The sequence below is a fragment of the Anolis carolinensis genome, chromosome 4, assembly GCF_035594765.1.
Source record: "Anolis carolinensis isolate JA03-04 chromosome 4, rAnoCar3.1.pri, whole genome shotgun sequence".
In the NCBI taxonomy this organism is placed as follows: domain Eukaryota; kingdom Metazoa; phylum Chordata; class Lepidosauria; order Squamata; family Dactyloidae; genus Anolis; species Anolis carolinensis.
Window position 1 is genome coordinate 30,376,772 of NC_085844.1, and position 64,528 is coordinate 30,441,299.

Here is a 64,528-nt window from a genome sequence, read left to right on the forward strand (position 1 = left end):
GGAACTGTGGGAGCTGAAGTGCAAAACACCAGGAGGACCAAAGGTCGGGAACCACCGGCCTAAAACAATGATTTCCAAACTTTGGAAACTCCAAGTCTTTTTGACTTCCATTCCCCAAAGGACCAGAAAGTTCAGTCAACTTTGCAGGATCAAAGGTTGGGAACCACTGGCCTAGAGTCTTTCTGATATACTAGTGCACTTATTTCCTAACATTAGATGGCTTGGGATACCATTTCTATGCTCGTGTTTCCAGGCCCTATTGCTGCATGGCAAAACACTGTTGACCTGAACTTGGATCATTAGATTCTCCCTGTCCTTGGTTTGCTTTGTCAAACTCTTTTGTTGATGACTCTTTTGTTGTTCATGAATCTTGTTTTCTGAGCTTCCAGCGTACTAATGATCCCCCCTTCAGTCACTCATGCTACAATTTGCATCAAGAGAACTACATCAAGAAGCAGAGAAGGACTTCTTCCTTCATTTCCCTCCAGCAACCCACTAAGTATCTTTTTCCTGGATATGTGTCAGTGTGCAAAGATATAACACAAATGTTGCAAATCTTTCTCTTGTTGATGCCTTTATTCTTCAATCTTTGGCCTTAGAAGGATAATATTCAAGTTATTTTAGTGTGTGATTAAAAAAAATAACATCCCAGATGGCATTGTAATTACTAGTTTTATTACCTGTAATTTTTTAATTTGCTTCTCAGTATGCTTTATGCAGGCACATTCTTCCTTAAGTGGGCTGTTTGTTCAGTCCTAAAGCTTTTTGTTAGAAACACAAAAATAAATGAATAAAAACCTATTTTTCCCCAAAATACCTATCTGTCTATTTAAAATAATGACTAACAAGACAAATGAACCTATCCTGTTTAACATTTTTATGCACTTTGTGACTGTATGTTAAAATTTATCATTATGTAACAGGTGAGCAGTCCTTGATTCTACTGTATTTCTAGAATCACCATGGGTACGCTGACTCTTGTTTATTACTTGGAGGTCTAGAAAACGATGGCTTTGTTCTAGCCCAGGTACAATATGTTCTCAAGTTAAATCTACACAGAAGCCACCTGCTACAGATGCTCAAAGTGTATTTTGACCCAATAGTAATATTACCAGTTCAGTTTGTACTGATAGTGGAACAGAACTGTTTGCTTGTCCTTGCAGATCTGGCAATTATATCTCTTTACTCCATGTCACTCTGGCATTTACTGCTTTCCTTTTTCTCCTCCCTCCCTCCCTCAATTTAAATTAAGCCACAAGGGAAGCCTTGACACCAAAGTCCATTTTACTTAACACCTTTCCCAAGCTGTCAGATTTCTCTTAACAATGTGGCTGTGCAAAGCAAGTGTTGTTTGCTAAAATCCTGGAACTAGCAGTGGGAGTCTTAATTGTATAGCAACCTGCTCAAATATAGTTGGCTGAAGCCCTGGAGAAGAAGGTGGTACCTGTTCAATGAGGAAGAAAGTGCTTTGCAGGCAAAAGGGCTTAAGGTCAACTGCTCACATTGCCAGGCAAGAGCTTGGACAAATGGCATTTGGAAATGCTCAAGGGCTACAGTCAAGTTAGTGGAAAGGCAATAACTATTTTATTCATTTCTTCTATTCATGGAATCCCGCCTTTCTCCCAATAATGGGACTCACTGTGAAAAGCCAAACAAAAATAAGCATAAAGGGCAAAAAAAAAGCAATTAAACAATTTGCAAATTAAAACAGAACTAGATAGAACTGAGTTACAAAGACAAACAAGTTGGACTTGAAATTTGCCATTTTTATTAGCCGGTTAGCTGAAATGATAACACAAGCCAACAAAATCGAACTTTTTGTAATCATCAGAAATTAGAGTAGAATTTTTTTCGATAATACTTGACAAAGAACTTCAGTGGCCAGAGGTTATGGATATCTTTAATATGGTGCTTGTTGTAAGTTTTTAAATTATTTTATTTCATGTATTAATTGGGTTTTAATAGGGATATGATGTTTTTAATTGATTATGTATTGCTGTCTAATGTATTTGTATGAATTTTATATGTTGTACACCGCTTTGAATCCCACCCATGGGAGAAAAGCGGGATAGAAATGAATACATAATAATAATAATAATAATAATAATAATAATAATAATAATAATAACAGTTCAAATCAATTATATGCCAATTTTAAATATGTCTTTTTTCCTTACATCAACTTTTAAAAATATGATGAATGGTACATTACAGCAGACTACTGTAAAGTCTGCACATTTCACATCATATTCGTGTAATACAAGCCAACAAGTATTTTTCATTATTCATAATTTTAGGTCATTCTTATAGAATTTTTTGCACTGGATTCAGATCTGTGTTTATTTTTTTTTCTCTATCACGTGAAGTTTTTGCAATGAGGCTAATCCAATAATTAATGCATTTACGCACTGATATCAATAGCATCTAATTGATATCAGTGCATAAATGCATTAATTATTCAATTCGCCTCATCACAAAAACTACACGTGATAGAGGAAAAAATAAACACAGATCTGAATTCCATGCAAAAAACTGTAAGAATTACCTAAAATTATACTTGCTGGCTTGTGTAATTTTTGCACTACAATCCTCAGACTCCTCATCACTGGCTAAGAAGGATTTTTGGAATGAAATCCAGGTGTAACTTCTCTAATTTCTCAGAAATACTCCAAAGGCCTAGAATCATCACAGCAGAAAAGTCAGGACAACCCAAGGTGGAACAGCAAATATCACCCTGTACTGATAGAAGTGAAAATATACAATCCCTGAAATACTGGGCATGAGCCTATGTTTTAATGCAACTTGACACTGCTTTAGCTGCTGTAACTCAGTGCTGTGAAATTCTAGAGATAGTAGTTTGGTGAGGCAGCAGGACTCTTTGGCAGAGAAGGTTAAAGACCTTGTAAAATGGCAACTCCCAGAATTCAATAGCATTGAGGCAATAGCAAACTAGTATGAGGCTGCATGCCTTTTACAGTGTAGATACACCCTATGTGTCCTATATTGGGAGAAAGACAGAATGCTACATGAATGAATAATGTCACTCAATGCTGGCTTGGGGACTGTGGGAGTTGTAACAGTAACATTTTAAAAGACTTTTTGCAATCCTTTCTGTAGCACAGAATCTGGTTCTGTAAGTTAGAAGAGCCACAGCAAAGGCTAAACAAAGGATTAAAGATCCAGAATAAGACATATGGATATATTAGAGTTGAGAAAAGAAAGAAAAGTCCAGGTAGAGTCCTAAGAGACCTACAAAAAACATCTGTCTGCTCCTAAGACAGCAAGAATGTATGTACAAACTTTAGCAGAGCAAGCAATTTGTCTTCCTGACTAGTTTGTCTCTGTTAATGTCTCCTTTATGGGAATGGGCAACATTATGTTCACAGTACTCTGGTTGTTGCAGACTCTGCAGGGATAGTAATAAATAAATGAAATGGAAACAGGTGTCCCGTGGAATGGGCAGCAAATTCCACACACAGCTGTTTCAGCGGACAAGAAAGCTTAATTGTTTCATAGAAAGCAGAAAGCACAGCTTAATGGATAGTTGAAGTCCAATAATGATTAACGTTGCCATTTTTCAAAACTGGCGGAGCATTTAAGAACTGCATAAAATAACTCCCCCGAAATCTGCTCTATTTTAGAACATTTAATGTTTTAACTTTATTAATTACTTAGTCACTTTTAAAATAACTAATATTTTCCTTTTATTTACATAGTTTTAATCTGTTGTTACTGTTGTATGATTTTGAGTCATTTCTGACTTGCGAATGGTGTTTTCTAGAGTTGAGAGAGGCAGTCCCTGAGTTACAAATATCCAACTTACAAACAACTTATAGTTACAAACGGGGGTGAGACAAAAGAAAGTGAGAGAAATCTACCCCCAGGAAGGGAAATTCACTCCTGAAAGAGTTATCATGGGAGACAGGTGTCTCCACTGAAGCTTTATCTCCAATCCTTGTTTCCACAACAAACCACATTTTCCAAAATCCAATTATTATAGGGACAGAAAGTGAGATGAAATCTTCTGAACAGGGACACAGATAGTAAAACAACCACCAAAGGGGTATTCATTCTTCCTTATGCAACCCAAAGATAGATAGATAGGTAGATAGACACACATACACATACATACATACATATACATAAACATACATACACACAGCTGGAGTTACACTTAAAACATTTACCTGTTCTCGCTTACATACAAATTAAACCTGAGAACAAACATACAGAACCTATTTTGTTCGTAACTTAGGGACTGCCTGTATATATTTCAGTGGCTACATAAAAACATAAAGATAGAGCATATACATTAAAAATTAAAAGGATAACACATCGTTATCTTTTAATACAAGTTTTTGGAAATCCAAAATCTGAGAGCCTGCAAAAACCAAAACTCTTTTCCATCAGCCACTCACTTCAACTTTTCTTCCTTTTCTTCCTCTTCCACCAGCCTCTGAATGCATCTATTCAAGAGAGAGATCTAGGAATCACCATCCCCTTTTACTATTCAACCTGATAAATTGTTTTATTTCAGCTCACTGGCTTGAAGTTCAGTTTGATGTTGTTCTGAGTAGCAGGAGGAGAAATCCCATCAGCTCATCTGTGCTATGTCTGTGTGAATATGTGTATGTGACGGCAGTGTCACGGTTTGACTTTGGTATCTGCCAGAGTGATGAGAAGTTTTGTGTTACTTTCAAAATGTAACATCAGTCCCCAGGTTACAAACATCAGAATTACATATGACACATAGTTAAGACCGGGGATGAGACAATAGGAAGTGAGAGAAACCTACTCTTCGGAAGGGAAATTCATTCCTGAAATAATTTTCATTGGGGAACAGGTGTCTCCACTGAAGCTTTCTCACCACTCCTTTCCACATGAAGCCACATTTTTCAAAATCAAATTTTCACAGGGACAGAAAGTGAGGTGATATCTTCTACACAGGGGCACCGACATGAAAAAAAGCACCCCAGGGGTGTTAGCTTTTTTCTATTGTATCCAAAGCTTCTATATATATGGCTGCAGTTACAATTAAAAATGTACCTATTTCAACATACAAATTCAACTTAAAAACAAACCTACAGAACCTATCTTGTTTGTTACTTAGGACCTGCCTATATACAAACAGAAGAACATCTGATTGGGGGGGGGGGGGGGGAAGAGATAGCAAAGCATCACCTTTGCCTCCAGCTTGCTCAGTGGAAAAGACCAAGACAGAATTACTCTGTGGCCTGGAAAAATCAATTCTATTTTATAATTTCAAATCTAGTGTAAGTGCCAGTCAAACCGGCAATATAAGAGTGGATTTTTTGACATCTGCAAATCTTAACACATTTGTTTTATTTTTAAAAATACAATTAAAAATTTCAAAATCATAAGACATTGCTTGTTGTGGGTTTTTTTATTTTTCTTGTCATACCATATAAATAAGGATCTGCAAGATTAACCTATTAGTAGTAATAGTAGTATTAGTATTGCTATTAATCTTAGCACATATATTTTGATCATGTTCTTATGCCCAAAAGGCTCCCATTCTTTATAAACATATAAACAATAGGTTCATTCCAGCCCTCAAGTTTATAATTTAGAAAAAGACACACAAGAGCAGAAATATGGGAAAAGAAGCATACAATGGAAAATTCAATCACCATTTAAAAAAATTATAATTCTTACATGGATTAGATGTGATAGGAAGAATTTAGATATCTTGTTGTGTGACTTCAGGTTGTTTCCATCTTATGGAGACCTAAAATGTCAGTCACATTAGGCATCTTCCATCTTTCAGAATACAACACCATCTTTTTTTTTTTTTTTTAAAAGTCCTCATTCTTATCACCTTTGTTTTGCTGTCTTCTGCAATGCCAGCAATACAGCTTAATGGTGTAATGCTAGAAAATGTCGACCATTTCCACTACTTTGACTGTCACCTCTCCACTAAAGTTGACATTGATGTTAAAATACACCATCTGATCTTTGCAAGTGCGGCATTTTTTTTCAAATGAAACATAAGGTGTTTGAGGATCAGGACATTCATAGAGATACCAAAATGCTTGTTTATAAAGCTCTTGTCCTCCCAACTCTGTTGTATGCCTGCAAAACATAGACTGTCTACAAATGTCACTCTTGACTTCTGCAATGATTCCATCAGTGTTGCCTCCGAAAAATCCTGCAAATCTCTTGGGAAGACAGGTGGACAAATGTCAGTGTTCTGGAAGAACCAGAATCCACCAGCATCGAAGTGATGATTTTCTGTCATCAACTTTGCTTTACATTGTCCATGTTCTCAGTCACTGTCTCCCAAAGCAGTTACTCTATTCTCAACTTAAGAATGGACAATGGAACATCAGTAGACAGTAAAAAAGAGAGAGAGAGAGATTTAAAGAGGGACTTAAAGCTAACCTAAAACTATAACTGGAGGTCAGCTGTTACCAACAGTGCTAAGTATTTTGAAAAAGAGGCACAAATATAGGGTGAATTGAGGAAATGTGCCAAGAGGAAGGTACATCAAGCAAATCCTCACTGTGACTGCCTTCCATCTGGAAATCTATGTCCTCATTGTGAAAGGCCATGCAGATCCAGGATAGTTCTTCAAAGCCATTTTTATAGACCCACCACCAAGATTCTACCCTGGAAGGCAATCATAGTTGGCCACAAGTGATCACCCATGCATAACTGTCTCCTGTAAATCTGTCAAGCATGGGCTATATAGATACACAGTAGAGGAGGGTGGGGAATTCCTGGAGACAGCTGGTTATTTCTGTTTAGATTTCTGCAGCAACAGCCGCCATCACAAGCTGTGCTGTAAACATGCAGTAGTCCAGCATGAAAGCCTTTGACAACACATAATCTAGCATGTTGTTTGTCCCCTTGGCTAGGTGGGCAAAACAGCTGGCTGCAATGGTCAAGTCTAAACAACCTTCTATATGTGCCAAGCTTTCAGCATGTCTCTCAAGAACTTGCTCAATCTCAACTACAGTGTTCTCTCACTACTTTGCGGTTCACTTTTCACGGATTCGCTGTTTTGCGGTTTTTCAATAAACTCTAAAAGACTATTATAAATCATAAAAAATTACAATTTACAGCCTAAGGAAGAGGGAAAGGAGAAGCCGAAGGGAGAGAAAAGGAGCCCAAGCAGCAACGGGAGGAGAAGGAGGCGATTTATCAACCCACGATTGGTTGATAAAGACTTAAAATAGTGTATAACTACTAAAATAATGTACAAATATTAAAATAAATATGGTGTCCCTACTTCGCGGATTTTCACTTATTGCGGGTGGTCCTGGAACCTAACCCCAGTGATAAGTGAGGGAACACTATTCATTTTGTCTCATTTGTCTTTGTTCTGGGCCTCTGGACTAAAAGTTCCTAGATTAGTCTTTGGTCTTTTATATTATAATAATAATAATAATAATAATAATAATAATAATAATAATAATAATAATAATAACAACAACAACAACAACAACAATTTATTTCTTATATGTCACCTCCATCTCCCCAAGGAGACTCAGGACGGCTCACATGGGGACAAAGCCCTAAAAACAACAACTGACATATACACAAAATAGTACAAGTTACAACATTAAAATACATAGCAAAAGCCAAACAATTTTAAAAACTTAAATAACCACATATCAAAGTAATTAGGCAAGGGAGTGGGGTTGATTGGGATTAGGATTACATGGGAGGGGCAGACTTGGGCAACATGAATAGTCAACCAGAGTGGGGTAAAGTGCTATTCCTTTTATGTCTTTGGATCCAGATGGATAAAAATATTTTTAAAAACAGCCTGTGTGGGGTGGGGTCAGAGCCGGCCCTAGGTATTTTTCAAGTGTAGGCGAACAGAATTTTGGCGCCCCCCCCCCAAACCAATCACTGAAAAATAAAAGCATTGGATAAGCGAAAATGTTGGATAATAAGGAAGGATTAAGGAAAAGCCTATTAAACATCAAATTACATTATGATTTTACAAATTAAGCACCAAAACATCATGTTTTACAACAAATCAATAGAAAATCCAGTTCAATACATGGAAATGTTATGTAGGAATTACTATATTCGCGAATTTAGCACTAAACATTGAACAGGGATATAGGGCAGTGTGGACTTAGATAACCCAGATAGCTCTCAGTATTAAAAAAAAACCTCTAAAATCAGGACAATAAATAAAGAAGAACACTCTGAAAACAGAATAAATCCAGACAGTAAACAATTAGGGACAGCTAACACCTCCCAAAAAAAGATTCTCCCAGGCAAGAAGAAGCCAGGCCTTGAAGCCACAGGGCCATTAAATGCTAATCAAGGTGATTAATTACAACATTCATACCTGCTTCAAAGAAGAGTTCTTTCTCCCACCCTGGACCTTCTACAGATATATTAACCCCACATACCTAGCTTCCAAGTTCCCACAGATCTCACAATCTCTGAAGGCCCCAAAGGTGGGCTTGCGTGGTGCGAAGGTGGGCCCACGCCGACCGGAAGGCCCAGCGTGGGCACCGAGAGGCCCGAAGGAGAAGGAAGCAGAGAGTGGCGCCCTCCTCCCAGGATGATGGCGCCCCCGGGACGATGGCGCCACAGGCAAGTGCCTAGTTCGCCTTATGGTTGGACCGCCTCTGGGTGGGGTTCATTGAGTTTGGTTTTCACAGTCAAAGCCATGGGTCTTTTCAAGCATTATTTTTCTCCTGCATTAAAAGAATGGCTGTGTCAGAAACCACATATTCTTTTGTAGTGAAATATCTTCAGGCTTAATGTACATTTGTATAGTAGCCAGCTCGTATGAAGGAGGGCATCCCTTAATCATAGAATATTATCCTCCGGAATCAAAAGAAAAAGAGGGATGTTTGAAGAGCTTTGAATACATCTCTATATGCTTTAGGTCCAGTCTATCAAAAAGAATCTCCCTGGCAGCCCCCCAGGCTTGGAATTCCCCATCTAGGAAGGCGAGAATGGCTCCTTCCTTCCCTCTTATTGTCAGGCAATGACTTATATTGTATTCCAACTGGCTGTTTGAACTGAAGGTTTTAAGTGGGTACACTGTTCATTTTAAACCATACTATTTTAAAATGTTTTTCATTTTATTGTACCATCATAATTTGTTAATTGACTTGAATCTCCTTCTGGGAGAAAAGCACGATATAAAAATAACGATGCAGAGATAGCATGAATAATTTTCTTGGATGGTGTGATATTTACTTACAAGCATCATCATCATCATCGTCATCGTCATCATCATCATTATTACTATTATTTTATCCAACTACTGTTTAGACAATGGTTCTTCCCTGCTCTGTTTTTGCTTCACAATACTCTTGTGAGGTAGGTTAGGGTGAGATAGGCTGACTACTCCATGTTTATTTAGTAAACTTAATTGATAAGGAGGAGAGATTTGGACCCAGTTTCCAAATTTAATAAGGTTGGGAATGTGTGAAGCTCTAGATGTTACTGGAATGCAATTCCCATCAACCCTAGCCAGAATAATAAATGGTTTAATGGAAGTTGCACTCTATCAACATCCAGAAAATAATTGCATTTCTTCACTAACTACCTGCTACCTAATGCGGGAGAAGATAAGATCTGGCATCTTGTTCAACAGTTACAATTTTGTAAGTTGGATTCAAAGTATCCCAAGTGTGATAGATTCATGCTTATGGTCGTGGGGGTCACCAAATGTGACTCCCAAAAAACTACATCTTTGCAGCCTGTCAAAATCCTAGCCAAGGTTTTCTGAAATGCTACAGATTGGAGCACTGGGAAGTAATGTCTGCAATGCCCTCCTAGCCATGGGTTCCTTGGGACAAGTAGATGTGGTAATACCCCAAAAAGTTGTTATGTGATTTCAATTCAGCCAAAATAATGGGTTTGGGGCCCGGAGTATCAAGCTCTCAAAGGATCAAATGAGACACAGACAGGTTGAAGGCAAAATCAGAGACACCTATTCATCTTGGTCAAAGTGGACATCAGTGGAGTTTGCACTCCAAAGACTGGCATACCACAGTTGCAAACATGCAGGTTTATTTATAGCACTTTGACAGCTTTTTCAAAACAAAGGCATGTTGCCATGCTAGCTTCTGATTAGTTCAGAGTGGTATTGGCTAGGATCTGCTCCCTAATAGTCAAGAGCTCCCATTCTTTCCCATTGCTGATTGGTTCTGGTCATGGTGGGAAATTTAATAAACTGTCATTGGATTATTTTGAAGGCTTGTGTCTGTTTATTAATCCACCCAGGAGAAGGGTGTGATCAGAAACTAATGCTGTGTGGCAAGAGATAATGGGCTGAAATGGGGTTTGATATTACCAGTTTTTACCTACACAATTCTACCCTTCCCATTCTCTTCCCCTGATGAATTCAAACTACTTTTATAATGTAAATTTAGTCAATAGCAGTTGAAGCAAGCTGAGGGGGAAAGGGGAAAAGAGAAAGAGCTGAAAAAGTGAGATGGCAGAGGATTAATTGGGACTGCCAGTGTAAAATTGGGACAGTAGGTATTACTGACAGCACACATTTTACATTTGCTTAACAGCTTGACAGAAAACCAGTCCTCATGTATGACAATGCCCCCAGCATAAAATTCTGTGCTGATGATTCAGAATGCTTTCATTATTATTGCCACATGAGTGAAAATCACACTTCTAAAAGCTGTCTCTAACCACACAGCCAAGGATTTGCTCCCTGTGATACAAAAGGCTTAGCTTACAGTGTATTGATTTCCACCAAACCCATTGAGGCATTAGGATGGGTGCATTAGGGACGGGCACATTAAGGATGATGGGCACATTAAGGATGATGTTTGGAGCATGACGAATCACCAGCTTAACTACTAAAGATTTACAAGTTCAAACCATTAGTCTTCAGATGTGTAATCAGACTGTCCTGCCCTCTTATTAGTTTTGACAGCTCAACTGCAATGGCTCATAGAAGCCATTAATAGATCGATTGCAGACAATGACTGGAAGGGAGGTAAGCTCAAGCCACAACGACAGTCCATTTGACCACTTAAACATATATGCATACATTGTGACTAATGTCAAATATTTGCAAAAATCCCTATATTCACAAAGGCACAACATGTACAAACGTAGTCTTTTAATTATATCTAAAATTCATCTGACAATGACAGGAGAAGCAAAGGTCAATGTCCCCATCCTATTGGAGTCAAGATCAATCATGAACACATTTGTCATTTCAATCATGCCCTGATGTCATCCTTAAAGAAAGAAGCATTATCTATGTCCTCTCCCCCAAACTCTGACTATAATTATTCATCTTCTGTTTTCCCACTCCAAATTGATCTGCTCGCCTGAGTTTCTCCTACTCATAATGTGCTATAACCGAAGATGTTATTTCAGTGTTTCCCAGATCCTGGCTCTGAATCAACAGAACTCAGGACAAAGAGGAGAAATCTTAGAATGAGAGTGCTGCCTTCACAACTCTGTGAGTACATGTGTGCTTTTGTTAGACTTGGTGCTTTTCATCTGAATGACAAACTCTGTGTAACTATGGTTGTTGATTCATATATTATGTTTAATTATTTTACCAGGGCCTACTCACTTTCAAGATTTCTAGGTCTCTTTATAAAGGTAGACATTGGCTGTCCATTCATAGAATTGATGGATTCATGTTTGCTGAGCCACCTCTTCCATGGGAGTAGCAGAATCTCAGCCTCAAATTGAATGAACTAATATCCTGAGCTCAACCTAGTGACAAAGGATAATCTGTCTGCATATACACACAAAGGTTTTGATATTTATCGGTCTTGGGAACTAGCTGGAGGGACCCTTGCCATGATTTCCTTTCCCAAGGGATTATGTGAACTGAGTGTATGGAAAGGTAGCTGCCTTCAAGATACATTTTGATATGTACACTTGATACAGTTTATACATTTAAGAATTGACACAATACATAATTGATACAAATTACATATAAATCATCAAGTTGATACATTTTATTAAAGGGTTAGGTTTGCTAGAGTTTTTATGTTACAGCTGCTGCTAGGTCCATCCTGGGGACTCTAGTGGCTTTAGGATTTTGCAACTTTGGAGTCACGGAAAATAAATAAATAAATATATATATATATATATATATATATATACACACACACACACACACATACACACACACACACACACACACATTCACATACTAGCTGTGCCCAGCCATGCGTTGCTGTGGTGAAGTGTGGTGCTATGGGAAATAAAGTATTGAGGAATTGGTCATAGTTAGTATATTATTTCCTACATCTTGTGAATATACAATATTTCTAGTTCCCTTTTTTTGTCTGTTGGAGGCAAGTGTGAATGCTGCAATTAGCCAGAATGATTAGCATGTAATGGTCTTTCATCTTCAAAGCCTGACTGCATCCTCCCTGCGGGAATCTTTTGTTGGGAGGTGTTATCTGGCCCTGATTGTGTCATGTCTGGAATTCCCCTGTTTTCAGGGTGTTATTGTTTATTTACTGTTCTGATTTTAGTGTTTTTAATACTTGGAACCAGATTGTGTTCATGTTCATGGTTCACAGCAACCCAATAACAATAATATTACTAATAATAGTAATAATAATGACTCTGATAGTGCACACTACTTCTCTCCCTCCTCAGCTTCCTGTATTGTATAGGCAGTGTGGAAGAGGCCTAAGTGAACCCTCAGCCATTGTGGCTGAGTGGGTTGCCAGAACACGAAGTGAGCAAGATCTAAAGGGAGTGAGGCCTACCCTCCTGACTGACAGCCAGGGGAAGAATGGCTCTTCCTCATCCTCTGTAATTTGAACTTTATTTTTCTAGGATTTTTTATTGAAAGACATAAATGGGATGACTATGTCTTTTGTGGTGAAATTTGGTGGGATTTGGTTCAGTGGTTTTGTTGTTTAGTCCATTGCTTGGAATCTAGGGGATGTGGGTGCCATGGCTTGACAACACTCCTGGCTAGTTAAAGAGTGATGACTCATATTCAAACATTACTTTTCTCCATTTCTGATATTTGCATATGAGTGCCAAAGCTTAGATAGTTGAAATAGCCACATTAAAACATAGGTATGACCTGCTTACAAACGTTGTGGAAAAACTTGGTTTGCAGAAGTTGGAAAAAGTGTATAGGGAAAAATACTAAAGGAGGAGGAGCCACACAGCAACTCAGTGAGGACTGAACATTCTTGGTGACTATGGAAAGTTTATTGCCTGATGGAGGAAAAAAAAAGAAGACTCCATAGATAGAGAAATGTAAGTTCACAGATACATAGATAGACAGATAAAATACAGAACTTGAAAAAGGAAAACTGAAATAATGTATTGTGTTTATATTTCATTTCACAATAATCTGGTTTTTTTTTTAAAGAAAAAGAATCAAATAGGTATGTACATTTTAAAATTATTTCAAACAGTTTTAAAGGGATTTAAATGTAATTGTTGTTATTGTCTGCCTTCAAGTCTTTTCTGAGTTATGGTGAGCCTAAGGCAAGTCTATCATGAGATTTTATTGGCAAGATTTGTCCATAAGGGGTTTGCCATTGCCAATCTCTGAGAATGAGAGAGTGTGACCTACGCAAGGTCACCCAGGAATTTTAACCCTGTCCCCCAATTGTCCAATATTAAAACAACTACATCAATTGCTCCTCATTTAAATGAAATAGCCAAGATAAAAGTAAGGCACTCCTTATTGAAAAGATATTTCTGTGGTATCTAGTTGACTGTGGAAGGCCTGTTACACAAAAAGGTTTTCACTCCCAGGTAGAAAGAGAGTGGGGTACGGCAAAGGTAGTTTGATCATCTTATGGAAGGTCGGAAGCAGTCATTTATAAAGGTCTCTTTCCTCAGCCTTATTAAATATGACAGTGGTGAGATTTAGAAAAAGGCCTTCCCCAAACATCTTAGAACATGGGCAGGTTCATATAGGTAGATAAGATATTTCAGATCGTCTAGATGCAAGGTCATAATTGGCAGTTTGAATTGTGTCTGAAAACACATCAGTTGCCCATGGGAGTTTTTGCAACACAGCATTTTGGACCTGTTGAAGTTTCCAAAAATTTTCCAAATGCAGCCCCTATAAAGCATGTTGCAATAATCTAAACAGGAAATAATCAAGGCATGTGCCACTATTGCCAGCTCTAACCTTCCTGAAACAGACACAGCTTTATGTACTTCTGGTCGCTTCTGCAGTCAAGGACCCTGGGCTTTGGACTTGTTCAGACTACAAATTTGAACTTTCAGAGAGGTGGGAGTTGTATAGTTTGCTCTCCCTTTAAACTAAACAGGAGTGCCTCTGTCTTGTCAGGATGGCTTGCAGGCTCTGGTTTAGTATCAAAAGAATTGGGTAGAAAGGAGAAAAGAATAAAATGATATCACAATATTAAGTGGAAAAGAGAGAGATGCAATGCTTAATGCATTTTTCAGGTTCTATTTCATTCTCAAATAATATTAAACTAGCCACGTTTTAATTTTTGTATACTTTTTATCATGTTTTATCATGTTTTAATTGTTTTGTTTTTATAGTATATTTGTTGCTGGCCCTCGTGGCAGAATGTAAGCCGCTCTGAGTCCCCTCGGGAAGAAGGGCGGGGTATAAATGCATGTAATAAATAAATAATAAATAGCCAGTTTGCAAAGCAGTTGGCCCTTCACATTTGTGGATTTCACCTTTGCAGATTTGATGATTCCTGAATTTCATTAATGTTATCTCTGGAAATCTCTAGGTCCTCCAGTACAATTCTATGGTCAACGTTTGGTATGAGTTGAGTATAGAGTCAGGCTGGATGATTTAGAAATCCCTGAGCATTTGTAAGACCTCTAGAGATGTTCTGTGGTCAAGCTCCAGTGGAAATTGACCATAGAATCATGCTGGAGGACACAGAGATTCTTAAGAGAGGTTTAAAAGTGCTTTTATATTAATGATTTCCCACCCGGATAGGCCCTGTCCCCTAACCTAACACAATTTGGATGGATGGCTATCATTTATTACTCAAATTACAGTCCTCAAGTAATATGTATACCGTACATTTGTGTGTGTGAGAGAGAGAAAGTGAGTGTGAGAGAACGACTTTGCAAACCCAGTGAGCCGTACAAAGTTCATTCTTATAGATCATACATAAAGGTCATGGCCTACTTTTCAAGTGGTGCAGGCTGTCCAGTCACTTGATAACCCCCCTGTGTATATGATAACCCCTGTGTATTTTCAGCCAGGAGCAGGAAAAACAGGAGATTTAAATAGTCTCCTAGTGGACTCCCCTCTATGTCTGCTTTCAGACTGATGGCCCATCAAAAAGTGGATGAGCATGAATAAACCTCTTTTCTCTGCTGCTTACTTCAACATGAAAGAAATACGTATTTCCCAGAATGTTTTCTCTCTACATTCAAATGGCCGTTTTTAAAAAGAATGTAAAAGACAGCTGAAATAGTATTGACCAATGGCTTGAATAGAGATACTTAGCACACTACAATCAGAATATCTCCAGTGGTGTTAATGGAAATGCTGGAATGTTGGTGTTACTACTATATTTATTTATATTCCGCCTTTTCTCTCCATACGGAGACTCAAAGCAGAGGAGGATTAAGTACATCTATATGCACCCTCGCCTAGCTGCGAACACCTGTTAATCTGCTGTTCGCCATCCCCCTTCCAACTATTTTACCTGAATTTTAGAGAGTTGTATGAGATTTTAATGATTTAATATATTTTGATCATGTGGATTGTTCAATGTACTGTCTGGTTTATTTAAAACAATCCTGGTTAAAACCATATAAAATGGCATCACAAAACCACAGCACCCCCTGTCTAGGTCTTAAACATCTTCATCTGTAAAAGTCTGCCTGAATAAAAAGGTTTTAGCCTGCCGCCGGAAAGACAGCAGGGATGGGGCCATTCTGGCTTCCCTGGGCAGGGAGTTCTAGAGTCGTGGAGCAGCCACTGAGAAGGAAGGTTTGCTCTCTCATTTCCACCAACTGAGCTTGAAATGAAGGTGGGACCCAGAGATCTCAGGACCTGGGCAGGTTTGTGCAAAGTGATGCAGTCAGCCGAATAGCCTGGACCTAGGGCTTTAAAGGTCATAACCAGCACTTTGAATTGTGCCTGGAAACTGACTGGCAGCTAGTGGAGCTGCTACAACAGGTGAGTTGTCCAGCCTGCTCCCTGTAGCCAGCCCCAGTTAGCAATCTGGCTGCAGCTCTTTGGATCAGCTGAATTTTCCGAGCAGTCTTCAGAGGCAGCCCCACCTAGAGCACATTACAATAATCCAGATGGGATGAAACTAAGGCATGTACTACTGTGGCCAGATCTGGCTTCTCAAGGAACAGGCATAGTAGACGCACAAGTTTTAATTGTGCAAAGGCCATCCCAGCCATTTCCAACACCTGGACCTCCAGGTTCAGTACCAAGTCCAGGAAGACCCCCAAACTGCAGACCTGTGTTTTCAGGGGGAGTGTAACCCATCCAGCACAGGCTGGATCCCTATACCCTGATCTGCCTTCTCACAGACCAGGAAGACCTCTGTCTTGTCTGGATTAAGTTTCAATTTGTTTGCCCTCATCCAGTTTCTGATTTAGACACTGGTTTAGGGTCAGGACAGCTTCCTTGGCTTTAGGTGGAAAGGAGAAGTAGAGTTGGGTGCCATCTGGATATAGGTAGCACCAAATTCCAAAACTCCGGATGACCTCTCCCAGCGGTTTCATGTATATGTTGAATAGCATGGGGGACAAAATAGAACCCTGAGGAAACCCACAGGACAATGGCCAGGAATTCAAACAGGAGTCCCCCAGCACCACCCTCTGGATATGGCCCTCCGGGAAGGACCGGAGCCACTGTAAGACAGTGCCTCCCAGTCCCATCCCAGTGAGACAGCCCAGAAGGATACCATGGTCAGTGGTATTGAAAGCCACAGAGAGATCCAGGAGAACCAACAGGGACACATTCCATCTGTCTAGCTGTATGCGGAGGTCATCTACCAAGGCGACCAAAGCTGTCTTTGTTCCATAACCAGGCCTGAAACCTGATTGAAATGCACACATAGGTTCCTTTATGGATCAAGAATAATACAACTGTTACAAAACAGCACTTTTCTGTTCTGTTTTGCAATAGTTGTATTCATTTCAAGGTTGCCCACTGACAGTTCTGCAAGCATTGCATTACTATTGCATATGCAATTTCTGATTCTTAATCAGGGCCTAAATATTTCTCCATGGCTTCAGTTTGCCACATGGTTGATTGGCATTACCGTGCCAGCCTAAATGGTTATTTGATTGCCATTGCTTCTGCTCCATTGCATAGTGGGATAAGAAGCAAACACCTTGACAGACACCCAAACAGCTATGCAAGTAAAGGGTGGTGTGCTATAAATAATGTTATCTGATTTTGCATGTTTGGTTTCAATATTCAAATGTTTCTGTGGAAATTATGTTATTGAAATATTTGTCACTGAATAACATATTCTTCCATTTAATTCAACAAAAAATTGACTGCATCTTAAAGAACACTGGCTGGCATTCAGTACCACAATTACAGATTTGTAACATAAGAGTTACAAATCTGATAAATATTTTATTGGCAGTGTAACTTTCTTTCACTTTGGTATAATTGTAGCACCCGTGGCTTTTATTCACTAACTCCATGTACTGTTTATCAGTTTGTTCATGTTGAGAAAAAATGTTTCAGTACGACTGCTTGAACATTTTCTTTCCTTAAAGGAAATATGGATACAGTCACTCCTCACATTTTATTTGGACTATTTGTGTGAAGTAGAAATCAATTTAGCAGTGTTTTCATTTGTTAATCTATTCCTATAAGCAATAGGATTTGGCAGTGTGTGTCCTGAGAAGAATAATTAGAACTTTGTGTTGTTGAAAGCTTTCATGGCTAGAATCTCTGGGTTGCTGTGAGTTTTCCGGGCTGTATGGCCATGTTCCAGAAACATTCTCTCCTGACGTTTCGCCCACATCTATGGCAAGCATCCTCAGAGGTTGTGAGGTTTGTTGGAAATAAAGTAAGTGAAGTTTCTATATCTGTGGAAAGTCCAGGGTGGGAGAAAGAACCCTTGTCTGTTGAAGGCAAGTGTGAATGCTGCAATTAATCACCTTGATTAGCATTGAAGAGAGCAAGAGGGGGGATTTTCTTTCTAGGAATCACTACATCCTTTGGCACAATTTTGGCATAAGTTGATCATAAAATTGTGCTGAAGGATCTAGAAATTAATAGAGAGGTGTTATCTCAGGTTAAAAAAATGGCTTTTTAAAAAATTCACTTTTTCTAGGTCCTGAGTCCCTAGCCCCAGCAAATGTTGATGGTGAGGTCATTTTGCAATGCAAATGCTAGAATTTGTCCATGAAAAAGGGTTGCTAATGGTGGTATATCCTTTTTTAAAAAAAATAGGCACATATACAGTGTGCCAAGAACATGGAGAAAGGTCGCATGCTGGGAGGAAAAACAAATATATCACATTATGGTACACCTTATCCACATTCAATTGCTTTATTACCTTGGGCAGATTGGAAATGTTTTATAGTCAATGGAATAAACTCCATGTACTGTAAGTATGTTACAAGAAGTCCATACTGAACATGCAGTCTCTGCCAGTTAGTAATCCAGACAGCAATTATATGAGACCATGGCAGATTCGATCAGAATCAGGTGATGGTTTTTTCCACAAGTGGTATTTTTTCCTGGACTACTTCTATATCATTAGAAAAATCATGGAACATCATGATTTTGCATCAGCATAACCTCATGATTATCTAAAACAATCAAATACACACATCCTACGTGAGATGACAAAATGGGAAGAGGTAATGTGTATCTAGCTAAAATCTGAGTACTCAAAAGTAGAGCGGTTTGGGAAAGTTACTTTTTGGAACTAAAATTGCCCTGGTCGACACAACTGCTTGCCAGACTGGCTAGGAGGTTCTGGGAATTGTTGCGGCAAGAACTATTTTTCTCAACTTCTGCTCAAAAGTCAGTCTTATTGAATGCAATGTGGCATATACATTCCCAAAGGGGAACAATGAATGAGGCCTCTCCTGACATGAGGAGAAACCTTAAATTTATTTGACTCTATCAAGGTTGAATGAGTCGACTAGACCTTTGTAATGGCTAATTTATAGTCAACACAGTTTGTCTCTTGAGAACATGGTTCTGATCCCTCTCAGGGCCCTTCCAAAGAGGCCCTATATCTCAGGATCTGATCCCATATTTTCTGTTTATCCCAGATGATCTGGCAGTGGGGACTCATATAATCCAGTTTAAAGCAAAAAAACCCCAAAAAAACGAAACAAAAACAAAACAAAACAAAAAAACAGGGATCAGGTCCCGGGATATAGGGCTTGTCTGGAAGGGCCCTGAGGCCCATCCACATTATCTGCTTTGAACTGGATTATATGAGTCTACACTGTGCATGTAACAGCGCTCCATGCAGTCATGCTGGCCACATGACCTTGGAGGTGTCTATGGACAATGTTGGCTCTCGGTTTAGAAATGGAGATGAGCATGACTAGACAATGTCAGGGGAAAAACCTTTACCTTTACCTTTATCTTTTACACTGCCTGCCATATAATCCAGTTCAGAGCAGATAATCTGGATTTTATATGGCAGTGTAGAAGGGTCCTGGGTGTAACATGCCCATGTAAGTGGAGAACATGGTTCGAATCTCTCTTAGTCATGGATGACACTGGGCATGCCACACACTCTCAGCCTCGGAGGAAGGCAAAGACCCTTCTGAATAAATCATGTCAATAATCCCACGATCAATTTGCCTTGGGATCATCATAGGTTGGAAATTACTTGAAGGCTCACAACAACAACAAACAACAACAAGTTTACTATAGAAAGTTCTAGTTCTATGTTAGATTTTTCTGTTCCCTATTCATCTTTCTTTCCCCCTTTATTACCAGGTAAGAGCCCTGAGTCATAGGCATTATGCTGGCCTTTCAAGTGGCTCTCCTTTGCATTTGTGTGCTGCAAAGAGGAAGAGCCTTTGGCTATTTCCAGCTTCCCTGGGCTTTCTGTTAATAAGATTTGCATAGAAGCACTTATTATTTTTGAACAATTCTAGGTAGGAATTCATGTTCAAGGTGTACATGTGTGTGGGTGCCTACATTTACATGCTCATTATAAATATTTCTGCATTTGGATTCTACAACAGTTTAAGCTTAAGACAATCAGTTATTTTCCATTTCACCAAATAACCACTCTTATCATGGAAAGGAAAAAGAGTGTGGGGATCTTGTTATTCTAGAAGTGCAGGTTGTGACCTTCAATGGACTCTGCCTTTTGAAGCCACAGACAGTGAACTATGCACAGATGTCTGTACAACATGATCCCTATATGGTACATGTAAATGCAAATCAAGCAGTGTCTATTAGGACAGCGAACCCATGCCTGTCTGCTCGGAATATTTCTTTATCTTAGTCATACCAGGATCCTTCCCCTTATAATCCCAGTTCTATGGCCTAAGAAGATACTTTCCCAGTTTCCCAAACCCCAGCCTTTTAAAATTGTTTGGTTAATGTGATCTTTGCCTTAAAATCATATTTAAAGCCTCCAAAATATAGGAAAACAGGCAACGATGTCCTGCTGCACATTTAGCCCTCCCACTCATCTCTGAGGCTGTTAGAAATTATGGGAGTTGAAGTCCAAAACACCTGGAGGGCCCAAATTTGCCCATGCCTGCTATATAGACAAAGCCCTAGACAGACAATTTGTCTGTCTCAATCTAGTGCAGCTGCTCTATAGTTTGGAAAAAGTATTCCCTTGAACTACAACTCCCAGGATTCCATAACCAACATAGTCAGTGGCCATAATGGCTTTAGAATTCTAAAAGTTGTAATAAAAAATCTTTTGCAAGATCTGGCTGTGTCCTAAAATTGTATTACCTGGTATGCAAAATGAAGAAGATATATGAAGGTACTATATCTTTAAAAATACAATATTTGTGTGAAATAAAATAAAACCAAAGGCAGGCTCTTGTGTACATGTTCTCCCAATTCACATTTATATGCATGTCCAGGGGTATCTTATTTGGCTAGTAAAAGTAAAATAGAAAAGAGGGCTGGGGAACTTTGGTTTTTCCCTGTTCCTCTTCTTTCCCAACCAGTCTGTAAACATGATGGATTGTGCATAGGGTTCTTATCTGGTAAATTCTTTGTTATGGAATCTCCTTCTCCTATGTGGAACATACTAGTTTCATGCTGGTTTTTTTCCAGCTATTTTCCCCCAGCTCTGACATTGAAGATGGGCAAGGAAAGGTGAAGAGAGATGTAACATCAACTAACACAATTGTCTTGTCACACTAGAGCTTAAAAATAGGCCAAGAATATACGTCCTATTTGAAATCCTGTGGCTGTCTTCTGCAGAATTCCAGGATTTGTAGTTTAGTGAGGCCCAGGATCTCTCTGGCTGAGCATTTTAAAGGCCCCCCTCCTAAACTACAAATCCCAGAATTCTGCAGAAATTAGCCACAAGATATCAAGTGGGATACAGACACACACTTTTTGCCTACTCTTTAAGCTCTAGTATTATAGGGAAGAGAGGCAATGCTACTATTAATTGTGGGAGGCTATACTCCAAAGCTTTCAGCCATTGAGGGTCTTCTGACACCACCTACCCCACCCCAGCTCCATCCTCGATAAACAAGGTAGTGGCAGAAGTCACATTGGGGGACCTCTTGCACCCAGGGACTAAGGTGTTGATCTGGGGATACAGTGTGGAGAAGGTTGGCCATTCTAGTAAGCAAATGGTGTGTAGTTTAGCATGCCTCTCTCCATTAGCAGTTTTAAGGTTAGACAACTGGTCTTATACTTAAACACAGAACTTCATGTATAAACAGGAGATATAAAAATGGGGGGACGTATTTGACAGCACTGTCATGTGTACCTTGTCCCATTAAGTTAGAACAGTTTAATGACAATCTGGTTCCTCTTCCTGCTGTGTACCTGAATTGGTGATAAAAGGCTTTAACCAGAAAATTTGTTTGTTATTTCTAATCAGGTACAGGCAGTCCCCGAGCTACAAACATCTAACTTACAAACGCCTCATAGTTAAGAATGGGGGTGAGACAAAAGGAAGTGAAAGAAATTTTCCCCCGGGAAGGAAAATTCTATCCTGAAACAGAGATCATGGGGAAAAGGTGTTTCTACTGAAGCTGTATCACCAATCCTTGTTTTCACAGGAAGTCATTTTTTTCAAAAAACATATCCTCTCCAGATGTTTTTGGACTCACATTCTCATCAGTCCTTACCAGTGTGACCAGGAGTCAAGGATGATGGGGACTGTAGTCGAGCAACCTGTCAAGGGTCACAGATTCCCTTCGAGTTTGCATATGGCACAATTTAATTTATTTTTATGCTTGATTCCCATTCACTTAATGGAGGTTTATCTACAGAGCTCTGCAAGGATCACCCAAATGCAGATAATCCCCAAAGTAATATTAAGACCCTTCCTAATAGTATGTTCCTATCACAAACATTCTATTTTCCAATGTTCATTCCAACATTAGAATGCCTGAATGTGACCTTAATCCTTTGAGGACTGCAGTGCAAGGGGTGGCCAAGGGCTGTGTTAGGCAGGGGTGGGAGCGCTGTAGTTTCCAGTTGTAGCACTACAACTATTATCACTTCACCGGTTTCTTACAACTGGTAAAACCTTGAGTTCTATTCACACTCCTCTCCAACTTCACTTCTTTTATAAGTGACCAGGTGGATTTTTATATCCTTCATGGGGTTTCCCTGGTTAATTGTGCACAAATTTTGCTCTTTTCACTCAGTTCACAACAACTGAATTAAGCAGAGAGCAAAATGGTAGGAGTAAAGAGAAACTGGGACATTTTAAAATCAGCTGAAGAAGTAGAAGGCAGACGATTACTAATTGGAACTGTTTCTGGCTTAACAGGACAATTGGTGGATGCCCCATGCCCAAACACCGGTCTTATCTCTAGTCTTAATTCACAAACAGCAAGTTCAAACATACTGTGTATAGTGCCCTTTCAAAACATAAACTCTCTGTGTAATACAGGTGGTACATGACAAGTTGTGTATTTTGAATTTCAGTTTGGAGAGCCAGATTGTTTGTTTGCTGATGCAACGGCTGGCAAGCTCTTTTCTGGGACAGTCATATTCTGATGAACAGATTGGTTTCCTAGAGCTCTGTCGCCCCACTTAGACCTCCTGGACATTTTCCCAGCCCGAACCTGTAGTTCAAGTAATTTCTAATGACTCAGATATTGGCCCCAGAGTCTGCTGATGTAATCATGGTGAAATTGGGACAGATCGTTGCAATCTGTTGATTGAGAGCTCCCAGAAACTCTGCCAGTTGATGGCATCACAATCTGTTCATGTGGCCATTTATAACAGCAAAGAACCCACAAAACTGAATCGGCCTTCTCTCAGTCTAGAATTAAGCAGACTCCTTTTACCTATTCATTGATTACAATTCTCCATCCACCTGAGTTTGTGTATGATCTCGTAACAGAAATTATGTTTATTCATTTAAGAAAGCGGATGGTTATCAATTAAAGTATAATGTCATGACATTTTAAAAATCAATGTTATGTGATAAATATCTCACTTCTAGAATCATAAAGTTTGTAGCAGCATAAATATTATGAGAAGGATTATGCAATTACTGTGATGGATTCAACATGTGTTTACCAGGAGAGCTCTTTGCTACTTTATCTTTCATGTGAAATGTTTTATTTTGAGCCAAATACATTTTATTTTACTTTGTTGTGTTTATTGATTTGTTATCCCAATCTTCACTGTATTATTTTGCTATAGCTTGCTTGGTTAAACAATAAATCAGATTAAATCTAAACAGTTTGGAATTGAGCCAGCTGTCCACCACTTTACATGATACTTCTGTAGGCTGAAGAAATGTTATGATTGAGCCTCATGGCTCTGTTACTGACAGACGTGGGCGTAAGACTCCTCGGGAGTCAGATACTCTCGAGGAGCGAGAGAGAAAAAGACTGCGAGACATATTTGCAGCACCATCTGACGAAGAATCTTTCGAAGGGTTTACGGAGAGAATGGAGGAGGGGCTGGTTAGCTCAGAGGAGGATGAGATGGATTGGACTCGGGTAAGGGAGGAATTGGGGGCCACTGGCCATGATGGGGCAGAAGATGAATGGGGACCTTCAGGATTAGACCCATGGCTTAGCTGGAGGGATGGGACGGGATCCACAGCTGGAGATGCTGTTGGGCGTAGTCAGAGGTGTTCCAGCTCTGACGAGGAAAGTGATGAGGAAACGCCCGGGTTAAGGAGGACAGCTGACAGTGATGAAGATTTGTAACTGGCATAAAATGGGGCTTGGGAGCAATTGCAAATTGCGTCGGGCAAGGTAATCTGGGCAAACGCTTGGGATCCGTGTGTGTGTGGGACGCTTCCCTGAAGACTTGTGTGCTTTCCTGTGCTGAGACCTTGACCTTCCGTCGTCTTTCTGACGGACGCCATCTCCTGCTTTGAGAACCCGGACTGAACTGACCACGGCTTGTCTTCCCCCCTTCTTGGACTTGGAAAAACTACAAACGTCTGCTTCTGGCTTTGATCTACGGAACGGAACTGGTCTACTCTACTTCTACAATCCTTGGCTGAATTGCTCGTGTTGGAGATCCTGTCTACTGTGTGTGTGTGGGAGCGACGCAAGTTACTCTAAGCACAGTGCTGGCAGCAGAGAGGAATCTGCTGCCAATTAGTTGCATTCTTTGTATCTTTTGTTCCTTGGCTTTCGTTCTGTTAATACCTAGGCTGAAGCAAGCAGTTTGTTTTTACCCGGATTAAACTCCGGTTTAATCCGGTTTATCTTTTGAACATTTACTTTTGTCCCCTTTTTTGCTCCTAAAGGCAAAAATTGCCTGGCCCTTGTGTTTTTACGGGCATTTTTGAGTTCTGTAATCTAATAAACTCTGTTACTTTGAATCTTGTGGCGTTCTGTCCTTGACAGATTGCCCGACGCCCATAAAAAGTTTATTGCAGCAATAAACCCGTCAGGAAGACGATGGATGAGTTAAGAGCCAAAGTAGACCAATTGCAAACGGCCTTTACCGTAAGCCAAACAGCTTTTGCTGTGAAAGGACATGTTTTGACTCCTGAACGCTTTGACGGAACCAGGTGCAAGTTGCCAACCTTTTTGGCACAAGTGGAGCTTTATTTTTCCCAGCTCAGTGCTCATGCTTTTCCTACTGACACTAGCAAGGTGGCTTTTATTTTGAGTTTGTTGACCGGTCCCGCAGGACAATGGGCCACTAATTTAATTTTGGGAAATGACCCAGTCAAGGACAATTTGAGTAATTTCAAAAAGTTGTTAACTGATACTTTTGGGGATCCTCTCCGCACGGAGAACGCTGGGTGGGCTCTGTATCGGTTGAAACAGGGAAAGGGGACTGTTTTGGATTACTTAAATAAGTTTAACCTGTATCGCCACCAGCTGGATTGGGGGGAGAATGCATTCATGCTTTTATTTACTGCCGGGTTAAGTGATATGCTCCAGGATGAATTAGCACGCTTGGAGCCGGCTGAAAGCTGGGACGCCTTAGTAGCTAAGGTGCTGCGTTTAGACGCAAGGTTCGAGGCTCGTAAACACTCAAAAGCAATGTGTGCGCCACCCATGCATGTAACCAGGGCACCTGTGGTGATGGGGGAAGAGCCCATGGAGCTTGGGGTCTTTAAAAAACTGTCTACAGAGGAAAAGAGCCGTAGGAGGCAGCTGGGCTTGTGTTTGTACTGTGGGAATGCTGGGCATTTTGCCAAAAATTGTAATGTGAAACCTTCCCAGCTTTCGGGAAAAGGCCAGCCCTAGTGCGACGTGAGTCCAACGCACTAGGGCTCCTCAAGCAGTCAACTGAGGGGAGGAAGCATGTTTTCGTACCCATTACATTATCTGTTGGGGGAAGGGAACTTGTTTCTACTCTGGCACTGCTGGACTCAGGAGCTACGGTCTCCTATGTAGATATTGAGTTTGCTAAGAAGCATGGCATTCCTAGAGTGCGCAAGGCATGCGACGTGTGGGTGGAGGGAGCAGATGGGAGACTGCTGGAGACTGGGGTGGTTAACCAGGAAACCTCAGCAGTAACGTGGGAGGTGCAGGGAGTAACGGGAACGTTTGTGTGGGATATTACGAGCTTGCCTCGATATGATGTGATCCTGGGGATGGATTGGCTAGCTGTAGTAAACCCACAAGTGGATTGGGCAACACGTAAAGTGATCTTAAAGAGGCAGGATTGTTGCACTCTAAACGTTACTCATGCTGATATGGAGGGAGTGCCTGCTGAGTATGGGGAGTTCTCTGATGTATTTTGTAAAAGAGAAGCGGACAAATTACCACCGCACAGGCCATATGATTGCGCCATCAAGTTGGCAGAAGGTGCGAAACTGCCAGCAGGGAGGCTGTATGCCTTGACTGTACCGGAAAGGCAAGCTTTGCGGGAGTTTTTAGATGAAAATTTAGCCAAGGGGTTTATTCGCCCATCTAGTTCTCCAACTGCGGCACCAGTATTCTTTGTAGCCAAAAAGACTGGGGAACTTAGGCTGGTCTGCGACTATCGGATCCTAAACAAATACACCATTCGGGATAGGTACCCGCTCCCTTTAATCTCGGAACTGTTATCAAGGGTGCAAGGGGCTAAGGTCTTTACCAAGCTTGACCTGCGGGGGGCCTATAACTTAATCCGTATACGGGAAGGGGATGAATGGAAGACGGCATTTAACACGTGTTTCGGATGCCACGAGTTCCGAGTCATGCCTTTTGGGCTTTGTAATGCTCCTGCGGTCTTCCAGAGGTTCATGAACGATGTGTTCAGGGACCTAATTGACCAATTTTTAGTGATTTATTTGGATGATATCTTGATTTTTTCTAAGGACGAGAAAGAACATCGTCAACATGTCAAGCAGGTTCTGCACCGACTGCGGGCTAATGGGCTTTTCGCCAAGGCTTCCAAATGCGTCTTTCATGTGCCTGAAGTGGAGTTCCTAGGTCATGTAGTGTCAGGTAGGGAACTTAAAATGGACCCACATAAGGTTGACGCCGTCAACTCATGGCAGGAGCTGAAAACTAAGAAGGATGTACAAAGGTTCTTAGGTTTTGCTAATTACTACCGGGAGTTTATTCCGAATTTTGCAAAGCTCACGGTACCTTTGACGCAGCTTCTGCGCAAGAAACAGCCATTTGTGTGGGGGCGGGAAGCTCACGAGGCGTTTCTACAACTTAAGTCTAGTTTTCAATCGGACAACATACTAACCCATCCTGATGTTGACAAACCGTTCGTGGTAGAAGCGGACGCTTCTAGCTACGCGTTGGGGGCTGTATTGTCTCAGAAGGATTCCTCAGGGACCTTGCGTCCCTGTGGATTTTACTCGCGGCAACTAACACCCTTCGAGCAGAACTATACCATATGGGAGAAGGAGTTGTTGGCGATTAAGGTGGCGTTTGAGGTGTGGCGGCACTGGCTTGAAGGGGCACGGCACCAGATCGTGGTCAGATCTGATCACAAGAATTTAGAGCACTTGCAAACAGCAAAGAAGTTAAACCAGCGTCAAATCCGATGGGCTTTGTTTTTCTCCAGGTTTAACTTCAAGGTGCAGTTCGTAGAGGGGAAGGCAAACTTGCGGGCCGATGCTTTATCCCGCAAGCCGGAGTTTAAGACCAATGAGCAGGTTGTATGTCAGACCATCTTGCCTACTGCCTCTCTGTGTGTTGTAGATAATGAGCTCGGGTTACATGACCAGATCCTTGAGGCTCAGAGGGATGATGTGTGGACACAGGAGCAACTGATGCTGCTCTCAGCAGGTAACCGTACCATACTGCCGCATCTACAAGATCAAGACGGAGTATTGGTACGCAGGGGGCAGGTCTACGTACCAGTGGGGGCCCTCAGGTTGGAGGTGATTAGAGCCCACCATGACGAACCCATGGCTGGGCACTTTGGCAGATTCAAGACCGTGCAGCTCATTACCAGGAGCTATTGGTGGCCAAAGATGCGGCAAGACATTTTGCGCTTTTGTGACAGCTGCGCCGTTTGCCAGCAGAGTAAGACGCCTGTTGGGCGCCCTAGAGGGTTGTTGTCGTCTTTACCTGTTCCGGACAGGCCATGGCAAATCATTTCCATGGATTTCATTTCAGATTTGCCTAAGTCTGGGGGTTATACTTGTATTTGGGTGGTGGTGGATTTATTTAGTAAACTGGCTCATTTTATTCCTTGTTCAACCATTCCGGCGGCCCCTACGTTGGCCTTACTATTTACTAAGCACATCTATCGTTTGCACGGAGCACCCGAGGTGATTATTTCAGATAGGGCTCCGCAATTTGTGTCACGCTTTTGGAAACATTTCCATGAGTGCTTGGGGACTAAGTTAAACGTTTCTTCAGCCTTTCATCCGCAAACGGATGGACAGTCGGAACGGGTTAATGGGCTCTTAGAGCAATACCTGCGTTGTTTTTGTTTAGATCAACCCACGGCTTGGGTGAAGTGGCTACCGGTGGCGGAATTTGCTTACAACAATGCGGTGCACACATCTAGTCAGCATACGCCATTTGAGCTAACTTATGGTTTTCACCCACGGGGAGGTGTGGCGCCGTCGACCAATGTGGTCTCTTCGGACCCTGTGTACCGCTCTACGGAAATGGCTGCATTGCATGATGTTGCCCGTCGCTTACTGTTGGAAGCTAAGGCAACGCAGAAGACTCAGGCTGACCGCCACAGGCAGGCAGGGGAGGAGTTGGAAGAAGGGGATTTGGTGTGGTTATCTTCCAAACATATTAAACAGGCTGGGGGAAAGTTTGCGCCTCGGTATTTGGGTCCCTTTCCTATCGTTAAAAAGATTTCTTCCGTTGCGTTTCGTTTGCGTTTACCGTCTAGTTTAAAGGTCCATCCAGTCTTTCATCGTTCGCTGTTGAAACTTGATACCTCTAGTCGTCGTGGTGCTATAGCGGAGGGTATCACTGCCACTTCTCCGCCATCGGGGGAGGAGGCCTTTGTGAGAGGGGATAGTGTTATGATTGAGCCTCATGGCTCTGTTACTGACAGACGTGGGCGTAAGACTCCTCGGGAGTCAGATACTCTCGAGGAGCGAGAGAGAAAAAGACTGCGAGACATATTTGCAGCACCATCTGACGAAGAATCTTTCGAAGGGTTTACGGAGAGAATGGAGGAGGGGCTGGTTAGCTCAGAGGAGGATGAGATGGATTGGACTCGGGTAAGGGAGGAATTGGGGGCCACTGGCCATGATGGGGCAGAAGATGAATGGGGACCTTCAGGATTAGACCCATGGCTTAGCTGGAGGGATGGGACGGGATCCACAGCTGGAGATGCTGTTGGGCGTAGTCAGAGGTGTTCCAGCTCTGACGAGGAAAGTGATGAGGAAACGCCCGGGTTAAGGAGGACAGCTGACAGTGATGAAGATTTGTAACTGGCATAAAATGGGGCTTGGGAGCAATTGCAAATTGCGTCGGGCAAGGTAATCTGGGCAAACGCTTGGGATCCGTGTGTGTGTGGGACGCTTCCCTGAAGACTTGTGTGCTTTCCTGTGCTGAGACCTTGACCTTCCGTCGTCTTTCTGACGGACGCCATCTCCTGCTTTGAGAACCCGGACTGAACTGACCACGGCTTGTCTTCCCCCCTTCTTGGACTTGGAAAAACTACAAACGTCTGCTTCTGGCTTTGATCTACGGAACGGAACTGGTCTACTCTACTTCTACAATCCTTGGCTGAATTGCTCGTGTTGGAGATCCTGTCTACTGTGTGTGTGTGGGAGCGACGCAAGTTACTCTAAGCACAGTGCTGGCAGCAGAGAGGAATCTGCTGCCAATTAGTTGCATTCTTTGTATCTTTTGTTCCTTGGCTTTCGTTCTGTTAATACCTAGGCTGAAGCAAGCAGTTTGTTTTTACCCGGATTAAACTCCGGTTTAATCCGGTTTATCTTTTGAACATTTACTTTTGTCCCCTTTTTTGCTCCTAAAGGCAAAAATTGCCTGGCCCTTGTGTTTTTACGGGCATTTTTGAGTTCTGTAATCTAATAAACTCTGTTACTTTGAATCTTGTGGCGTTCTGTCCTTGACAAGAAATGAGTGGAAAAACAACTTATTATAGGATGGGAAAGATAACAATAACAAGATATTAGAAATAATACAAAATATCCAAAAATTAAATACAAAATGGTTATAAGTCAGACAAACAGAATCAAAATGAATTTGATAGAAGTCAGCAAGATAGAACTTCTAGATATGCTTCTGTCTCAAAATGTTTTTTGTTTATGTTGCAGCTTCTTGGTGAACTGTCTTATAAAAATGAAAAATGCCCTTGGGGTGAACAAAGGGAGCCATAGCTTTGCACTTGTGAATTGCAACCTACTTCAGCAAATGCATGATATACATGATTTTTGTTTGGCCTTTCTTCCATGAGAAAGCAATGCCATACCCATCCAACATTTCCCAGATGAAAACTGGGACATGTACAATCAAGCAACATAAGAATGTAGTCAAGATTTGAACTCAGTTTGCAGCAACTGAAGTAAGCCAAGGATGAAAGGGGGGGGGGGGGGGAGAGAGTTGGAAGGAAAGGCAAACATGAATATTTTAAAACAGCTGAAATAATGGGATGACCGAGGACTAATCAGGACTTGTTCTGGCCCAGTAGTTCCCAAACTTTGTGCCTCCAGGTTTTTTGACCAACTCCCAGAAATCCCAGCCAGCTCACCAGCTGTACTATGGGAGCTGAAGTCCAAAACACGTGGAGGCCCAAAGATTGAGAACCACTGTAAAATCTGGCCAAATCAGGATCGTTGAAGGTATGCTATTTCAGCCTTTCTCAGAGCTTCCACTCACATCTACAACCAACCATACATCTCTTCCCATTTCTTCTTAGGCCCCTTCCACACAGCTGAATAAAATCCCACATTATATGTTTTGAACTGGAATATATGGTAGTGTGACTCAGGTAACCCAGTTCAAAGCAGATATTGTGGGATTTTCTGCCTTGATATTCTGGGTTATATGGCTGTCTGGAAGGACCCTTACAGAGTCTCACCTGAGACAAACATAGCCCAAACTTTAAATAATAGTTAACTGGAGACAACAACATCCAACTATAATCAATGGGGTCCAAGGGAATCCAAAATATGTAAACAGTGATCAGTACCTCAACAGTGGCTATTAACATGAGTCCTAAAATTGCATTAAAGACATCATTGCATTGTGCTGATGAGCTTATTAAAACTTGTAGTGTGACAATAAAGAGCCTTTACTCAATACCTATTCCAAAGTGATGAACTGTATTAATTTTGTCCAGAGTTGGATAATAAATTGATTATAATCGGAAATTGCTGTCTCATATTCATGAGGCCTTGATTACCATTTTAATTGCTTCTTGCATATATTGGAAAAGTGGCCATGCTAGCTGCAGGATTCTGGGAGAAGTAGTCCAAACTAGCAAGTCTTTTAACTTCTGTATCAGGAAAAGGGCATCAGGAAAGGGGAATAGTATGTAATTCTGAAGCGAAAAGGAAATGAGAGGCCTGCAGATTAATTTCAGGTTTCTAGATCAGGTCTGCTTTGAAAACCCATTTCTTTGTAAATGTGGAATTTAATCTTAATCTGTTTCTAGTGCTACACTGCCATGCCACAATGATTTGACCTATATTTATTCCAATCTTCTTAGATAACACACAAAATATTCTCCATTCAAATAGGTCAGTGTAACCTGGTAAAGTTCAGGGAATATCTTTCACATCTGCTGAAGGAGGTTGCAGTTCATGAATGCGGTGCCATAACAGAATGGATTCCTCTCCAAGGTGCCTCGAGATTTTATGTTCGCTCTGAAGGAGACAGTTGTCCTTCTTAAACGCAGGACTGTCCCTGGGGTATGTAAGCAGGGTGTGCCTTTAATTCACATTTGCACAAAGGGATCTTGATATAATTATTTATAATTGTTGGCCGCAAGCAAGGCCTTGGATGCAATTACGAGTTCCAATTAGAACAGAGATACTAAATCAATTGGCTCTGTGCCCATGTTGACTCACCATTCTGCAGCTGGTGATGTGGGTCTAACCAAGGTGGGAAAACAGACTGGATTTAGGCCAAAGCCTTATTTAGAAATGTGAATCAAGAGAAAGAAGTTTGAGAAAGCAATGAAACTAAAATAGGATCAACAAGAACATACTTTCTTTACTTCTTTAAATGAGAGGCCATTGATATTTTTCTCTAGATTATGGTGTTGCCCGGGATAGAGAATGCAACTACCCTGTTTCTCTGAAAATAAGACCTAGTAGAAGTTTTGCTGAATTGCTAAATATAAGGCCTCCCCCAAAAGTAAGACCTAGCAAAGATTTTGTTTGGAAGCATGCCCGCCAAACAGAACACCAGACCATACAGGATTGGCAAATGTACGTACCATAGATTATTGTACATGGAAATAATAGTAGTGGCAAGAAATTCTTGATAGGATTCACAGTTTGTCTGGTTATGTTGGCTTGTGATGACAACTACTGTACAGTATATAATAAATGTTCATTATTTTGTTCAACAATAAATGTGAATTCTTCACAGAGAAATAAGACATCCCCTGAAAATATGACCTAGCGCAATATTGGCAGCAAAAAATAATATAAGATACTGTCTTATTTTCGGGGAAACACAGTACATTCATTGAGCTTTATTGGTTGGATTAACAGTCTCTTTTAGAGTGCATCTACACTGTAGAATGAATGTAGTTTCACACCACTTTAACAGTCATGGCGCAATGCTATGGAATTATAGGATCTGAAATTTTATAAAGTCTTCAGCCTCCCCTGCCAAAGGATGGTGCCTCACCAAATGACTTCCCATGATCACATAGCATTGAGCCATTGCTAAAAATGGTATCAAACTGTATTAGTTCTGTAGTGCAGATACAGCCTTAGACTTTGTTCACTGTAGGCGATTGTGATGATGCACCATGAACCATAAACTAACTCAGAATCGGGAAAATTGTAACTTTGCAGTGCTGTTGGACCGTCACTTTTATTACCTTTATCCATTTTGTCTCTGGGTTAGAATTGATGGGAGCTGCATTCTTATGCTGGTTAAGTCTCTGCTTCTTTGGTTCTGAAGACACTCTCATCAAGGGCACGGCACCTTCAACATTTGTTAAGGCTGCAATTCACTAGGATGCTTCAATTTATCCAGCAACAACGCCAGAGTATCACAACACCCTGCAGGGAGGGGCTTGCCAATTGATTTGGAGCCATTGGGTCTAATTAAATAGCTTAATTAAACCCACCAAACCTGTTTCTCTGGCCAGTCAAAGAGCGCTTGCAAAGTTCCCTCAGTTAAAAACAGACTGGAGATGCAAACTTCGTTTAAAGAGTTTGGGATTTCTTTATATACCACACTAACAGAGCATCTTAAGAATTATTAAGTGCAGTATTGTTATAGTATTATTATTCCAGAAACTTTCCAACAGTGTCTAGTTCATCAGATGCAAATGAAGAGGTGATTCAAAATCTAATTGTGCAAACACTAAGGTGTCCCTAGACGCTTTATTGCGATGAACTAGCAAGGCTTCCCATCTGAAAAATGGATAGTTGTTATGTTGCTCTCTTCCTCATGGAAGAAGAGCTAAGAGATAAGCAGAATATAGAAACTCCACGTTGCTATATACAACACATTACCCTCAAACATTTCACATACGAAAACTGGAGCATGCATGCATGCTAAGCAACATCAGAGGACTAATCCTGCTATGTATAGCAGTGGTTCCCAACCTGTGGGTCCCTAGATGGTTTGGCCTTTAACTCCCTGAAATGCTAACAGTTGGTAAACTGGCTTGGATTTCTGGGAGTTGTAGGCCAAAACACCTAAGGATCCACAGGTTGAGAACCACTGATGTATAGCTTAGACGGATGGATCTATCCTCTACACATCCATCCATTCATCTGTTTCTCTGTCTATTTATCTATCTCATCTATTTTGCTGTTGCCACCACAGAGATACATTTATATTTTGTCCTTCTTTTAAGGATTCCAAGGGGTATGTGGCTCTGCTCACCCTGCACTTATGCTCGCAACAACCTTGTGACATAGGTCAGCCTGAGAAAAATTACATACATGACTGAATGCAGCTTTGGATCTAAATCTCCCATGCAGAGTAAGACCAGTCTCCCCAATTGGCCCCTTTCTAGGAATAGAACAAGGTCACTATTTGCCAGCAAAATCATAGAATCATAGAATAAAAGAGTTGGAAGAGACCACATGGGCCATTTAGTCCAACCGCCTACCATGTAAAAAATGCACAATCAAAGTATCCCTTGCACTATGACTGCAAGATCCCATCATGAAGTAAATAGCGCCTTGTTGGTGTTTTCTGTCTAAAAAGATAACCAACAAGCAATTTCTCCAGAAGGAAGTCCTGAAATGGTAGCATGGCAGTGCTGGTTTTACTATGTGTATAGCAATACTTCTCTATAGCCAAAGAGAAGTAAACAAGACCTGCAAATAAATAAATAATATTTACAACATCAGCTCAGTTACTTGATTCCAGGTTTGACTTGCTTTCTGGTCGAAGCAATTAGGAAGTCTGCTCATATGATTCCTATTGCGCCAAATTGCTATGTGTGTGTGTGTAAAGAAATCCTTGCAAAGTTGCTTGCAAAAGATCTCTGCAAAAAGGGGAGCTGAGCTTTTTGCAGAGGCAAGCCACGCCTCAAACAATGTATCGGTTTGCTGGCAGATGGCTTGGTTTGTCAGTTGGTAATCTGAGCTTGCGGGGAGAGCACAGAAATGGAGAAGCTCTCTAGCTACGGTCAAGTAGCAGTTTGAATATGCTATGCTGTAAATAGAGTGCTGATGTTATTGATCTTATGCAACTACATGGATATTGTATGATTGCAGAACTGTTTTATATTTCAACTCAACAAGCAAGAGTAAAGTTCTTTTGTTCTTTCAATTCCTCTGCCTGGTGTGAGTCTTTTGCACATGGTGTTAACGACGCTGCTGGATTCCGCTATACTCGCTAACAATTCCCGCCTTGCTGGATCTATACTGCCCTATATCCCAGGATCTGATCCCAGATTATCTTATCACAGATTATCTAACAGTGTAGATTCATATAATCCAGTTCAAACCAGATGATCTGGAATCAGATCCTGGGATATAGGTTAGTGTAGATCCAGCCTTAGCCCCCTTCTGCACTGCCATATAATTCAGATTATCAAAGATAATCCACATTATCTGCTTTGAACTAAATTATATGAGTCTACAGTGCCAGGTAATCTGGATTTTATATGGAAGTGTAAAAGGGGCCCTAGAAGCCTGTCAGCATGGGCAATGATAGGGGTTGTATGAGTTGTAGTTAAAAGCAGCTGTACTCCTCATCCAATAATAGTATGGCTACTTCTGTGGGAGTAATTACAGATTGCACCAACATTCACTTAATCTATAACTGTGTTTGGGCAGCCATTACACACAGGGCCGGCCCTAGGAAATTTTCAAGTGTAAGCAAGCAGTAATTTTGGCACCCCCCCCCCCCCCCGACAAACCAATCACTGAAAAATAAAAGGTAGAAGGTAGAGGTGACTAGAACACACACACGGCACATATGGTCCCTGCATATGTGTTTGTATGTGTGTTTGTATGTATCTTATATATACATACACATACACACAATGTGGAAAATATGTGGCAAGGTAGATAGATAGGTAGGGAGCCACAGCAGAAGAACCCTCCCTGGAGCAAGGCCTAATAATAATAATATTAATAAATCATCCCAACAAAAGAAGGAAGCAGCCAAGCAACTGAAACATTTATACCTGCCTCCAACAGACAAGAGTTCTTTCTTTCTCCCATCCTGGACATTCTGCAGATATATAAACCCCACTTAATTAGTTTCCAACCTCTAAGGATGCCTGCCATAGATGCAGACGAAATGTCAGGAGAGAATGCTTCTGGAACATGGCCATACAGCCCAAAAAGCTCACAGCAACCCACTTGTCTTTACTGTATTACACAAATGTAATGTGCACCTCACTTTTGGAATAGTCATTTAGGCAAAAAATGTGTGGCTGAGATTGATGTAATATGGTAATTTTGGCCTTCTTACTCTGATAGAAGCTTCAATAGGGCTACAGTAACTAGGGTTTGGCATTTTAGAGAATATACTCAGCATGATAACTATGGTGCTTATCCTCTGCTGAGCATGAGAATGATGAGCAGACATTGTTTTCAACCTCTGACAACTCTGATGGCAAAGCTGGGGTGATTTACTTGAAGTGGGGACAAACTTAGTAGATGTGGGCGAAACGTCAGTACAGTAGAGTCTCACTTATCCAACATAAACGGGCCGGCAGAACGTTGGATAAGCAAATATGTTGGATAATAAGGAGGCATTAAGGAAAAGCCTATTAAACATCAAATTAGGTTATGATTTTACAAATTAAGCATCAAAACATCATGTTATACCACAAATTTGACAGAAAAAGTAGTTCAATACACAGTAATGCTATGTAGTAATTACTGTATTTACGAATTTAGCACCAAAATATCACAATGTATTGAAAACATTGACTACAAAAATGTGTTGGATAATCCAGAACGTTGGATAAGCAAGTGTTGGATAAGTGAGACTCTACTGTATTTTAAAAACTCTAAAATCAGGACAGTAAATAAAGAACACCACTCAGAAAACAAAGGAAACAATCAGGGCCAGCTAACACCGCCCAACAAAAGATTACCACAGGCAGAAAGCAGCCAGGCTTTGAAGCTGCAAGACTATTTAATGCTAATCAAGGTACCTCAGACAAGAGTTCTTTTCCCCACCCTGAACATTCCACAGATATATAAACCCCGTTTGCCTAGTTTCCAAGAGACCTCACAACCACTGAGAGAAGAAGGAGGGAGAGAGGGAGGGAGGAAGAAGAGGGGGATCCTCAATCAGGGCAAGCTAACACATCCCAACAAAGGATTACCCCAGGCAAAAAGCAGCCAGGCTTTGAAGCTGCAAGGCTATTTAATGCTAATAACAGTGGCCATTTGCAACATTCACATGTGCCTCAGACAAGAGTTCTTTTCCCCACCCTGAACATTCCACAGATATATAAACCCCACTTGCTTTGTTTCCAACAGACCTCACAACCACTGAGAGTGCCTGCCATAGATGCAGGCGAAACGTCAGAAGAGAATGCTTCTGGAACATACCTATAAACTCACCAGAGACTGGGAAAACTGCCAATGAATGTCCATGCAGTAGAAAGGAGATGAGGAAGGAAGGAAGGAAGGAGGGAGGAAGGAGGAAAGAAAGAAGGAAGGAAGGAAAGAGTGAAGGATGGGAGGGAAAAGGAGAGGAGGGAGAAGAAGGAGGGAGGGAGGGAGGGAGGGTGAAGAGGGAGGGCGCCAGGGGATCCTCAATCAGGGCAAGCTAACACATCCCAACAAAGGATTACCCCAGGCAAAAAGCAGTCAGGCTTTGAATCTGCAAGGCTATTTAATGCTAATAACGGTGGCCATTTGCAACATTCACATGTGCCTCAGACAAGAGTTCTTTTCCCCACCCTGAACATTCCACAGATATATAAACCCCACTTGCTTTGTTTCCAACAGACCTCACAACCGCTGAGAGTGCCTGCCATAGATGCAGGCGAAACGTCAGGAGAGAATCTTTCTGGAACATTGCCAGATAGCCCATGAGCCGCCATCTTGATTGGGCCAAGCGCGGGCTAAGGAGGGGGCGGGGCCGAAGGGCACTTCCAAGGCACTCCTTCGGAAGCAGGAGGCGTGGTCTCCTGGGAGGGGTGTGCCCTCCGTGCCCTTAGGCCCCAGCCCTGCCCCCTCCGCAGCCTCAAAGCCTGGCTGCAAGGCAGAAAGGGAGAGCAGGTAAAAGAGGAAGGAGGGAGGGAAAAGAGGGAGAAGAGGGAGGGTGCTTTTGGGCGATGGTGCTGTGCGTGCACGTTGGTGCACGCACAGAATTAGGCCTCAACAGCGCCCCCTTCCACGTGCGCCCGAAGCCGTGGCTTCATCCGCGTCAACGTTGGACCGGCCCTGATTACACATAGGACTCACAAGAATGTAATGCTGCTCTCGCCTTTATGGTGATCTGAGTGTAGGAGAAATGCAGCTCATATGCAGCAAAGGTACAGCCTTGGAAGACATTGCTGGGCCCATATATTTAAGAACTGTTAGTCATTTCCTCTTCTTTTCTAGCAGCACTTGGCAACGTGTGGTCTTCCAGATGTTGTTGGACTGAAAAACTGCTATACATTTGTAGTGTGGGTTTAGCTATAGATTCTGTGCAAAGAATGAGTATCAAAAGTATATATTTAGTGCACAAGAGGCAGAAAAAATAGCAAAAAGCACAGCCTGCCCTAAGACCTCAGCGTGTTCCCTTGAGGAGGAAATGAACCCTGAGAAGATTGCCCTTCACTTCCCACTATTGACAGAAGAAGCACACACATCCTGTGTTCTTGCATCTGTCTGTGTCCTTATATGACCCACTCCTTAGTGGTTCCTTTTCTTCTCTGCAGACTTTGACCACAATCCTCTAGACATTTTTTGCTCATCATCGCAATACACAGCTCCGAATCAGTTCTGTGGGAATGGTTGGATAATCATTGATAGTTTCAGCTATTTGCACAGTATTAATATGTATTTTGAATTCTGTGTCAAGTTTCCTCCACAGTTATTTCCTTTTATTTTACTGTGGCCATAAATACATGTCATTGTGCTACATTATCCATGCCCATGCCACATGTATTTTAATGGGAAAATATTAACCCATTTGGAGTAATTTCTGCGTTATCATGACTCTAAGGCAGGCATGGGCAACCTGGGGCCCTCCAAGGGTTTTGGACTTCAACTCCACAATTCCTAACAGCGTACCAGCTCAAAACACCTGGACGGCCACAGTTTGCCCATGCCTGCTCTAAGGCAAACCTGTAATGGGGCTTTTCTTGGCAAGAAAGAGGTTGCCATTGACTTCCTTTGAGGTTGAGAGAGTGTGTTTTGCCCACGGTTACCTAGTGGGTTTCCATGGCTGAGCAGGATTTGAACTTTGATCTCTATCCATATGTCAGGGGTGCTTTGAATGAGATTTCCTGCTTCTTAGCGGGGGGTTGGACTAGATGGTCCATGAGGTCTCTTCCAACTCTACTATTCTATGATTCTATTCTATGATTCTATGATTCTCTCTCAGCCTCACTAATAATAATAATAATAATAATAATAATAATATCATCATCATCATCATCATATTTATTTATAGACCGCTGGTGGTGCAGCAGGTTAAACCGCTGAACTGCTGAAATTGCTGACTGAGAGGTTGGCGGTTCGAATGCGGGGACCGGGGTGAGCTCCCAATTTTAGCCCCAGTTTCTGCCAACCTAGCAGTTCAAAAACATGCAAATGTGAGTAGATCAATAGGTACCGCTCCCATCAGAAGGTAACGGCGCTCCATACAGTCATGCTGGCCACAAGACTTTGAAGGTGTCTATGAACAATGCCAGCTCTCCAGCTTAAAAGTGGAGAAGAGCACCACCCCCAGAGTTGGACACGACTAGACTTAATGTTAGGGGAAAACCTTTACCTTTACCCTATAGATCTCCCTATCTCCGTAAGGAGACTCAGGGCGGTTTACACACAAAAAGGCAAACATTCAATGCCCTAGCACAAATACGAACACCTCAGAATAATCAAGACTAATACAGAATAACAACAATAAACATATAACAAAAAACTAACGATTGAGATGAAAAAACAAAATACAAAAACATCATCAAATAAAACATAATTATACTAATAACATAATTAACATTAAAACATGTACTCAAGAAAGTGATTAAAATACATAGAAAATGGCAATTGTGGTTATATACAGAAGATATAATACACACACACCAATCAACTGAACCCTAACAGGCTAGAGTCAAGCAACCACATGCGCACCGCATGGACTATTTGTTTAACACACAGAGAGTTGGAACCTTAGGACAGTGTGTCTGTGAAGGAATGAAACAGAGCTGCCACTCCTGGTGAGAAGGAAAACATACACTAAACCACACTGACTATTGTACAAAGTACATATTTAATCCAGAATTTAAAAGGAAAGCAAAACACAATGTGAAAAATGTACAGGATGGGTGCCACTTAAAAGCTCTGTCTTTTTTTAAAACCAAAGCATCATTTGAGTTTGAGAGTGAATTCTGAAAGAAACTTGCCTGAGGTGACTGAGGGCCATAAACTTCCCCCTTTTTGGTCATAGTATGATTTATGAAAAACTGAAAAAAGCGTATCTGTCATTTTCCTGGGAAAAATGCAGCTGTTTGGGGACCACCTGTGGCTTTGTAAAGAAAAAGCTGTGAGAACTGCTGAGATAACAGGAACTCCCCCGAATCTGACTGTAATGCTGGGAGAAAGCAATCAGGAGGATGGAAATAAACATAAAAGAGAGCATTTCCTGGCTTTTCCCCAGCTTTTCTTCCTCTCCTTCTCTTATCTGGTATTTTTCCATCTTTGTCTTCCCATTTGCCTTCCTTTCTCTGGCTGAATCTAAACCAAACTTGGGCCCTCCAGGTGTTTTGGACTCCAACTCCCAAAGTCCCTAACAGCCTACCGGCCCATGCCAGTAGGCTTGCCCATGCCTGGCCTAGATCCAGGGAAGTCATTCTGCCTTGCTCAGACTACTTCTGAAATCACACTGTGTCCAATTTTGGGCACCACAATAGAAGGGAGATGTTGACAAGCTGGAATGTGTTGCTGTGAGTTTTCCGGGCTGTATGGCCATGTTCCAGAAACATTTGTTCCTTTAGGACATTATTTACTTTAGGACAGGCTGGAAAACTCACAGCAACCCAGTGAATCCGCCCATGAAAGCCTTCGACAACACAAGTTGGAATGTGTCCAGAGGAGGGCGACTAAAACAATCAAGGGTCTGGAGAACAAGCCCCATGAGGAGTGGCTTAAAGAGTTGGGCATGTTTAGTCTGCAGAAGAGAAGGTGGAGAGGAGACATGATGATAGGTAAAGGTAAAGGTTTCCCCTGACGTTAAGTCCAGTCATGTCTGACTCTGGGGGTTGGTGCTCATCTCCATTTCTAAGCCGAAGAGCCGGCATTGTCCGTAGACACCTCCAAGGTCATGTGGCCGGCATGACTGCATGGAGTGCCGTTACCTTCCTGCCAGAGCGGTACCTATTGATCTACTCACATTAGCATGTTTTCGAACTGCTAGGTTGGCAGAAGCTGAGGCTAACAGCGGGTGCTCACTCCGCTCCCGGGATTTGAACCTGGGACCTTTTGGTCTGCAAGTTCAGCAGCTCAGTGCTTTTAACACACTTCACCACCGGGGCTCCTGACATGATGATAAGGTTAAAGGTTTTCCCCTGATGTTAAGTCCAGTCATGTCTGACTCTGGGGGTTGGTGCTCATCCCCATTTCTAAGCCGAAGAGCTGGTGTTGTCCGTAGACACCTCCAAGGTCATGTGGCCGGCATGACTGCATGGGGCGCCGTTACCTTCCTGCCGGAGCAGTACCTATTGATCTACTCACATTAGCATGTTTTCGAACTGCTAGGTTGGCAGAAGGTGAGGCTAACAGCGGGCGCTCACTCCACTCCCGGGATTTGAACCTTGGACCTTTTGGTCTGCAAGTTCAGCAGCTCAGTGCTTTAACACACTGAGCCACCGAGGCTCCTGACATGATGACAGCCATGTATAAATATGTGAGGGGAAGTCACAGGGAGGAGGGAGCAACTTGTTTTCTGCTGCCCTGGAGACTAGGACGGGGAACAATGGCTTCACACTACAGGAAAGGAGATTCCACCTGAACATGAGGAAGAACTGTGAGAGCTGTCCAGCAGTGGAAGTGTGAAACAGAGGCTGGATGGCCATCTGTCGGGGGTGCTTTGAATGCGATTTCCCTGCTTCTCGGCAGGGGGTCGGACTGGATGGCCCACGGGGTCTCTTCCGACTCTAGGGTTCTGCGGTTCTTCTCCCTCCAGCTCTGCTTCCTCTTCCTCCTCCTTTTGTTGCCCGGGCTTGTCGGCCTCCCGGCTCCTGCTGGGCTTTGCGGGAGCCCCCGGGCGCCGCGTCACGTGCGTTAGTGACAGCCTGTCCTCGCGCGGGGAAGAGCCACGCGGGGCGCGGATTGGCGCAGCTGGAGCCGGGCCCCGCCCCTTTTCCCTCGGGGGGCGGAGCCAGGGGCGTCCTCCAGCCCGATCAGCTGTTGGCTGGGCTCGATCACAACAAAAGGCTCGGCGGGAGGCAGAGACCGGACGAGTCGCCTCCGGGATCTTTCCTTCGCCTCCCGCGACATCTACCTCACCCCCGGCCCCGGAGAGAGCGCGGACGGTGAGTGGAAGACCCCCCAAAGCCCCTCATCCCCGTCTACGCGGCAGAATTAATGCTGTTTGGCAGCGCTTTAAGCGCAGTGGCTCAATGCGACGGAATCGTTGCAGTTTTACAAAGTCTGGAGCCTTCTCAAGCCAAAGAAGGCTGCCAGCAAATTACAGCTGGCAAACTACAACTCCCAGGATCCCAAAGCGCGTTAATCCCGCAGTGTAGATGATGCGCTGCCGGGCCTGCGGCTGATGCAAGCTAAGAGCGCATCTATCCTGTGGAGTTGCCGCCTCATCACACTAGAGCATGAATCCACTTTAAATCCGGTTTCTGCCTCCTGCAGAATTGTGAGGTTTGGTGTGGCCCAGGACCTGTCTGGCTGAGCTTCTCAAAGCGGATTTAAAGCGGATCCAAGCTCTAGTGTGAGGTGGTCCTTAAATGCACCACTAGAATCATGGAACTGCTGTGCTGTAGAATCGTGGAAATTGTAGTTTGATGAGGCGTGAAACTACAACTCCCAGGGACGCCTAGCATCGAGCTACGCGATTATAAAGCGGTGCCAAACTGCATTAATTCCACAGTGGAGATGCGTGCCCGCTTTTTCCGCCCAGACTTTGGGGTATTTTTGTCCCTGGCAGGAGAAAACAGAGCCGGGGCCTGAGAGCAAGATCCATATATATATATAATATCGAGAGAACTTTCCATCTCCTCGGAATCTTCCTTCCTGGAAAGCTTTTGTCCTGCAATGCCAGGCGAACCACTTGTGGCGCAGGAGGGTTTGTTGTTCGCTTGATGCAAATCCAGACTGAGCCTCTGTCTAGACCTGGCATGGGCAAATTTGGGCCTTGCGGGTGTTTTGGACTCCAACTCCCACCATTCCTCACAGCCTCAGGCCCCTTCCTTTTCCCCCTCAGCCGCTTAAGCGGCTGAGGGGGAAAAGGAAGGGGCCTGAGGCTGTGAGGAATGGTGGGAGTTGGAGTCCAAAATACCTGCAGGACCCAAGCTTGCCCATAATTGCTCAGTGCTAGGGATGGAGTCTTGGGAGTCCCGGTCAAGACTGGACAAAGCACCCTCTCTGGCCCGAGAGAAGGAGCCTCGCCTGTTGGCCTCGGGCTCGGCTTTGGGGCTGACTTTCCTTTCCCACGCCCCGGAGGGAGGAGCCAAAGCCGCCCAAAGCAGAGCGAGGGAGGGGCCCGCCTCTTGTTTTGGTCTCAATCTCTCCTCTCGTGAGGACGGGACCTTCCTTCCTTGGCCTCCTCTCCTCCCTCCTCCTCCTCTGTCTCGTCTTCCGCTTCTTCCTCCTCTCCTTCCTAGTTCTCGTCGTCTCCTCCTCCTCCTTTCCCCATCTCTTTTCTTTCCCTTCTCTTCCTTGTCCTCTTCTCCTCCTTCTCCCCTCTTTCCCTTCTCTTTTCCTCTTCTTCTTTCGCCTCCTCGCTGCCTTCTCTTCTTCTTCCTACCCTTCTCTTTTCCTTCTCCCCTTCTCTATTCTCTTCTTCCGTCCCCTTTCCTCTTATTCCCCTTCCTCCCCTCCGTTTTTCCTTCTCTTCTCGTCTTTTCTCCTCTTCTTCATTGTCTTCTTCTACTGCAGATCTTCTACTCTTCTTTCTCCTCCTCCTTTCCTTTCTCCTCTTTTCTCCTCTTCCTCTTGCTCACTTTCTCTCCTTTTTTCCTTCTCGCCCTTTTCTTTCTCCCCCTCCTCCTTTCCTTCTCTTCCTTCTCTTTTCCTCTTCCTGCTCCCCTTCTTCTCTTTCCCTTCTCTTCTCTTCTTTCTCCTCCTCGTCTTTTCCTTCACTACTCTTTTTCTTCTTTCTCCTCTTCATCTCCTGCTGCTCCCCTCCTTCTCTTTTCCTTCTCTTCTTTCTCCCCCTCCTTGTCTTTGCTTTCTCTACTCCTCTTTTCCTTCACTTCTCCTCTTCCTCTCCTGCTGCTCCCCTTCTTCTCCTTCTCTTCTCTTCTTTCTCCTCCTCCTTGTCTTTTCCTTCACTCCTCCTCTTTTCCTTCACTTCTTTCTCCTCCTCCTTGTCTTTTCCTTCACTACTCCTCGTTTCCTTCATTTCTCTTTCTTCTCTTCCTCTCCTGCTGCTCCCCTTCTCCTTCTCTTTTCCTTCTCTTCTTTCTCCTCCTCCTCCTCTTTTCCTTCTCTTCTCTTTGTCCTCTTCCTCTCCTGTTGCTCCTCTTCTTCTCCTTCTCTTTTCCTTCCCTCCTTTCTCCTCTTCTTCTCTCCCTTCTATTTCCTCTTCTGCTTTCTCCTCCTCCTCTTTTCCTCTTCCCATCCTCCACTTCTCCTCCTGCTCCCATTCTCACCTTCTTTTCCTTCTCTTCTTCTCTTTTCTTTCTCTTCTCTCCCTCTTTTCCTTCTCTTCCCTCCCAAGCCTGCCTCCCCATCCTCTCCTTTGGGGACCCTTCAGCTGTAGCAGACCTCACCTGAGGAGCGGGTGCTGTTTTCCCAGGGCAGACTCCAGCCTCCCAGCAAAACAAGCCAGACTCCTGACTTGCTCTGGCCTCAGTCTCTCAAGGCAGGCCAGGTCACAGCAGCGCACCTGGGTGAGGAGAGACCTGTCTAGAAACACATTTGCACTGAACACTTAGTGCAGTTCAGAGCTCACTTCAAACTGTGGCAGTCAGACAACAAACTCCCACACAAGCGTGAGAAAGAAAACTCTTCATGCACATCGGTGGTTTGTGTTATCACCATCCAGGGCTCCGACTGGTTCCAGGATAGCCTATGTAATCATTTTCATGGCGAAAACACTTTCCTCAATACTGATTTGAAAGTGCGTTAAATGGTCAGTGTAGTTGACATTGCTTTAATTGTCATGGATCAAAGCTACCGAATCCCGGGAGATGTGGCTCGGAGTCTTTGGCTTGTAAGACTATAACTCCCATGATTCCATAGCACTGAGGCATTCATTCCACAGTATAGATCAGACATGGGCAAACTTTGGCCTTCCGGGTGTTTTGGACTTCAACTCCCACCATTCCTAACAGCCTCAGGCCCTTTCCTTTTCCCCCTCAGCCGCTTAAGCGGCTGAGGGGGAAAAGGAAGGGGCCTGAGGCTGTTAGGAATGGTGGGAGTTGAAGTCCAAAACACCCGGAGGGCCAAAGTTTGCCTGTGCCTGGTGTAGATGCTCTCCTGAATCTCATTGAAGGCGAAGAAAGTTGCCTTTCCGTGTTTCACAAGTATCTGTTTGTTATACCAACGTTGGGCAACTGTTCTGCTGTGTTGTATTTTGCTTCGCAGAAGTATTTCACATCACTTTCTGCAAGTCTGACTCAACCTGGTGCAATCTCAGTCGTTTCTGTCGGTTTTGTGTTTGTTTTATTGGATGCTTTGTGCCTTTGAGTCATTTCTGACCTATGGCAACCTTAAGGCCAACTTTCTTGCCAAGATATATTTGGGTGAAGGGAGGGGTCCATTCCATTTGCCTTCCTCTGAGGCTGAGAGAATGTGGCTTGCCCACAGTCACCCAGTGGGTTTCCATGGCTGAAAGGGTATTCAAACCCCAGGGTCTGAACACCAGTCTCTCAAAGTCAGAGAACATATCTACATTGAGCACTTACATCATTTTCATGCCAGTATTAAAGCAAGTGGTTTTGCTGTGCAGATGTTTACAGAGAAAATCCTGGAACCAGTTTGAGGCCCAGATGGTGATTTCACAAATTACAGAGCACTGCATTAAAGGACTTTTCTTTGCAAGCTTTTGTGGGTGTTCATCATCTCTCTGCCATAGTTTGAAGCTAGCTAGCTTCAACCCGCATTAAATAGTCAGTGTAGATAGGGCCAAACACTCAAATACAACACCATACTGCCTTTGTAGTTTGGTGAGGCACCCACACTATCAGGCAAAAAAAAGTGAAAGACCTTGTAAAGTGACAACTACTGTGGCATTGAGCCACAGTAGTTAAATTGGTGTCACACTGCATTATTTCTACAGTGTAGTTACACCCCTTGTCTCATGGAACTGCAAACTCTTAATTTTTCCACTTTGCCACTTCATTTTATATCTCTCTATCATTACTTGTTTCATCCAAGCAAAAGAATCCTAAATGCTATAATAACCTTTCTGCATAGGAAGGTTGAGCAAGCCCTTTGGCCATTTTAATCACCTTTTCAGAAATCTGGGAAAGACTGGATTTTGAAAACAGAGGCCAGTTCAGCAAAGAGTTATATAAACTCTGTAATCTGGTGGTGTTTTCATTTGTCTGTCCAATTGTGTGTTGTTAAACAGAAAGGGCCAGTTGTTTCCAACAGCATTTGCATACAGGTATTCCCCAAAGCAGATTCGCTTAAAGTCCTGAGATTGAAATCGGGGGCCCCTGAAAAGCCATCCTTGAAACCACTTTGGTGGGAACCAGAGTTCCCTTTTTAAAGCTTAAAACTCATACTTCTGTGCCCTCTACTGGGAAGAATGATACTACAGTTTGGCACAATAGCAAAGTCAGCATAAAACTAGTGAGTTGTGTTTAAGGAGGAACAGCAAAGACTCAGCTGAGCTCTACAATACTCCAAACAGAGATGCCCCCCTAGACATCAATTAATGGAATATCCTTGATCCCTCACAGTTGGCAATGTAGGCTAAGAATGATATTATTATTAACAACAAATAGAACAAATGCCATCAAAGCCGGAATTGAGTAGTCGACTACAGATCCCAAGTGTAGGCTATGCAAGGAAGCAGACGGAACGGTGGATCACATACTCAGCTGCTGCAAGAAGATTGCACAGACGGACTACAAGCAGAAGCATAATACCATTGTTCAGGTGATCCATTGGAACTTGTGCAACAAATACTATCTGCCTGTGACAAAGAACTGGTGGGATTACAAGCCTGAAAAAGTTACAGAAAATAAACACGTCAAACTACTCTGGGATTTCCAAATTCAGATTGACAGAGTTTTGGAGCACAATACTCCTGACCTCACAATCGTGTTAAAAAACAAATAATGGATTGTTGATGTTGCAATCCCAGATGCCAATAGAATCAACGCAAAGCAACTGGAAAAGCTGATGCGATACCAAAATCTAAAGATCAAACTGCAAAGACTCTGGCACAAGCTAGTAAAAGTGGTGATTAGCACACTGGGTGCAGTGCCTAAAGACCTTGGCCAGCATCTGAAAACAATCGGTGCTGACAAAATTATCATCTGTCAGCTGCAAAAAGGCTACCCTACCCGATACTCGCTGATATATCACATAGTCCTAGACACTTGGGAAGTGTCCGATTTGTGATGCAATAAAAAAGCCAGCGTAGTGATTTTGTTTGCTGTGCACTCATCTTGTTGTGTATCTAATAATAATAATAATAATTACAATAATAATTTATAATTTGCCTCTGTTGAGACTCAAATCAGCTCACAACATTAAAAGCAATGCCATGTAGCAACATAAAATTCAAACTAGAATAGTTAAAACAAATCAGTTAAAATCACAAAAAACCACTAGAAACTATTGAAGTAATTAAAATGTTATAGAGCAGTCTCCCCCAGCTTGTTCTTAGAAGCCTCCTACTAAGAGTTGTAGTCCACAGGATGATGAAATTATCTCTCTGATTTAAAAAAATGAACAAGAGATTTTGGAGCAAGTGTTTCTGCTTCATGCTAAATAATATTTCGTAACATTTTGGGGTTAGAAAATAAGGGTTTTCAGGAAACAACAAACCTGATACAACCTTAAGACCCAGGGCATTACATGATGTGAGATTAGACATGATCAGATAGATTATGACTTCCTTGCGAAAATTCTTCAATCTACCTGACTTCTGCTATGTATCTTTTCTTGGTCAAGTGCTCTGTCCTTCAGCAGCCTAAAATTGTCCTGTATTCTGATTTCAGGTTTTACAGAAGGCCTCTTGCACTCATGCACTGACTCACTCCCATGGGCATCCCATAACAGGGATGGGAACTCACAGATGTTAAGTGACCCCATTGCTTCCCCAGAGGACCCTGAAGGACTATCCCAAGATGCCACTTGTATTTCTTTCCCAAAATTGGGAGTGTCTGGGGCCATGAGGCAGCCCTGTGTGTTGCACATAATCCACATTTCCTCCATCCTTGCCCTATAATCATATGTGTGCACATGAGAAAGTGCCATGCACTTCTGCCTCTATTTAAAAACCTCTAGAGAAGAGGGCTCCATCATGGTTTGAAGAAGTATATTCCATTTCCAAGCAGATCTTCTTAATTTTAAGTGGAATTTCTTTTCCTGCAATTGGAAGCCAATGCTATATGTCTTAGTTTCTGCTCCATCTTTAACATGACATCCCCACTTAACCTTCTCTTCTCCAAGCTAAATATACCCAACTCTCTAAGCTGCACCTCATATGGCTTGGCTTCCAGACCTTTTCCAGACATTTGGTTTCTTTACTGGACATGTTCTGGCATATCAAATTCTTCCTTGAATTCTAGTGTCCAGAACTGGATGCAGATGCTGTATGACTGTCAATATGGCAGAACTTTTTACTTGGTAAAAAGTAAAACACCTTTTACTTGGTAACTGTACCATTTTATCTGAAAGCACTCATAATTGCTTTCAGCTCTTGAAGATCAATGTGGATTTCATAAATGTTAAAGGACAAACAGGAGGCATGAATCTAGATATTCTGTACAGTTGGTCCATGGATTCAACCACCCATGACTTGAAAATATTTGATACAGGGAATGCCATTTAATTGTACCATTTTATATAATGGGACTTGAGCATCCATAGATTTTGGTATCAATGATCTTGGATATCCTAGTTGGATACCAGGGACTCACTGTCCATTACACTCTGTGGGAGGATAATGCATGTGAATGAGATGTTACATTATACAGCAATGCTCTTAACAGATAAACTTGGCCACAGCTTTTTGGCTGATCCTGGCTTGCTGCCATAGAATGTACATAACGTTGCTTAAACAGGAAATATTTTGTACACATAACATAGAGTTAACACTTCTTTTTTCTGTCTTTGCAGGATTTTGTAGCAACTGTTTACAAATCATGGCTCCCCATGTTCTGTGCCTAAGCTGATAAAAGCCTTTATGCACTTTAATCTTCTACCTGCGTCCTTACCTGGCACATTGTGGAGCTGTACCGTAACTCGTGGATACAAAGAAGTGCCAGAAAGACCTTTGTTATTGCCTTAGTCATGTTCCAGAGGCTGAATAATATGTTCATGGAAGAAATCAATAATTTGCCCAGCCAAGAGCCAGCGTTTAGTGAGAAGGAAGAGGAGGAGTGGATTGTGGTGGATTTTATAGGTAAGATACCAGTTAAGTAGAAGTTTTACAGCAGGAAGGAAAGAGCTTCATACTGAAATTTTACATTTACAGTAGAGTCTCACTTATCTAACATTCGCTTATCCAACGTTCTGGATTATCCAATGCAGTCTGCCTCCCACCCAGATCCACAGTTGTTTCTCTAGGCAACAAGGACCAAACTTTTTACAGATTTAACTTCCGGCAATGTTGTTACTTTAAATTCATTGTATGCAATTCTATCTTTATTTGTAGTCAGTTTGTTAGTAGCCAATGTTTTTGTCGTCAATGTTTTCAATACATTGCGATGTTTTGGTGCTAAATATCGTAAATACAGTAATTATTACATAAAGTTCCCATTTATTGAACTGATTTTTCTGTCGATTTGTTGTAAAACATCATGTTTTGGTGCTTAATTTGTAATATCATAATGTAATTTGACGTTTAATAGGCTTTTCCTTAATCCCTCCTTATTATCCAACATTTTCACTTATCCAACATTCTGCCAGCCCGTTTATGTTGGATAAGTGAGATTCTACTGTATCTCTTTGATTTATATCAAATGAATCTTGAAACAGCTTAAAATATATGTTACAACCAAGTAATTAAGACAGTTTGTTCTTCAGGTCATTTATGACTTATGGAGACCCTAAGGCAGTGGTTCTCAACCTGGGGTCCTCAGATGTTTTTGGCCTACAACTCCCAGAAATCTCAGCCAGTTTACCAGCTGTTAGGATTTCTGGGAGTTGAAGGCCAAAAACATCTGGGAACCCCAGGTTGAGAACCACTGCCCTAAGACAACAATACATAGTAACATAGCTTTAAGAACATTAAACAATAAATTACTCATTAAACAATAAAAGCTGAAATGGGGAATGCTTTGGGCTAACTATAAGCCTAAAATACAGAACAGCTTATTGAAGCTGAAAAGTACAGTATATTCTTTATGACAAAAGCTTTTCCTGGTGTGTCCTAGTTTCTCTATTTCCTTTTATTGGTGCATCCTTCCTTTCTTCCAGTGGGCTCCAGGCAGTGTATATGTCTCCCCTCCTTCCCTGCTTTATCCTCAAAACAGCTCTGAGAATGAGGTCAGGTTGAGTGGTCACCCAGTGAATTTCACCACAAAATGGAAACTTCAATTTGGATGTTTGCGTGTTTAGTCCAACACCCAAACCTGATTTCTTTTTCACTCAAATCAGTCCTAACCATTTTTAAAATAAACTGACTTTTCCTCTTTCCTCTTATCCTGTTTTGTTAAGAAGATAGCCCTAGAGATTGTGGTTTCATTCTGATGTGCATTTAGGCTGAAAATCCTGATCCTAAAGAGGATACTTGCATATTCTCTCTACCATGGAAACAGAATCTCCAACCCAAATAGGCACCTGAATTAGGTTGGTGTAAGCCTTGTGTAACACTTCCGCATGCCGTGGTATCAAACTGTAGAGGGTTCATACTTTGAACCTGGAAAATATTCAGGGAATCCTTGGATCTTCATATGTTGGCATTCATCTCCCTGTTGGTTCTGAGAGTTGAAGTCCAAGTGTTTGAATCACCCAAGGTCTCCCCACCTTTCACATAATTTATCTGAACTCTGACTGCTTCGGTAACTTTTCTCATTCATTTCAATGGCCATTGTAACTCCCAATAGACACCTGTAATAACTTCTCAATGGTGGAAGAAGAAGACGAGGAGGAGGAGGAGGAGGAGGAAGATAACTGCAACATCCATGAAACATCATCTGTTGATCATCCGCCTGTATTCTCTCACCTGCCTAATTCTTTGGAATGTCTGTCCGACGCCAGTGAATCTTGCTTTATCCAGTTTGACTCATGCCCCATGGAAGAGAGCTGGTTCATTACGCCACCACCGTGCTTCACAGCAGGTGGCCTGGCCACTCTCAAAGTGGAGACCAGCCCTTTGGAGAACCTTCTGATTGAACATCCCAGCATGTCTGTTTATGCAGTCCATAATACACACCATAGTCTCAACAAGACTAGTTGTGGTGATGAGGAAGAGGAGGAGGAAGATGAAGAGGAGAAAGAGAATCGCAATGCTACTAATCCTCAGTAAGTCTTCTGCTTCTTGATTAAGTTGAGTTATGCAACCAAATGATGGTTAATTGGGGAACTGTACAAAATAAACATGGGGGCAAAACTTCAGTACCAGCTCCATGGGGATTCTGAGTGACTACAGATTTCTCCCTCTTGCTTCTCTCTTGCTGTACCATCGTTCTGCCTGGCATCACAGCAAGCGCCAGGTAGATAGCATGGTGAAGCTGAGGAGCCTGAGAAATCTCTGGGTCTGTCCCTCTATTCAGCAGTACAATTATGATCTCAGAGGATGGTTTCAATGCTGTATGTTTGGCTAAAGGGACCAAGCCAGACACTTACTGAATATCCTCCACTCTCTATAGCCTACTTTATAGCTGTGTTGGGAGTGAAGAACACAGAAAGAGTGAGTTTACAGGAAGAGGTGGGTTTTTTAGAGTGTTATGTGGACTAACGGCACTCCATACAGTCATGACGGCCACATGACCTTGGAGGTGTCTATGGACAACGCCGGCTCTTCGGCTTAGAAATGGAGATGAGCACCAACACCCAGAGTCGGCCACTACTGGACTTAACGTCAGGGGAAACCTTTACCTTTTACCTTATGTGGACTAAAGGTATCCATGGCTACAAGCTGAATTTTTAAATAGACTCCAGTACTTCTAGTGAGGCTGTTTGAGTCGCCACAGCCATATATCTGACAAGGCCCATACCAATGATCTGAAAATGTTTTCTCAAACCTGCACACTTCCCAGCCTGGTCCTCGGGATCATTTGCTTGGAGTATTGAGAGGATTTTCCAATACATCTTACTATTGAGCAGAATGAGGCAGCTACATTGAGGAGTAAATGCTGGGGTAATTAGGCAGGAAACCATATCGAGGTGACGTAATTTACAGTGCACGCCTCTTCCACTGTCTTTCATATGCAGCAGAGAAAGCAGTATGGTTAATCAGACTTGTAGTAAGATTCAGCTTGATTGACCTTAGTATGCCAAATGCAGCCATGGTGCCATTTTATCTTTTGTCTCAGGCATCAAAAATGTCTTGGTTCTGTACTTGAATGCCCATATCTTGGTTTTATAGCATCCAAAGAAGCTGTTGCCTCATGTCCTATCAATACTAGAATTTCCTACTCAGATATTAAGTTCCCTAGCCCATTGACATTTGTGCTGTGTAATCTTGATACAGGTTGAGTATCCCTTATCCTAAATGCTTTGACTAAAAGCATTTTGGATATCAGAGTTCATTTTAGAGTGCTTATATTTGCAAATATTAACATAATATATCTTGGAGAGGAGATTCAAATCTAAATGTGAGATTCATGTGTGTGTGTATCATTTATGTTTCATATAGGGCATTTTTACACAATATTTTAATAGTTTTGAGCATGAAACAAAGTCTGTGTACATTGAACTATCTGAAAGCAAGGATCTCTGCCACCAATTTGGAGGATTGTGAAATTCTGGATAAGGAATGTTCAACTGTGATTTGTTCCTGTGATTTGAATTTTAGATCAGAAGCCCAAAGCCAAATGGGTCAACACATCAGATGCTACATAGCAACACTCGCCACTCACTCAACCTTTCTTGAACAGACCAAGAACTTGCGTCCTTCCCAGTGGACAAAAGAACACCATGAAAGACAATATCTGACCAGAAATTGCCTCCGTCGCCAAAACCTGACCAGGGATTGCTACTCTCGGCAACTCAAGAACAACGGAATTCTTGTTCACCAGCCTTGCCAGCGTCAGTATAATTACTGAGTGTTTTGCATTATTATTATAATTATTATAACTGTTATTGTTGTTTTCAGAAATAATATTGGTTAACTGTTCTTGTTTTTTATACTTGTGTGTGTGTAGATTATGAAGGCGATTTCCATCTTATGCTGATTATCAGTTGTTTCTACACCACCACTGAGTGTTACAGTTAGTTTGTAAACCACATTGATGTTAATGATGTATCACAGATTGCCTTTATGATATTTTACTTGTGGCTCAGAAACATATAAAGAGTTTGTGTGCTTGGGGGTGGGATAGGGGGTTGTATGTGACTTTAGGAACTTTCTGATGTATGGATGGGTTTGTTTTTATATTGGTATTTTTAGCCAAGACGTAGCAGGCAATTTTCATTCATAATTGTAGTCCAAATGCAGTTACAGAATTTCTCAGGGTCAGTTGTACACTTGCAATGATCTGTGTATACTGTAAAATTTGTTTTAACAATCTAGAATAGCCATTATAATGTGATGGACAGTATGGCATTGAGCTCCCAATGAGGAGTGAATTCAATACGTAGCCAGAAGTGTGGAAAAATAGTGGAAAGGACCTATAAAAGGACCTACTGTCAGCTTATGTCTCATCTCAGAGGTTTGTTGTATTTGCCTAGATTCATAGACAAAGGAGATACCTCACAGCAAAGTCCCACTGGAAATAAGTGATTAGTTTCCGCAACCTGGCACCTTTTAGCTGTGTTGGATGGCAACTCTCATCATCCCTTGAGAGTAAAGTGTGCCACAGATAGCTCAACATGTCCAGAAAGCACAAGGCAATACTAGGCTTTGTGTAGTATGTTGTATCTATTTGACCTGAAAGACAATGAAAACAAACTCAGGGCTTCATGCTTTGAAATTTCAGCCAAATAGATGTCTGCTTTTAAAAAAAAAATACCCCCACACTATATTTCTATAATTATGAGGGGTGCATTGCTGTAAATGGGATGGGCAACATAGTTTTCCAGGTGTCATTGGACTGGGATGCCCATTATCCTTAGCTAATGGCTAGGGCCAATGGTTGTTCCAGCAAGACCACAAGTTGTTCCATATTGATTTTAAAACTTTGGTAACATGTTAGGAACTACTTTGGGGGAATCGGAAGGAGCGGATTCCTGCATAGTTGAAATGACTTTCTAGTTAGGAGCCCTGTGTCTGCTTTTTCTCCTTTCCCCTTTAAATTTCTGGGCATAAAGCACAAAATATTTTTCGCTTTCCTTCAAGTCAGTTAGTCGACTGTACATTTCTGGCTATATAAGGCCTTAAACCTGCAGCCACAGCCCTGAAGTGACTCTCCACCAAGGGTTCACCATCTCATTTTTTTTGTTGGCATTATTGATGAAAACTAGTATTTGATTTTCAAGTGATACAAAATTCACAACTACCTTCTTAGAATATCCTACTGCAGTGGTTCTCAACCTGGGTCCCCAGATGTTTTTGGCCTACAACTCCCAGAATCCTAGCTAGTTTACCAGATGTTAGGATTTCTGGGAGTCGAAGGCTAAAGAACATCTGGGGACCCCAGGTTGTGAACTACTGTCCTACTGGTTTATGCTTCGTTTATCTCTGTAGAATCTGTTGTGGCCTGAAATTGTGCCACTCACTGTTTTGTGGACAATCTGATTCAAGACCATGTAACTACACGTCTGTCCTTCCCTTTCTGCTGCTTCACTTGAAATACTATCAATGTATTTAACAGGCCTTCTTTTAAAAAGGCATTTATGGGGACACAATTTTTGTTGTCTAAAGTAAAGTCCAAAGAACTTTGAAGGAATTCAAATTCTTAGGTAACTGTAATGATTAAGTGCTTTGAGTACAGTCTCCATGTTTAGACAGATAAATATTGGAACCTACTTACCCTCTCTAGTCCTGTGGACCCATTTTTCCACTAAAATTTCATAGTTTTCAGTCCAGTCAATTGCTCTTTTTGGTTGTTTTTCAAAACACTTACAATTTTATTAGCCACCAGGAATTTTTAATCTTTTTTTTTCAGTTTTCAGGCAAATACCACATACACAGTTTTAAGCTCAGGAATTCCTCAGTGTTTTAATATAGATTCCCAAGAATCAGCTTTGCTCAGTGTAGGTTCTTACCCATTACCTGTCTCCATTAGGTATTTGGCTTTTATCCTCTCTCTTAAGGGACCTAAAAATGAAGGTCTGCTCTTCTGCTTTATAAGGCAGGAAGAGCCTCTGGAACCAATTTTTGGCCAGTATAAAGGACTGCAAGGAAGAGAGTGGGTAGAAAAAGTCCCATTGTAACTGCCAGCATACATTAGAAGTTGTTCATTATTTTAAAATACAAGCACTATTTAAAAATAAACATAGGCTTAACTGTAACATATGTGCTTTTGCGGTTCTCATTGTTGGAAACAATGCTGTTGTGGAAGGAATGACTGTGTGTACATTACGACGTTACACTCTTCATTATCGTACATATTTATGTTACTTTTTCTATTATGTGTCTGCAAGTCTTGGACTTATTATTAAGAGTTGTGTGGATTTCCCCCTTCAAATGATATGTGTTGTATAAGTATGACTTTTTATATAGTTATTCCCCCCCCCCCCCAAAAAAATTTGTATTAACTTGTAAAAGTGAGGCCTTGTGCTATGTCGAATGGTGTTTCAATAATTACGCTGAAACTGTTTTTCCATATGTATTGTAAACAAAACTGTGCCTTTTGCAACTGACTTGTACACAGCAGACTTGAATTTGAAGCTTACAAGAAGGGACATTTCTGTCAAGATAAATACTGTACATCAGTCTATGCATTATCAATGGCAGCTTCTTTGTGGAGCCTTTGTTGTTGTTGTTTTTGTACCAATACTTTAGATATTCAAGGCTCTATCACTTTGATACGACCAAACATATGTAGCTGTAAAAACTCAAGACTGGCTGTTTGTCAGGTACATTGTGTAATTTAATGTAGCTGATTCCATTTGCTTAGCTCACAGATAGGGAATTTGTATTTTCCCAAATATTTTTGTTAGGCTCCAAAGTCTGTCATGTCTTAATCATATGGACAGCAAGGATGGGGAGTCGGAGCTGAAGGACATCTTTATAATGTGCCCCTGGATTATCCTCTGAAATAGGCAGGGCAAAATAAACTGTTTTTTCCTCATACTTAAAATTTATATTTTCCATGTGATTAAACCGAATTCATTCCCACTGAGTTCAATTGAAAATCCAGCCACTCTTCTGCTGCAACGTTGGTGATCTTTTGAAATGACATGAAATTTGAGGCAAACATGTTATTCTGGATTAAGCATCCCTTACCTGAAAAGCTTGGAACCAGAAGCATTTTGTATTTTTGAATATCTATACATTTGTATATTATACACATGTACATGAGATATCATGCAGATGGGACTGAAGTGTAAACATGAAATTCGTGTATGCATTATATATACTTTATACACATAGTTTGAAGAAAATATATTTCACATTTGTGTATGCATGAAACAAAGTTTGTGTACATTGAACTATCAGAAAGCAAAGGTGTCACTGTCTCAGGCACATATGTAGATACCAGTAATTTCAGATTTTTAAACTATTTTGGATTTCCAGATAAGGGATGCTCAACTTATAAACATATACTATGACTGCCAGATTTCCAATAGATGGGACAAAAAGTTTCCATTTGATGGGTAATTTTAAAAGGCACATAGATTCAGCTTAGCCACTACCTAAACCAGAAAATATCTTGTTCTGCCAGTTTCATTATGCTTTGTTTCTAGAAACTCCATGTATCCATGTACCATTTCTGTGGTCCAGACTATTCAAAAGAAAATGAATTAGAAATTCATGTGTGTTTGTTTTCATTACAAAATTGATTACAGCTCATTTCATTTTCCATCATTTATAAGGAATGCACAGTCTCGGGAGAACATTCGTGCACCTGTGATTACATGTTGACTCATGCTCCAAATATGAATGAACCTGATCTGCTAAAAATGAAATAGCACATAGATTTCTAGCAGAGCTTTCTCATAGTTTTGTTAGTTGCTGACTGAAGATAATTATATTACCTGAATAATTTAGGGATTAAAATCATGTTGCCCTCAGGCCGAAGAACAGCTGGGGGTTTGCTTGATTCCCATCCCTGGTTTAACCAAATACTATCTTGATAAATCTATCATACAAACATTGGCTGGAAACCACTATGGCAGTTCGGAACTGTGTAACCTAGAGATAGGTGTGCATGACTGCTACTATTCACAATCCCTAATTTAGGGGCAGGTAGGGATCATTAAAATCCCTCAAACTCCACTTATAAGGAATGTGCCCTGCACTTTTAGTATGGTCTCATCCCTTGTCAATCAGAAAGCAGATGGATGATGTTCCCACCCCCTTTATGTGAGCAATATGACAGGAGTCCTGCTTCTGCTCATTGGGAGAAATGGAAATGGCAGTCGGTGATTCCCAGGTGAGGGGGGAACAGACCCACATTGGGAATTGGGAACTCTGGTCTGGAATCATTGCATAGCACAGTAATGATGATGCTTACATATATCCATCTTTCAGGCAATATTCTAACTATGGTGTTCTTGCTGATGGTTTGCCACCCAGCAACAGAACTTGTCTGTCCTTGTAAACTGGTCTTAAGACAAAATCCGAACATTTTTGCAGAGGTTGTTTCATGCTACACAATCCCAATGCTGATTTTGTAGAATCCTGGGCTGTATAGTTTGGTGAAGCACCAGAGCTCTCTGTCTGATCATTCAAAATAACCTTCTCTAAACTGTAAGCCCCAGGAAGTAGGACAGAGGTAGGGATGGTGTAACTCTTCAGAGGTGCCTGGACTGAAAATCCCAGCAACCCTGGCCATCATAGCCAATGGGTAGGGATGCTAGGTGATACAGTTCAGTGACACCTGGTGTGATTTATGATTTCCTCCCCTGGCATAGCAGAATGTAGATCTAAATTTCCATACAGTCATCGAGCATGCTTGGTGTCCTTGTGGGTAAAGCCATTCTCTTCCTAACCTTGCATGGTGCTATGAAAATTAAGGAGTTGCCATTGGAGTGAGCAGTGGAATGGGATAAAAATTGTGATAGTTTATATCAGCTACTAAGTTAGCTGATATAAACTATGTTACTCATGTGTAACTGAGTAATTTTTACTCTACTACCCTCAGAGCCCATCTTAACAGGCAACTATTGGGCTAAAGTGGTTTATTCAGCTCCTGTTCAGGAAAGAGGCTCTGTGGGCAAATATCTCTCTATATAAAAGTCAACTATAAGTACCATAGTAAGTACTAAAATAAGTACTATAAAGGCTTCTGCAAGGTGAAGTGGCCCTCTGTGATGTTACTGGGAAAGAAATGTGACATGTTTGAGAGAAAGGTAAGAAGGAAGGAAAGAAAGGAAAAAGGGGAAAGGAGAAGAAAGAAAGGGGAATAGGTATGAAGGGAGGAATTGAAAGAAAAAGAACGAATTAAAGCAGAAAGATATATGTACACGAATGGGGCATAAATGCCATAGGGCAGAATTATAATTCCCCAGTACTTCTTTCTATAATCATTCATGCAGACAGAAGTAAAGTAAAGTACACCTCTACATTCCAATTCATCTTATCCTAAATGAACAGTGGTACCAACAGCCAGTGACTTTTAGAAAATAAGACCAACATATCCTTTTTGAAACTACAGTTTGTAACAATTGGTGGACCTTGATATTTATGTCATGGCTAGCATAATGGACAGATCAGTCCTATATCCTCACAATATGACATAACTAGAGACCACCATTAGAATAATCAGCATATTCAGTGTCTCTTTAGTTACAAAAGGTGAAACAAAACAAAACACATTGTAGCAGAGAAGAGGGGAGAGAGACAGGTGCACCCCTACAATATAGTGTTAATATTCCTTATGCTTGGGACCTGAAGTGTTTTGAGTTTTGATTTTCTTCCAGATTTTGGAATAATGCATACCATAATGAGATTTCTTGGAGATGGAACCCAAGTCTAAACACAGAATTTATTTATGTTTTACTGGTATATATATACTTTATACGCATAGCCCGAAGGGGATTTGTTATACAATGTTTTTATAAGCTTGTGTATGAAACAAAATGTGTGTACCCCGAACCATCAAAAAGGTCTCACAGGTATATGATTTTGGAGCATTTCGGATTTCCAGATAAGGGATGCCCAACCTGTCTTCAGAAGCCTCATCACAGCCCATAAAGGGCTATGCCAGCAAGAGGTTCCTCACACAGTGGCAGGCAGTGAACTTATGCCAAGATGGTTCAAAGCTAAAATACACTTCTGGCTCAACATACAAATCTATGTCATACTCCACTCCCTCTCTGTCTGTGGTTATGTGACTGCTGTGACACAATTAGCAATGACTTTGCATCCCTCCAGAGAGATAGTGGATTTCTTCGTACTATTGTTAGGAACATCTTTCAGTATCCTAAAGAACAAAGTCTAAGAAACGTTATGTTCAATGGCCATAATACTGCAACTTTGGGAAACATCCTAGTCTAAATTACTATTCCACATTCTAAATCTATTAAACCATTTGAATTTACATCAGTTTGCTGTACCAGGCAGTGATTAAATCTATTGTCTTAGCTGTAATTGACACTAACTATGAATGTGGCCTATGGTCACTAAATAATATACTCTGAAGTTGATAATGGTATCAAATATTCTGACAGTGTTAAACTGTCCACATAGAATATCAGTATTTGCCAATACATTGGACTATCTCTGTACCAAGTTCAGAAAGTTCATTTAGTGCAAATCATGGCAGCCAGAGTGGTTACTGGTGTATCTAGCAGTATTACGCCTATACTAAAATCATTCAAGTCGCTGCCAATTAGTTCCCAGGCAAGATTCAAAGTGTTGATTGTAACCTTTAGAGCCCTAGATTAGTGGTTTTCAACCTTCCTAATGCCACATCTCTTAATACAGTTCCTCATGTTGTGGCAACCCCCAACCATAAAATTATTTGTGTTGCTACTTCAGAATTGTCATTTTGCTACTGTTATTAATCATAATCTCAATATCTGCCATGCAGAATGTATTTGCATTCACTGGACCACATTTGGCACAAATACCTGATATGCACAAATTTTAATACTGGTGGAGTCGTGGTGGGGATTGATTTTGCCATTTGGGAGTTGTAGTTGCTGGGATTCATAGTTCACCTACAATCAAAGAGCATTCTGAACTCCACCAATGATGGAACTGAACCAAACTTGGCACACAGAAGTCCAACAGAAAATACTGGAAGGGTTTGGTGGGCATTCATATTGAGTTTTGGAGTTGTCGTTCAGATACATCCAGAGAGCACTGTGGAGTCAAACAAAGATGGATCTGGACCAAACTTGTTACAAATACTCAATATGCCCAAATGTGAACACTGGTGAGGTTTGGGGAAAATAGACCTTGACATTTGGGAGTTGTGGTTGCTGGGATTTATAGTTCACCTACAATCAAAGAGCCCCTTGAACCCCACCAACAATTGAATTGGGCCAGACTTCTCACAAAGAACCCCCATGACCCACATAAATTACTGATCTTTAGCGACCCCTCTGAACCCCCTTTGCGACCCCCCCCAGGGGTCCCGACCCCCAGGTTGAGAAATGCTGTTCTAGCTGGTCTATATATGCTCCACTTTTTCCTCATAATGCAAGCAAATATCGTATTTCAGCAAATTTAAGGCAAATTTTCCCATTTAAGGTGCTTCAGATATGGATGGCACCTTAGAGTTATTGTCTGGATGATCTAAATGCTGCCTCCACAATGGGCCTGTAGACTTAATAATGATAATTTATGCAGCCAATATTACTTGTGGGTTTCTTTGCACCCCCTTCTTGCCAAACAGAAAAAATTGTGTTACAAGGCTGCACAATTATTGTGTGTGCTAAAAACATTCTAAAAATATTCTAAGGAATTCCCTCCCTCTTAAAATTTAATCTTAAAAAACACCTTGCATCTTACATTTGGTGAAATAGTTTGTGTGTGTGTGTATGTGTATGTGTGTATACAGTATTCTATTAAACTAGAGTGAGCTAGTCCTGATATACTGATATGCAAGTATCTGCACACACTCGCCTTCTTGAACAAGAAAATAATAAAATAAAATCCAACATGGGAAAGAACCACTTCTTGGCAGGAATGATAATTTCTCATGACTAATTCCTCCTCCCAGTGACACAGCAAAGCAATTGGCCTGGAGGGTCAGCCACATGCCAAAAAATCCAGGCCTTGAGTAAATCTGGAGGGCAAAAGGCAAGGTTTGTTGAACCTTATAAAAGCCCAAAGAATGGCAATGAAAGGTAATCATCAAGAATGCTGTGTGTCAGGATTGCAGTACCTATAGTATGAGGGGAGTATGATTTTTTTTAGTCCATGTAGACAAGCTGTGTATTTCTTACCAGATGAGTGTAACTCAGGCATGGGCAAACTTCGGCCCTTTTGGACTTCAACTCCCACAATTCCTAATATCCGGTAGGTATTGTGGGAGTTGAAGTCCAAAATACCTAAAGGGCGAAAGTTTGCTCATGCCTGCTATAGATGCATGCTCTAAGGTGCATATGTTTGTTGAAAAGAAATGCAATTTCTCCCCAGTATTATAAGCTGCTAAGGGTATATATGGGGGAAGGGGTTGCATTGTTGATTTTTTTTTAAAGAGGCACTGGATTGCTATGAGTTTTCTGGGCCGTATAGCCATGTTCTAGAAGCATTCTCTCCTGACGTTTCACCCACATCTATGGCAGGCATCCTCAGAGGTTGTGAGGTAAACTGGAAACTAGTCAAGTGGGGTTTGTATATTTGTCCAGGTGGGAGAAAGAACTCTTGTCTGTTTGAGGCAACTGTGAACGTTGCACTTGGCCAGTTTGATTAGCATTAAATAGCCTTTCGGGTTCAAAACCTGGTTGCTTCCTGCCTGGGGAATGCTTTGTTGGGAGGTGTCAGCTGGCCCTGATTGTTTCCTGTATGGAATAGACCTGTTTTCTGAGTGTTGTTCTTTATTTACTGTCCTGATTTAAGAGGTTTTTTTTAGTACTGGTAGCCAGATTTTGTTAATATTAATGGTGTCCTCCTTTCTGTTGAAATTGTCCACATGCTTGTGGATTTCAGTGGCTTCTCTGTGTAGCCTAACATGGTGGTTGTGAGAGTAGTCCAGCATTTCTGTGTTCTCAAATAATATGTTGTGTCCAGCCGCTTTGGGTCCTGTGAGGGAGATAAGCGGGATATAAATAAAGATTTATTATTATTATTATTATTATTATTATTGACACAACGACGTTGTATGACACAGCAAACAAGATAGATATGCTGGATTTCGTTTCACAAAATCACAAGTCGAACACTTCCCAAGTGTCTAGGACTGTGTGATGTATTTTCGGATGATGCGTGCAGATCCCAGCAGGGTGGCCTTTTGCAGTTGGCAGATCGTAATTTTGTCAATGTCTATTGTTTCCAAATGCCGGCTGAGATCTTTTGGCACGGCACCCAGTGTGCCCATCACCACTGGGACCACCTGCACTGGTTTCTGCCAGAGTCTTTGAAGTTCAATCTTGAGGTCCTGATAGCGGCTGAGTTTTTCCTGTTGTTTTTCTTCAATGAGTCTGTCACCTGGGATGGCAACATCAATGATCCAAACCTTGTTCTTTTCCACAACTGTGATGTCTGTGTGTTGTGTTCCAGAACTTTGTCAGTCTGGATTCGGAAGTCCCACAGTATCTTTGCGTGTTCATTTTCCACAACCTTTGCAGGTTTGTGATCCCACCAGTTCTTAACTGCAGGGAGGTGATACTTGAGGCATAAGTTCCAATGAATCATTTGGGCCACATAGTTGTGCCTCTGTTTGGAGTCTGTCTGTGCAATTTTCTTACAGCAGCTGAGGATATGATCAATGGTTTCATCGGTTTCCTTGCACAGTCTGCACTTTGGGTCATCAGCTGATTTTTCGATCTTGGCCTTGATTGCATTTGTTCTGATGGCTTGCTCCTGGGCTGCAAGGATCAGGCCTTCTGTCTCCTTCTTCAGGGTCCCATTCGTGAGCCACAGCCAGGTCTTCTCTTTATCAGCTTTTCCTTCAATTTTGTCAAGGAACTTTCCATGCAGTGTTTTGTTGTGCCAGCTGTCAGCTCTAGTTTGTAGTGCAGTTTTCTTGTACTGGTTTTTTGTCTGCTGTGCTTTGAGGAGTTTCTGATTTTTGACTTCAATCAAAGCAGGTTATTATTATTATTATTATTATTATTATTATTATTTTATTGTATGACACAGCAAACAAGATAGATATGCTGGATTTCGTTTCACAAAATCACAAGTCGAACACTTCCCAAGTGTCTAGGACTGTGTGATATATTTTCGGATGATGCATGCAGATCCCAGTAGGGTGGCCTTTTGCAGTTGACAGATCGTAATTTTGTCAATGTCTATTGTTTCCAAATGCCGGCTGAGATCTTTTGGCACGGCACCCAATGTGCCCAATTATTATTTTAATTATTATTATTGGTTCATCAAATGCTCTGCTTTGGGTGACTTCTCTGGTTGAACAAAGGATTCACCCAGGCAGAAAGCAGCCAGGCTTTAAGGCAATTCAATGCTAATCAAGGTGGCAACATTCATACTTGCCTCCAACAGACAAGAGTTCTTTCTCCCTCCCAGGACATTCCACAGATATATAAACCCCACTTGCCTAGTTTCCAACAGACCTCACAACCTCTGGGGATGCCTGCCATAGAGGTGGGCGAAAGGTCAGGAGAGAATGCTTCTGGAACATGGCCATACAGCCCGGAAAACTCACAAAAACCCAGTGATTCCAGCCATGACACAAAAAGAGCAGCTTTTTCTTCTGTAGGGTCTAAGCCAGGCATGGGCAAACTTTGGCCCTCCAAGTGTTTTGGACTTCAACTCCCACAATTCCTAACAGCCTATCGGCTGTTAGGAATTGTGGGAGTTGAAGTCCAAAATACTTGGAGGGCCAAAGTTTGCCCATGCCTGGTCTAAACGCTTTTGAGTGAAACGAATCGCCTTTCCTTCCTTCCTGACAGCCCGACTCTCTCTCTCTCTCTCTCTCTCTCCCTGCTGTCAGCCTTCAAGCGCCCTCTTGTTTACATTCTGCCGACTGCTCCACGTTGCCGAGCCTCTCTGCTTCCTCATTGGCTGGAACGCGGGCAGAGGCTCCGCCCAGGGGCGGGGCTTGGAGCCAAGCTGTCTAAAAGCGGGCTGCTGAGGAGGAAAAAAAAGCTGAGAA

The 64,528-nt window shown here is 41.8% G+C and overlaps 1 protein-coding gene across 1 annotated transcript; it reads left to right on the forward strand.

Moving 5' to 3' along the window:
* Nucleotides 1-42,105: 42,105 nt before the first annotated feature.
* Nucleotides 42,106-57,112, forward strand: tp53inp1 (tumor protein p53 inducible nuclear protein 1). Its single transcript, XM_003219511.4, has 4 exons — nucleotides 42,106-42,262; nucleotides 49,206-49,491; nucleotides 51,137-51,554; nucleotides 53,050-57,112. The coding sequence occupies exons 2-4, from the start codon at nucleotides 49,380-49,382 to the stop codon at nucleotides 53,297-53,299; spliced, it is 780 nt and encodes a 259-aa protein (XP_003219559.1). The 5' UTR covers nucleotides 42,106-42,262; nucleotides 49,206-49,379; the 3' UTR covers nucleotides 53,300-57,112.
* Nucleotides 57,113-64,528: the final 7,416 nt, after the last annotated feature.

Excerpts from the sequence above, each read along its gene's own strand:
- tp53inp1 (XM_003219511.4), top strand. The coding sequence starts at position 49,380 with ATGTTCCAGAGGCTGAATAATATGTTCATGGAAGAAATCAATAATTTG. Across the intron at positions 49,492-51,136 it reads GATTGTGGTGGATTTTATAG|ACACCTGTAATAACTTCTCA; the intron begins GTAAGATACCAG and ends AACTCCCAATAG. Across the intron at positions 51,555-53,049 it reads CGCAATGCTACTAATCCTCA|ATCAGAAGCCCAAAGCCAAA; the intron begins GTAAGTCTTCTG and ends TTTGAATTTTAG.